Source organism: Triticum urartu, chromosome 3A, assembly GCF_056163025.1.
Source record: "Triticum urartu cultivar PI428250 chromosome 3A, HENAU_Tu73, whole genome shotgun sequence".
Lineage (NCBI taxonomy): Eukaryota > Viridiplantae > Streptophyta > Magnoliopsida > Poales > Poaceae > Triticum > Triticum urartu.
The window spans coordinates 610191745-610263833 of NC_141875.1; positions in this window are offsets into that span (position 1 = coordinate 610191745).

The window sequence follows — 72089 nt, forward strand, 5'->3', positions numbered from 1 at the left end:
TATGTTTTGGTGATCAGCTTGCGGGTTCCACCCATGAACCTATGCATAGGGGTTGGCACACGTTTTCGTCTTGACTCTCCGGTAGAAACTTTGGGGCACTCTTTGAGGTTCTATGTGTTGGTTGAATAGATGAATCTGAGATTGTGCTTCTCAGGCCCACGTCCTCGGTAGTATCCGGACACTCTATTTGAGGTCCGAAGAATGACTTGTACATCTCCTCGTGCGTCAGGCCGAGGAAACTTTGAATGGCACGCGGTCCTTCTGGGTTGAACTCCCACAAGCGAAGGGGCTGACGTTTGCAAGGCTGGACTTGACGAACCAGCATAACTTGTATTACCATGACCAAATTAAAATCTCCCTCGAAGAGATCTCGAATGCGGCTTTGCAGTATAGGCACGTCCTTGGCTGGACCCCAGCTCAGAGCTCTGCTAATCCATGACATTAGTTGTGGTGGGGGGCCCGAGCGGAAAGCGGGGGCAGCCGCCCACTTGGCACTTCTGGGAGCCGTGACGTAAAACCACTCCCGTTGCCATAATTCGGACACCTCTGGAAAGGAACCTTTCAGCCATGGAGCTCCTGCCATCTTGCCTATTGATGCACCTCCGCATGCTGCATGTTGCCCCTCGATTATCTTCGGCTTCACTTCAAAGGTCTTGAGCCACAGGCCGAAGTGAGGGGTAATGTGGAGGAAGGCCTCACACACGACAATAAATGTCGAGATGTGGAGAAAGGAGTCCGGAGCTAGATCGTGGAAATCTAGCCCGTAATAGAACATCAAACCCCTGACGAAGGGATCCAGAGTGAGGCCTAGGCCTCGGAGGAAGTGGGAGATGAACACGACGTTCTCGTTGGGTTTGGGAGTAGGGACGACCTGCCCTCGAGCTGGTAGCCGATGCGAAACCTCGGCGGCCAGGTATCTGGCGTCCCCCAACTTCTTGATGTCCTCATCCGTCACAGAGGAGAGCATCCATCAGCCTTGAAGGTTGGATCCGGACATGATTGAAGATCTGGAGCACCTAACTTGGGCTTTGGGTGTTGGAACTCGAGGCGGGGGAAGGGTTCGATTGAGCACGAGAGGGAAAAAGCGAAAACCTTGTCCCTTTATAAAGAGGGTGAATATCAAGCGTCCTCTCCATAGTCATTTAGGACTTGCCTATAATCTAGGAGTCCTAGACACGGTTGGGTTACCCACGAGCGCATTAATGAGAATCCCATAATTGGGAGAACACAATCTCTGCTTTGACAAGACGTGTCAAGAAACCGCCCTGCGTTATGTGTGGAGCTGGTTGAAGAAAAACGGTTCGAATAATCACCGGGCCATGACATAACGTCATGCTGCCAAAACAAGTCAGCAAATTGGATTTGCGAATATATTATTCTCTCTACGGCGGTATGTGGAACTTATTTTGCAGGGTCGGACACTATCCTCGTATTCAAATTCTTCTGTGATGTATTCGGAGAAGGAACCCGACTTGCAATGCCGAAGACAATACTGCGCGCCGGACTCATCGTCATTGAAGCCTGGTTCAGGGGCTACTGAGGGAGTCCTGGATTAGGGGGTCTCCGGACAGCCGGACTATCTCCATTGGCTGGACTGTTAGACTATGAAGATACAATATTGAAGACTTCGTCTCGTGTCCAGATGGGACTCTACTTAGCATGGAAGGCAAGCTAGGCAATACAGATATGGATATCTCCTCCTTTGTAACCGACCTTGTGTAACCCTAACCCTCTCCGGTGTCTATATAAACCGAAGGGTTTTAGTCCGTAGGACAACAACCACAACATACAATTATACCATAGGCTAGCTTCTAGGGTTTAGCCTCTCTGATCTTGTGGTAGATCTACTCTTCTACTACCCATATCATCAATATCAATCAAGCAGGACGTAGGGTTTTAGCTCCATCAAGAGGGCCCGAGCCTGGGTAAAACATCGTGTCCCCTGCCTCCTATTACCATCTGGCCTAGACGCACAGTTCGGGACCCCCTACCCGAGATCCGCCGGTTTTGACACTGACAATCACTATCATATTACTTTGCTACTAAACACTCTGCTGCAGATACTAAGTTTCCAGGTGTGGTTGAATTGACAACTCAGCTGCTAATACTTGAGAATATTCTTTGGCTCCCCTTGTGTCGAATCAATAAATTTGGGTTGAATACTCTACCCTCGAAAGTTGTTGCGGTCCCCTATACTTGTGGGTTATCAAGACTAATTTCTGGTGCCGTTGCTGGGGAGTATAGCTCTATTCTTTGAGTCACTTGGGATTTATATCTGCTGGACACTATGAAGAATTTGAAAGACGCTAAGACAACAATTTATCCCTCAACTACGAGGGGAGGTAAGGAACTGCCATCTAGCTCTGCACTTGATTCACCTTCTGTTTTGAGTAAGCTTGCGACACCTACACCTGCTTCTGCTATTCGTTCTGATATGTCGCATGTTATTGATGATGCTACTTCTCCTATACATGATACTTATGATGAAACTACCTCTATGCCTGATACTACTATGCCACTTAGTGATTTTCTCGAGGAACGACTTGCTAGGGCTAGAGAGATTGAAAACATTGAATCTAATTATGAGGATGAAAGTGATGATGAAGAATCACTTGTTATTCCTGAGGGTTATTTATTTGATCAAGATGCTTCTTTAGCTATTTTAGCTTGCAAAGATAGATATGAACTCAAAAGGTTATTAGATAAATGGAATAAGCAATCTCTAAATGCTAGGATGAGACCTGACCCTGCTTTTGCTACTTCACCTATCTATGTTGCTGATAAGGATTATGAATTCTCTGTTGATCCTGATATAATTACTTTAGTTGAATCTGATCCTTTTCATGACTATGAATCTAAAACTGTTGTGGCACATCTTACTAAATTAAATGATATAGCCACCCTGTTCACTAATGATGAGAGATCTCGCTACTTTTATATCCTTCAAATATTTCCATTCTCATTAAAGGGTGATGCTAAGATATGGTTTAATTCTCTTGATCCTGGTTGTGTGCGTAGTCCCCAAGATATGATCTACTACTTCTCTGCTAAATATTTCCCTGCTCATAAGAAACAAGCTGCTTTAAAGGAAATATACAACTTTGTGCAAATTAAAGAAGAGAGTCTCCCACAAGCTTGGGGGAGGCTTCTCAAGTTACTTAATGCTTTGCCTGATCATCCTCTTAAGAAAAATGAAATACTTGATATCTTTTATAATGGACTAACCAATGCTTCCAGAGATTACCTGGATAGTTGTGCTGATTCTCTTTTCAGGGAAAGAACACCGGATGAAGCTGAAATCTTATTGAATAATATGCTGACAAATGAAAATAATTGGGCACCTCCTGAGCCAGCTCCTGCTCCAATTAATGATCCTATTCCTAAACTAACTCCAAAGAAGAGGGGTATTCTATTTCTCAGTCCTGAAGATATGCAAGAGGCAAAGAAATCCATGAAACAAAAAGGTATTAAAGCTGAAGATGTTAAGAATTTACCTCCTATTGAAGAAATACGTGGTCTTAATTTACCGCCTATTGAAGAAATATATGACCTTGATCCTTTACTTATTGAAGAACCTCCAGACCTCGCTAACCCGACACAGGTAGTAAAGGTAAATTCTCTCTATAGATATGATAAAGCTGAAATCCCTCCTAAAATTGCTAGTCAATGCTTGGATGAGTTTGATAATTTTATGTTTAAGCAAGAAGACTTCAATGCTTATTTTGGTAGACAATTAAAACAAGATGCTGATATGATTAAATACTTGGGTGATTATATGGCTAATATTAGAGGTGAACTTAAACTTGTTAGCAAACATGCTTCTATGGTTACCACTCAAGTAGAACAAGTACTTAAAGCTCAAAAAGAATTGCTCAATGAGATGAATAGTAAGAAAAATAATTATGCTGTTAAAGTGGCTACTAGAACTGGTAGAATGACTCAGGAACCTTTGTATCCTGAAGGCCACCCTAAGAGAATTGAGCAAGATTCTCAGAGAAATAAAATTGATGCACCTAGTTCTTTTAAAAAGAAGAAAAAGAAAAATGATAGAACTTTGCAAACTTCTAGTGAACCTATTGCTGAACCACCTGATAATCCAAATGACATTTCTATTTCTGATGCTAAAACTCAATCTGGTAATGAACATGAATCTAATGAAACTGTTAATGATGATGTTCATAATAATGCTCAACATAGTAATGATAATGATGTAGAAATTGAACCTGCTGTTGATCTTGATAACCCACAATCAAAGAATCAATACTATGATAAGAAAGACTTTGTTGCTAGGAAACATGATAAAGAAAGAGAACCTTTGGTTCAGAAACCCATGCCTTTTCCTCCCAAACCATCCAAGAAAAGGGATGATGAGGATTTTGAGCGCTTTGCTCAAATGATTAGACCTATCTTTTTACGTATGCGATTAACTGATATGCTTAAAACAAATCCTTATGCTAAGTACATGAAAGATATTATTACAAATAAAAGAAAGACACCGGAAGCTGAAATTTCCACCATGCTTTCTAATTATACTTTTAAGGGTGGAATACCAAAGAAACTTGGAGATCTAGGAGTACCTACTATACCATGCTCCATTAAAAGAAACTATGTTAAAACTGCTTTATGTGATCTTGGAGCCGGTGTTAGTGTTATGCCTCTCTCTTTATATCGTAGACTTGATTTGAATAAGTTGACACCTACTGAAATATCTTTGCAAATGGCTGATAAATCAACTGCTATACCTGTCGGTATTTGTGAGGATGTGCCTGTTGTGGTTGCAAACGTTACTATTTTAACAGACTTTGTTATTCTTGATATTCCCGAGGACGATAGTATGTCTATTATTCTTGGAAGACCTTTTCTTAATACTGCAGGGGTTGTTATTGATTGCAACAAAGGCAATGTCACTTTTCATGTTAATGGTAATGAGCATATGGTACACTTTCCAAGGAAACAACCTCAAGTTCATAGTATCAATTCTATCGGAAAAATCCCATCGATTATATTTGGAGGTTTTGAATTTCCTCTTCCTACTGTCAAGAAGAAATATGATATACTTATTATTGGGGATGTGCATATCCCCGTTGAGGTAACCTAATGTTATTCGAAATTTCTCCGGCTTCATGTTAATTGGAATGAGTTTGTTAACAAGACTTGATCAACCTTGTTAGTGGATTCCTTTTGACGAGCATGAGATGGATGAAACTAGAAGCACAACCTCCTGTACCCTCTCTATACTTTTTGTTATTTAGTTAAAATAAAGTAAAAATAAATAATTTTCTGTCTGTTATCTGATTATTCGTGCAATATAAAAATACCTCGAAAATAAAAGTTCTCCAAATGCCCTGAAAATTAAATATGATTTTTTCTAGAATATTTGAGTATTTATGGAATAAAGAACACACCAGGGGGGCCAACCACCTTGCCACGAGGGTGGAGGGCGCGCCCACCCCCCGAGGGCGCGTCCCCCTGCCTCGTGGGCCCATGGTGGCCCTCCTCCACTTATTCCTGCACCCATCCTCTTCTTCTTCCTCCCCCAAACACGAAAAACCAACTCAAGCATGAGTTCCAGCCCTCTTTGCTGCCATTTTCAATCTCCTTGCTCAAAGCACCTCTCACAAAACTTCTTGGGGAGATTGTTCCTTGGTATGTGACTCCTCTATTGGTCCAATTAGTTTTTGTTCTAGTGCTTTATTCATTGCAAATTTGTGTTGCTTAGGTGACCCTGTTCTTGAGCTTGCATGTCAAATTTATATGGTCAAAAGTAGTTTTGATGCATGATATAGGCCCTAGGCACTTGTAGGAGTAGTTGCTATCAATATTATCGAGTTTGGTTTACTTTTATTTTGAAGTTACTAAAATTTTTCAGAATTTTTCAAAGGAAGAAATATGCTTAGGAAAATGTTCCAAGGTGGTTCTTCAAGGAAGCAAGGACCCAGGCTTGCAATGCATGATGCTGACGAAGAGCCACCAAGAGACGCTCCAGTGCGTCCTTGTGAGTGGCCTTCTGAAAATTTTATGGATCGAGCGGGAATTAAAGAAGAATTTAACGCATATTTGCATAATGCCGGTCTTGAGGACTTTGAGGCAGACAAATGCCCCCGGTATCATGAGCTCACAAGCTCTTTTGTGAGGAGGTTTGAGTATTCATCTTCGCGTAATTCTCCTTCAGTCATGTTTGATCTTTATGACAAATCTTATACCATGGACTTAGAGGATTTCACTTTCGCTTGCAAACTTCCACAATGGGGTAGTGTTAGGGATCCCCCTAAATCTGAATTAGAAACTTTATTGCTAGTATAACTGTAGGGGAATCTAGAGATATAATGCAAGCTACCATAGGGATCATTCACTTTCCTGCTATACATTATTTTGCTCTCTTCATAGGTAGGTGCATAAATGATAAGGATGAAGCATTTCACATGTGTGTCCCTGACCTTAGCATTCTCAGGAGTGCTGTGTCAGGAGACCAATCTTATCATATGGGAGCCATTGTAGCTCGTAGGTTGCATCATAATAGACATAATGGAGATTTCTTTGGAGGAATTTATGCAACCCGCTTAGCTAAATTTCTTGAGATAGACGTTCGTGAAGGAGACATGGAGTTGCCTCATGCTTATTTAGATTTTGATTATATGGTTTCTCACCATTTTGTCGAGAGGAACGAATCGCCTCTCCAGTACCGACTAATCTTTGACAGACACCGTGCTGTCCATATTACTCTCCCTGCTCCTGCTTTCTTTGATTATCAGGCAAGAGGAGGACATACTATTACCAGAGAGGAGGCGGATGAGTACGAGAGGAGAGCGGAGGCCGCTCGTCGCCACACTGCAGCTCAGGAGGCGATAGCCGCTGCATCACATTACGACCCAACAACTATTATTATGGATATCAGCCAGGCCAGCCATAGACCAACTTAGGCCAAAAGCCTAAGCTTGGGGGAGTACGTATTTCTCACCGACATTACATTTATGTTCACACACACTCATTGCTAGATGTCGGTGCTCATACTTTTTCATTGTATTATCCATGCTAGTTTATTTCCTTTTATGCTTCTTCTTGTGTGTTTAATAAACCTTAAGAAAAACCAAAAAAATTAGTTGTAGTTTTTAATCAATTTATTTTCCATGCTTGTAGTAGTAATTAAAAAGAAAACCCAAAAATATTTCTTGTTCTTCTTTTGCTTGTTGGGAGATTTCCCGTGTAAATAGTTTTATTTCTTTTCTTTCTTTGGGGGTCAGTAGGAGAAGACCATGATTAAATTGTTGAAATGGATCTTATATGCATTATTGTTTATCTGACAAAAGAGCCCATATTGCCTTGTCTTCTCCTGTTTATTGAATGCTCGCAGATTCCAGCTTAGTCCAATGCACGTGCACTCTTATTATTATTCACATCATTCGGTCGTGCAAGTGAAAGGCAATTATGATGATATATGATGGACTGACTGAGATGAGAAAAGCTGGTACGAACTCGACCTCTTTTGTTTTTGTAAATATGATGAGTTCATCGTTCTTGATTCAGCTTGTTATGAATAAACATGTTTGCAATGACAATTAGAGACCATAGTTGCTTGTGTCATGCTTGATTAGCTATGAGTTATAATGGTTTACCTTGCGTGCCAACATGCTATTAAAATGGTTATGATGTGGTATGATAGGGTGGTATCCTCCTTTGAATGATTTAAGTGACTTGACTTGGCACATGTTCACGCATGTAGTTGAAACAAATCAACATAGCCTTCACGATATTTATGTTCATGGTGGATTATATCCTACTCATGCTTGCATCCAATGTTTATTAATTTTAATGCATGTACATGGCTGTTGTCGCTCTCTAGTTGGTTGCTTCCTAGTCTTTTGCTAGCCTTCACCTGTACTAAGCGGGAATACTGCTTGTGCATCCAATCCCTTAAACCCCAAAGTTAATCCAGATGAGTCCACTATACCTTCCTATATGCGGTATCTACCTGCCGTTCCAAGTAAATTTGTATGTGCCAAACTCTAAACCTTCAAATAAATATCCTGTTTTGTATGCTCGAATAGCTCATGTATCAACTAGGGCTGTCTGTATCTTCCATGTTAGGCGGGTTATTCTCAAGAGGAGTGGACTCCGCTCCTCACTACGAGATAAATGGCTGGTCACCGGGATGCCCAGTCCCATGCTTTATGAAAACTAAATAAAAAATAATTGCAAACAAAACTCCCCCTGGGACTTGATGTATGTTGGAGGCACTCGTTGTTTCGAACAAGCCATGGATTGATGTTTGTTGGTGGAGGGGGAGTATAAACTTTACCATTCTGTTTGGGAACCGCCTATAATGTGTGTAGCATGGAAGATATCACCATCTCTTGGTTGTTATGTTGACAATGAAAGTATACCGCTTAAAATATTATTCACCTCTATTTCAAAACCGAGCTCTGGCACCTCTACAAATCCCTGCTTCCCTCTGCGAAGGGCCTGTCCATTTACTTTTATGTTGAGTCATCACCCTCTTATTAAAAAGCACCAGTTGGAGAGCACCGCTGTCATTTGCATTCATTATTGTTAATTTATATTGGGTGTGACTATGATTGGATGTCTTTTACCATGAATTACAATGTCTAGTCAGTCCTTGATCTTTAAAGGTGCTCTGCATTTATGTTTTGCGGTCTCAGAAAGGGCTAGCGAGGTACCATCTTGTTATATCATATTATGATTCTTTTGAGAAAGTGTTGTCATCCGAGATTTATTATTATGGCTCGCTAGTTGATTATGCTATTGATATGAGTAAACATGAGACCTGAGAATTATTGCAAATATGGATAGTTATAATCTTTGCTGAAAACTTGAATGCTAGCTTGACATATTTATAACAACAAGATCAAACAGAGTTTGTAAAAGTTTTTCTTTATTTCTTTCAGTTTGTCAACTGAATTGCTTGAGGACAAGCAAGGGTTTAAGCTTGGGGGAGTTGATACGTCTCCAACGTATCTACTTTTCTAAACACTTTTGCCCTTGTTTTGGACTCTAACTCGTATGATCTGAATGGAACTAACCCGGACTGACGCTGTTTTCAGCAGAATTGCCATGATGTTGTTTTATGTGCAGAAAACAAAAGTTCTCGGAATGACCTGAAACTCCACGGAATATCTTACAATAAATAATAAAAAATCCTTGCCAAAGATGAAGACCAGGGGGCCCAGACCCTTCTCACGAGGGTGGGGGTGTGCCCCCCTAGGGCACGCCCCCTACCTCGTGGGCCCCCTGGAGACTTCCCGACTCCAACTCCAACTCTATATAACTGCTTTCGGGGAGAAAAAAAATAGGAGAGAAGAAATCATTGCGTTTTACGATATGGAGCCGCCGCCAAGCCCTAAAAACTCCCAGGAGGGCTGATCTGGAGTCCGTTCGGGGCTCCGGAAAGGGGGATTCGTCACCGTCGTCATCATCAACCATCCTCCATCACCAATTTCATGATGCTCACCGCCGTGCGTGAGTAATTCCATCGTAGGCTTGCTGGACGGTGATGGGTTGGATGAGATTTATCATGTAATCAAGTTAGTTTTGTTAGGGTTTGATCCCTAGTATCCATTGTGTTCTGAGATTGATGTTGCTATGACTTTGCTATGCTTAATGCTTGTCACTAGGGCTCGAGTGCCATGATTTCAGATCTTAACCTATTATGTTTTCATCAATATATGAGAGTTCTAGATCCTATCTTGCAAGTCTATAGTCACCTATTATGTGTTATGATCTGTTAACCCCGAAGTGACAATAATCGGGATACTTACCGGTGATGACCGTAGTTTGAGGAGTTCATGTATTCACTATGTGCTAATGCTTTGTTCCGGTTCTCTATTAAAAGGAGGCCTTAATATCCCTTAGTTTCCATTAGGACCCCGCTGCCACGGGAGGGTAGGACAAAAGATGCCATGCAAGTTCTTTTCCATAAGAACGTATGACTATATTCGGAATACATGCCTACATTACATTGACGAATTGGAGCTAGTTCTGTGTCGCCCTATGTTATGACTGTTACATGATGAACCACATCCGGCATAATTATCCATCATTGATCCGATGCCTACGAGCTTTCCATATAATGGTTTACGCTTATTTACTTTCCCGTTGCTATTGTTACAATCACTACAAAATACCAAAAACATTACCTTGCTTTCATTACTCTTTTGTTACCGTTACCATCACTATCATATTACTTTGCTACTAAACACTCTGCTGCAGATACTAAGTTTCCAGGTGTGGTTGAATTGACAACTCATCTGCTAATACTTGAGAATATTCTTTGGCTCCCCTTGTGTCGAATTAATAAATTTGGGTTGAATACTCTACCCTCGAAAGTTGTTGCGATCCCCTATACTTGTGGGTTATCATGGAGCACGAATTTCCAGACGGGTTTAAACCCATTAACATCGAATCATATGATGGAACAACAGATCCCGCGGTATGGATCGAGGATTACCTCCTCCATATTCACATGGCCCGCGGAGACGACCTCCACGCCATTAAATACTTACCTCTCAAGCTTAAAGGGCCAGCTTGATACTGGCTAAACAGTTTGCCATAAAATTCTATTGGCAACTGGGAAGATTTGTGTAGGATCGAAAGTATGTCTAGAGGGGGGGTGATTAGACTACTTGACCAAATAAAAACTTAACCTTTTCCCAATTTTAGTTCTTGGCAGATTTTAGCTATTGTAGGACAAGTCAAGCAATCATCACACAATTCAAGCATGCAAAGAGTATATTGGCAGCGGAAAGTAAAGCATGCAACTTGCAAGAATGTAAAGGGAAGGGTTTGGAGAATTCAAACGCAATTGGAGACACGGATGTTTTTCCCGTGGTTCGGATAGGTGGTGCTATCCTACATCCACGTTGATGGAGACTTCAACCCACAAAGGGTAACGGTTGCGCGAGCCCACGAAGGGCTCCACCCACGAAGGGTAACGGTTGCGCGAGTCCACGAAGGGCTCCACCCACGAAGGGTCCACGAAGAAGCAACCACCCACAAAGGGTCCACGAAGAAGCAACCTTGTCTATCCCACCATGGCCATCGCCCATGAAGGACTTGCCTCACTAGCGGTAGATCTTCACGAAGTAGGCGATCTCCTTGCCCTTACAAACTCCTTGGTTCAACTCCACAATCTTGTCGGAGGCTCCCAAGTGACACCTAGCCAATCTAGGAGACACCACTCTCCAAGAAGTAACAAATGGTGTGTAGGTAATGAACTCCTTGCTCTTGTGCTTCAAATGATAGTCTCCCCAACACTCAACTCTCTCTCATAGGATTTGGATTTGGTAGAAAGAAGATTTGAGTGGAAAGCAACTTGGGGAAGGCTAGAGATCAAGATTCATATGGTAGGAATGGAATATCTTGGTCTCAACACATGAGTAGGTGGTTCTCTCTCAGAACATATGAGTTGGAATTGTGTATGTGTTCTGATGGCTCTCTCTACGAATGAAGAGGAGGTGGAGTGGTATATATAGCCTCCACACAAAATCCAACCGTTACACACAATTTTCCAATCTCGGTGGGACCGAATCAACAAACTCGGTCGGACCGAAAAGGTAAACCTAGTGACCGTTAGAGATTTTCGGTGGGACTGACATGCAACTCGGTAGGACCGATATGGTTAGGGTTTGGGCATAACGTAATCTCGGTGAGACCGATTACACAAACTCGGTGGGACCGATTTTGGTAATTAGCTAACCAGAGAGTTGGTCAGGCAAACTCGGTGGGACCGATTTGCTCTTTCGGTGAGACCGAAAAGTTACAAAAAGGAAACACTGAATTTACATTGCAATCTCGGTGGGACCGATTCGCTCTTTCGGTGAGACCGAAAAGTTACGAAAGGGAAACAGAGAGTTTGCAATCCCATCTCGGTGAGACCGAGATCCCTATCGGTAGAACCGAATTACTAGGGTTTGGCAGTGGCTTATGACAAAAGAAACTCGGTGGCGCCGGATAGAAAGAATCGGTAGGACCGAGTTTGGCTTAGGGTTTAGGTCATATGTGGAAATGGGAAAGTAGTTGAGGGTTTTGGAGCATATCACTAAGCACATGAAGCAAGAGGCTCATTAAGCAACACCTCATCCCTCCTTGATAGTATTGGCTTTTCCTAAAGACTCAATGTGATCTTGGATCACTAAAATATAAAATGAAGAGTCTTGAGCTTTTGAGCTTGAGCCAATCCTTTGTCCTTAGCATTTTGAGGGTTCCACTTTCACATCCATGCCATGCCAATCATTGAGCTTTCCTGAAATAATCATCTTGGAATAGCATTAGCTCAATGAGCTATATGTTGTTATGAATTACCAAAACCACCTAGGGATAGTTGCACTTTCAATCTCCCCCTTTTTGGTAATTGATGACAACATATAGATCAAAGCTTCGACAAAAGATAATAAGCATGAAATATATCGTCGCTTTGAGAAGTATGTGACAAGTAAGAGCTCCCCCTAAATTTGTGCATATTTAAAATTTGCTTTGGACTGCAAATGCACAAAGAGTTAGAGTCATGGTTTACTCTTCCATGTCACATACATCTTGGTGGAGCGCTTAAAATGATAAGAATGAAATACATGCACTCATCACCAAGAATAGTGAATGATCACATAAGATGGATAAGATAATAGCATTCATCAAGCATTAAGTGTAGCTTATGATCAAACACATGATCATAAATGTCTCACAAGCATAGTATCTCAAGCACTCAAAAGCAAAAAAAGTTCGAAAAACCACCAAATAAAGCAAGAGTGAAAAGAAAGCAACACACTCTCTCTCGAAGCCTATGATCTATACATTTTTCTCCCCCTTTGGCAACAAGTTACCGAAAAGTTCCTAGAAAATGCATAGTGCTAGATCGACGCTCAGGCTTGATCTTCAGGTGGTGGTGGAGTCCGGATCACTCCAAGGACGAAGGCTTCCGTAGACGTTGAAGTAGACGCTGGAGTTGGAGCTGAAGTAGATGCTGGAGCTGGTGGAACTGAGGCTGTAGCTGGTGCAGAAGTGGTGGCTCTGGTGTCAGAACTGGCACTGCAGACGACCTCGGACCTCGCGGCACTCTGGCAAAAGCATTAGTGGTAGTCTTGCCTCTCCTCTCCTGCATGTCATCTTGGAGCTGCTCCACTGCAGTCTGAATCTCTGTCACCTTGACATCCATGTCATAGAACTTTTGTTCCATGATTCTCTCTAGGCTTGCCTGGTTCTGAGTTAGGGTGGCTAGTCCTTTCTCAATCCGCAGGGTGGATGCAATTAGGTAACCAAGCTGCTCTTGTTTGGTTTTCAAGAAGTACTCAGATGCCTCCTCTTGAGTTGGCATCTTGGCAGCTTTCTCCTTCCTTGCCTTCTCCTTCTTGGCTTGTGCTTGGGCAGATGATGGTTCATTTTCAGTCATCACAACTTGATTATCTTCAAAATCTGGACGGATGGGCAGGTGTTCCTTGTCCAATAAGTATATGCCCGTGCCCATCTTGGAGTTAATGAGCTCCTGAATTTGAGGGGCATATCCACAGCTCCTCTTCTGATCTGCTGTAGTCCTCTTAATGGTCTCTACTATGAGGCTCATGACCTTGAATTTCTGAGGCACATCAAACACATGAAGCAAATTGATTGCATGGCCTCTGATCATCTTGTGATCACCTGACTTGGGCAAGAGTGTGTGCCTCAAAATCCAATTAATAGTTGGCAGCCCTGACAGAAGATAATGCACTGACCCAAACTTGAAAGTATCAAGTGCCTCGTTTGGAATTTCCTTGTACATGTTGGACATAGAGTTGTGGTCCATCTTCTTCTTGGCATAAATGTCCAAGTCATTTGCTTGCTCCTCTGGGGCATTAATGAGCTGTGCCCACTCAGCAACTGTTGACTGATATCTAGTTCCTTCTGACATCCATACGATCCTCCCATTTAGATAAAAATGTGCTGTGGAGTAGAACTGCATGATAAGCTCCTCGTTCCACTTTGTGAGCTTCTGCCCAACAAAGTCTGCAACTCCACAAGCACTAAAGCTGTCATACACTCCAGGGTAGTGTTCCTCATTTTCCTTGATGTATTGCCAGTCAGCCCATCTCATATCACAGACATTGGCTTCTTATCAAGCAGCACTGTCTCATAGAAGTCCTGCTGTTCCTTGGTGTGAAATCTGTAATCCACAACAGTTCTTCTCCTTGAAGCATACGGATCTGCTTCTCTCCACTTCCTCAGCCCTGAGTCTCTCCTGAGCTTCATATCCTCAGCCACAGGATGAGCATCGTTGTGGTCTGGGATCTTGGGCTTGAGTTTTCTGAGTACTTGCTCTTCATCATCTTCTTTTGCAGCTTCAGGCACTGGGGCCTTGTTCTTTTCAGTTGCAGGTATGCTCCTCGTATTTCTCTTTGGTGCAGACTTGGGCTTGGAGGCAGCTTTGGGTGCTTCTTTGGGCTTGGATGCAGCAGCCCCTGATCTTATAGCATCACCCATAAGCTTAGGTGCCTTAGGTGCTGGTGCAGCAACCTCTTCTTCTTCCTCTTCTTCCATGATGGAAGCCTTTCCAAGAACTCTGGCTATGGTTTTCTTCCCCCTTCCCTTCCTTTTCTTGCCTTCAGTAGCAACTGGCTCTATGGGAGTGGGCTTCTCAGAAATCTTGGTTGAAGCTCTGGCCTTTGGCATAGGCTGCCTGCCTGCTGGCCTTTTGATCTTTAAGCCTGGCTTTGTGCCTTGAGCTGGCTCAACTCTCTTTGATGTGGCTTCCTCTTCTGCCACATAATCTTCATCCTCAGAATCTGAAGTTCTCTTCTTCCTCTGTCTGGTGGCAGCTTTTGGCAAATTGCTTGGGGTACTTCTGCTGCCATCATCTGAAGAGCTGGAGGGACTAGTGCCCTCACTCATCCGCACTTGCTGTTCTGACACGTTCTGGCTATCACTCTGGTCTGACATGATGAACAAGCTGACTGCTGACCCTGTGAATAGTTTATAGATGAGGTAGAATAGACGAGCATCACCAAATGCAGAGATTTTTGCAAAAGAATGACCCAAAAACTTAGTTTTAGTTTCCCACAGAAATCATCTCGGATCTACCGATTTTCAAACTCGGTGATACCGAAGCAGTTTTTGGAACCTAAACTAGTGAACTCGGTCAGACCGAGTCACAGTTCGGTGGCACCGAGACTGCTAGGGTTTCACAAAGTTCCAAAATCGGTCACACCGATAAGTAATTCTCGGTCAGACCGAGTCTCACTTGTGCAATGGCATAGGCCAAATCGGTGGGACCGAGTTTTTCAACTTGGTGGGTCCGAGATGGTTTCGGCAGAAACCTAAACCTAGAATTTTTCGAATCAAACCTAATCTACGAGTTCATTGACTGGATAGAAGTTTATCAAACGTGGTTAGAATCAATATGATCACAATGTGCTAGGAATCGGATTGGGGAATAGCACAAAGATCGAGTCCATACCCTAGTTCGGCGGAGACTCGCTACGGCGGCAACGGCGGGGTAGAATTCTGTTGACGGCGATGGAGACCAGCGACTGGAGGCGGCTGGCGGCGAGAAGACGATCCGGAGACCATGTTGGCAGAGCAGGCTATCGCGCGGGCGAAGGGGTTCAGAGAAATTTCCAAATTTTGCCCGTGACTATATATAGCCCGACCCTGTCGGTGTGACCGAGTGGAACAACTCGGTGGCACCGAGATTCATAACTGCAAGCAGTTACTGAAACTCGGTGTGACCGAAAGGTTCAAATCGGTTGCACCGAGATCGAAAACCTAGATCAACTTAATGATCTCGGTAGGACCGAAAGTGGGGTATCAGTCAGACCGAGAATCATAAAGAGGTTTTGGAAGTTTAAGTCTATGACGAATCGGGGACTCCGAGCGCTCCTCACACAGAGTGGTTCGAATCTGACTTGATCAAATTTTGTGATGTAGCATGAATAGAGTTTGAGACGAGAAAAGCATAGATAGCTAGAGGAGGTTCTTAGGCATTCTTGTCCATCCACTTGGCAAAAGGAAATAAAACCAAACAATCAAAACAACAAGTGGATGTCCTCGAATGAGTAAAATATGCAACCAGCATGCTCACACAATAAGATGGCAAACGAAATATGTGACAAGGCATGCACAACCAATTCTAGCATCTATCAAGCAATTTGCGATGACAAGGTCATCTATATATGAGTATATTGACTTAGGAGTCAAGTGAGAACACTTGATCATAGGTCATACTCATCGTTTAAGCTCAAGTGGGGTTACCACTTTTACATAAAGCATTGTTGTGTTCACATCTTTAGAGTTGCTTTAGCTCAAGTCTTAGAGTAAAGCTCCCCCTAGATGTGATATCCCCCCTTAGAGGGATGAACTAACCTCGGGTTATGTCGATGATGACTTCATGTAGATGTTGAAGATGTGGATGCTCAATGTTGATGTAGATCACTTGGAGCTATCCCTTTGAGTGAATTGCACTTTCAATACCTACATGGGTTAGTCCCGCAAGGAACAAACAAGGATATCCATAGACATAGAGTGATGCACACACAAGATGATGTCCATGAAAACTTTTAGGTTACCTTGTCCCTTGTCTTACCAACAAGAGGGTTTGTGACTCCTTGAACTAGTGCAATATGTGGAAGTTGATTGCACTTGTTCTTGCCAAAATGATAAGAGTGAAGTATGTTGGCGGAGTCACCCTCAAGAACTCTCTAGTTCTTCTTATTTTGGATCCACACCATCTTGATGGGAATCCTTGGAGTTGTAGTCATACTTGATGAAGTGGAACTTGAAGTAGTCTTGGGAATCCACTTGACTAAGGTCTTAGGAGCTTCTTCAAATGCATCAATTTCCTCTTGAAGCTTGTCCTTGCCTTTTTGCTTGTAGTCTTGTGGTGGAAGATCATCTTGAGCTTGTGTCCCCTTGAAAGAAGTATCATACTTCTCTTGTTGAGGAACAAACTTTGTCTTGGGGTATTGATCTTCTTCCCACTCAACTCCATTGGCATTGAACTTTCGTTCAAAACCAACACCTTGATTCTTCCGGTGCATTCTTTGCTTGCGCACGATTTCCTCGAATTGCTTACTCCCGGCAAGGCTTTTGTAAACTCCTTTCTCTATAATTCCCTTCAATAAACTATTTTCTTGCTCAAGTGTAACTTGGCTAAGAGAATCATTAGTGGAATCAAGAGAACTACTAGAAGCAACAATATTGGATTTAGCATGATCATTGTTACTGCTAGAGGAAGAATCTTTCTTGTTCTTGTTACTAGACTTGACTTGAGGCATGTAAGTGGATAAGAGTAAACGCTTGGCAATGTAAGAAGAACTTTTCTTGCGGAGATCATTATTGATTGCTTTTAAGAACTCATGCTCTTGCTCAAGATTGAGCTTTTCAAAGCGTAATTTCTCATGAGCTCTTAAAAGTTCTCGATGATCTTCGAAGATAGTTTCATGAGCTAACTTAAGAGTGTTTAGTTCTTTAGTTAGAGCCTCAATCTTCTCCTTATCATTGTCATTCGTTTTATCTTGATTAGCATGATTAATTGACGTTTCATCATAGTATTCATCACTAGAGTTGTCAACAAGCAAATCATCACCTAACAAGTCATCTTCATCACTATTGAAATCAACATACTCGGGGTGTGTTACCTTAGGACCTTTGGTCATGAAGCATCTTCCAATTCCTTCATTTGGTGAGTCAAATATGTCGTAGGAGTTGGTTGACACAAGTGCTAGACCGGCAACACCTTCATCTTGAGTATCTTCGGAGTCGGAGTGATAACTTCTCTCGGAGTGGCTGTCGGAGTCGGAGCCGGATACCCATTCACCAACATGAGCTTGATTTCTTCGTTTTGTGTAGCTCCTTGATGATTTTTCCTTCCTTTCCGAATCCTTGCTTCTCCGTGAGTATCTTCGTTCATAACGATCATCTCTACTCCTTCTCTCTCTTGGTGGTGATTCTTTGGTTCTTATTTTTGGAGAATCTTCTCTTCTCTTGTAGGGAGCCGTACACTCATTGGAATAGTGTCCGGGTCTTCCACAACCGTAGCAGTTTCGCTCTCGACTAGAAGATCTTTTGTCATTGTAGGACCTTGACTTGAAGCTTCTATCTTTGCTTCTACTCTTGTAGAACTTGTTGAAGTTCTTCACCATTAAGCTCAATTCTTCATTGAAGTTTTTTTTCTCACTTGATGATGTAGGGGCTTCACATGAGGCTTTGTAGGCACCACTTGATTTGTTGTGAAGTTCCTCTTTATCCTTAAGTGACATCTCATGAGCAACAATTCTTCCAATCACCTCTGTTGGCTTGAGATCTTTGTAATTGGGCATCATTTGGATCAATGTGCACACGGTATCATATTTTCCATCCAAGGCTCTTAGAATCTTCTTGATGATGAATCTATCGGTCATCTCTTCACTTCCTAAGCCGGCAATCTCATATTTGATGAGAGCAAGCCTAGAGTACATTTCAGCGACACCTTCACCATCCTTCATTTTGAACTTGTCAAGTTGACTTTGAAGCACATCCAACTTGGATTCCTTGACGGAGTCGGTACCTTCGTGCATATCAATCAAAGTGTCCCAAATTTCCTTTGCATTCTCAAGATGGCTGATTTTGTTGAATTCTTCGGGGCACAATCCGTTGAAGAGAATATCACAAGCTTGAGCATTATATTGCAACATCTTCAACTCATCCGCGGTAGCTTCACGGTTTGGTTCTTTCCCATCAAAGAAGTCACCTTGCAAACCAACACACACAATAGCCCAAATGGCGGGGTTATGTCCAAGAATATGCATTTTCATTTTATGCTTCCAACTAGCAAAATTAGTACCATCAAAGTAAGGACCTCTACGGTGATAATTTCCCTCGCTAGACGCCATACTTTCCTAGGTTGTGAAACCAAGGCTATGACCACCAAAAGCTATGGAGATCAAAGCAAATGGAGACCAAAGCTCTGATACCACTTGTAGGATCGAAAGTATGTCTAGAGGGGGGGTGATTAGACTACTTGACCAAATAAAAACTTAACCTTTTCCCAATTTTAGTTCTTGGCAGATTTTAGCTATTGTAGGACAAGTCAAGCAATCATCACACAATTCAAGCAAGCATGCAAAGAGTATATTGGCAGCGGAAAGTAAAGCATGCAACTTGCAAGAATGTAAAGGGAAGGGTTTGGAGAATTCAAACGCAATTGGATACACGGATGTTTTTCCCGTGGTTCGGATAGGTGGTGCTATCCTACATCCACGTTGATGGAGACTTCAACCCACAAAGGGTAACGGTTGCGCGAGCCCACGAAGGGCTCCACCCACGAAGGGTAACGGTTGCGCGAGTCCACGAAGGGCTCCACCCACAAAGGGTCCACGAAGAAGCAACCACCCACAAAGGGTCCACCAAGAAGCAACCTTGTCTATCCCACCATGGCCATCGCCCACGAAGGACTTGCCTCACTAGCGGTAGATCTTCACGAAGTAGGCGATCTCCTTGCCCTTACAAACTCCTTGGTTCAACTCCACAATCTTGTCGGAGGCTCCCAAGTGACACCTAGCCAATCTAGGAGACACCACTCTCCAAGAAGTAACAAATGGTGTGTAGGTAATGAACTCCTTGCTCTTGTGCTTCAAATGATAGTCTCCCCAACACTCAACTCTCTCTCATAGGATTTGGATTTGGTAGAAAGAAGATTTGAGTGGAAAGCAACTTGGGGAAGGCTAGAGATCAAGATTCATATGGTAGGAATGGAATATCTTGGTCTCAACACATGAGTAGGTGGTTCTCTCTCAGAACATATGAGTTGGAATTGTGTATGTGTTCTGATGGCTCTCTCTACGAATGAAGAGGATGTGGAGGGGTATATATAGCCTCCACACAAAATCCAACCGTTACACACAGTTTTCCAATCTCGGTGGGACCGAATCAACAAACTCGGTCGGACCGAAAAGGTAAACCTAGTGACCGTTAGAGATTTTCGGTGGGACTGACATGCAACTCGGTAGGACCGATATGGTTAGGGTTTGGGCATAACATAATCTCGGTGAGACCGATTACACAAACTCGGTGGGACCGATTTTGGTAATTAGCTAACCAGAGAGTTGGTCAGGCAAACTCGGTGGGACCGATTTTCTCTTTCGGTGAGACCGAAAAGTTACAAAAAGGAAACACTGAATTTACATTGCAATCTCGGTGGGACCGATTCGCTCTTTCGGTGAGACCGAAAAGTTACGAAAGGGAAACAGAGAGTTTGCAATCCCATCTCGGTGAGACCGAGATCCCTATCGGTAGAACCGAATTACTAGGGTTTGGCAGTGGCTTATGACAAAAGAAACTCGGTGGCGCCGGATAGAAAGAATCGGTAGGACCGAGTTTGGCTTAGGGTTTAGGTCATATGTGGAAATGGGAAAGTAGTTGAGGGTTTTGGAGCATATCACTAAGCACATGAAGCAAGAGGCTCATTAAGCAACACCTCATCCCTCCTTGATAGTATTGGCTTTTCCTAAAGACTCAATGTGATCTTGGATCACTGAAATATAAAATGAAGAGTCTTGAGCTTTTGAGCTTGAGCCAATCCTTTGTCCTTAGCATTTTGAGGGTTCCACTTTCACATCCATGCCATGCCAATCATTGAGCTTTCCTGAAATAATCATCTTGGAATAGCATTAGCTCAATGAGCTATATATTGTTATGAATTACCAAAACCACCTAGGGATAGTTGCACTTTCAATCTCCCCCTTTTTGGTAATTGATGACAACATATAGATCAAAGCTTCGACAAAAGATAATAAGCATGAAATATATCGTCGCTTTGAGAAGTATGTGACAAGTAAGAGCTCCCCCTAAATTTGTGCATATTTAAAATTTGCTTTGGACTGCAAATGCACAAAGAGTTAGAGTCATGGGTTACTCTTCCATGTCACATACATCTTGGTGGAGCGCTTAAAATGATAAGAATGAAATACATGCACTCATCACCAAGAATAGTGAATGATCACATAAGATGGATAAGATAATAGCATTCATCAAGCATTAAGTGTAGCTTATGATCAAACACATGATCATAAATGTCTCACAAGCATAGTATCTCAAGCACTCAAAAGCAAACAAAGTTCGAAAAACCACCAAATAAAGCAAGAGAGAAAAAAAAGCAACACACTCTCTCTCGAAGCCTATGATCTATACATTTTTCTCCCCCTTTGGCAACAAGTTACCAAAAAGTTCCTAGAAAATGCATAGTGCTAGATCGACACTCAGGCTTGATCTTCAGGTGGTGGTGGAGTCCGGATCACTCCAAGGACGAAGGCTTTCGTAGACGTTGAAGTAGACGCTGGAGTTGGAGCTGAAGTAGATGCTGGAGCTGGTGGAACTGAGGCTGTAGCTGGTGCAGAAGTGGTGGCTCTGGTGTCAGAACTGGCACTGCAGACGACCTCAGACCTCGCGGCACTCTGGCAAAAGCATCAGTGGTAGTCTTGCCTCTCCTCTCCTGCATGTCATCTTGGAGCTGCTCCACTGCAGTCTGAATCTCTGTCACCTTGACATCCAAGTCATAGAACTTTTGTTCCATGATTCTCTCTAGGCTTGCCTGGTTCTGAGTTAGGGTGGCTAGTCCTTTCTCAATCCGCAGGGTGGATGCAATTAGGTAACCAAGCTGCTCTTGTTTGGTTTTCAAGAAGTACTCAGATGCCTCCTCTTGAGTTGGCATCTTGGCAGCTTTCTCCTTCCTTGCCTTCTCCTTCTTGGCTTGTGCTTGGGCAGATGATGATTCATTTTCAGTCATCACAACTTGATTATCTTCAAAATCTGGACGGATGGGCAGGTGTTCCTTGTCCAATAAGTATACGCCCGTGCCCATCTTGGAGTTAATGAGCTCCTGAATTTGAGGGGCATATCCACAGCTCCTCTTCTGATCTGCTGCAGTCCTCTTAATGGTCTCTACTATGAGGCTCATGACCTTGAATTTCTGAGGCACATCAAACACATGAAGCAAATTGATTGCATGGCCTCTGATCATCTTGTGATCACCTGACTTGGGCAAGAGTGTGTGCCTCAAAATCCAATTAATAGTTGGCAGCCCTGACAGAAGATAATTCACTGACCCAAACTTGAAAGTATCAAGTGCCTCGTTTGGAATTTCCTTGTACATGTTGGACATAGAGTTGTGGTCCATCTTCTTCTTGGCATAAATGTCCAAGTCATCTGCTTGCTCCTCTGGGGCATTAATGAGCTGTGCCCACTCAGCAACTGTTGACTGATATCTGGTTCCTTCTGACATCCATACGATCCTCCCATCTGGATAAAAATGTGCTGTGGAGTAGAACTGCATGATAAGCTCCTCGTTCCAATTTGTGAGCTTCTGCCCAACAAAGTCTGCAACTCCACAAGCACTAAAGCTGTCATACACTCCAGGGTAGTGTTCCTCATTTTCCTTGATGTATTGCCAGTCAGCCCATCTCATATCACAGACTATTGGCTTCTTATCAAGCAACACTGTCTCATAGAAGTCCTGCTGTTCCTTGGTGTGAAATCTGTAAACCACAACAGTTCTTCTCCTTGAAGCATAGGGATCTGCTTCTCTCCACTTCCTCAGCCCTGAGTCTCTCCTGAGCTTCATATCCTCAGCCACAGGATGAGCATCGTTGTGGTCTGGGATCTTGGGCTTGAGTTTTCTGAGTACTTGCTCTTCATCATCTTCTTCTGCAGCTTCAGGCACTGGGGCCTTGTTCTTTTCAGTTGCAGGTATGCTCCTCGTATTTCTCTTTGGTGCAGACTTGGGCTTGGAGGCAGCTTTGGGTGCTTCTTTGGGCTTGGATGCAGCAGCCCCTGATCTTATAGCATCACCCATAAGCTTAGGTGCCTTAGGTGCTGGTGCAGCAACCTCTTCTTCTTCCTCTTCTTCCATGATGGAAGCCTTTCCAAGCACTCTGGCTACGGTTTTCTTCACCCTTTCCTTCCTTTTCTTGCCTTCAGTAGCAACTGGCTCTATGGGAGTGGGCTTCTCAGAAATCTTGGTTGAAGCTCTGGCCTTTGGCATAGGCTGCCTGCCTGCTGGCCTTTTGATCTTTAAGCCTGGCTTTGTGCCTTGAGCTGGCTCAACTCTCTTTGATGTGGCTTCCTCTTCTGCCACATAATCTTCATCCTTAGTATTTGAAGTTCTCTTCTTCCTCTGTCTGGTGGCAGCTTTTGGAAAATTGCTTGGGGTACTTCTGCTGCCATCATCTGAAGAGCTGGAGGGACTAGTGCCCTCACTCATCTGCACTTGCTGTTCTGACACGTTCTGGCTATCACTCTGGTCTGACATGATGAACAAGCTGACTGCTGACCCTGTGAATAGTTTATAGATGAGGTAGAATAGACGAGCATCACAAAATGCATAGATTTTTGCAAAAGAATTACCCAAAAACTTAGTTTTAGTTTCCCACAGAAATCATCTCGGATCTACCGATTTTCAAACTCGGTGATACCGAAGCAGTTTTTGGAACCTAAACTAGTGAACTCGGTCAGACCGAGTCACAGTTCGGTGGCACCGAGACTGCTAGGGTTTCACAAAGTTCCAAAATCGGTCACACCGATAAGTAATTCTCGGTCAGACCGAGTCTCACTTGTGCAATGGCATAGGCCAAATCGGTGGGACCGAGTTTTTCAACTCGGTGGGTCCGAGATGGTTTCGGCGGAAACCTAAACCTAGAATTTTTCGAATCAAACCTAATCTACGAGTTCATTGACTGCATAGAAGTTTATCAAACGTGGTTAGAATCAATATGATCACAATGTGCTAGGAATCGGATTGGGGAATAGCACAAAGATCGAGTCCATACCCTAGTTCGGCGGAGACTCACAATCCGAAGCTCGGTCAACGGAAGAAGCCACTCAAGGCAAACCAAGATGGACCATCCACCCTGGACAGGATATTGGACCGACCTTGTCAGATTCACTGTCACCCTGATAGGCCAGCTAATCATACTAACCGAAACTGTTGGGTCTTCAAGCAGGCAGGCAAGCTTAATGCTGATAACAAGGGGAGGAGGCCGCCAGGTGATAAAGACGATGGATCGGCTCGCCAGCAGAACGCCAGGGGCCAGAAACATTTTCCCTCCGACGTTCGACCACTTCAGGGACGCGAATAGTAGTTCATCTTCCGCCACCCACGTACTGTACTGGCAAAATTTGCACCATGCGCACATCACTACACACTCAAGATACCATGGGCATCGGCGGAAGCACAATACAGACAACCCTACAAGCATTCTCGTAACGTTTTTTTATCTGTTTACCTTATTTTTCTCTATCATCCCTGAAGAACAGGTGACCATCTGGACAACATCTACAATGGACTCTATCGGAGTTCGGATCCGTATGCTCACCTAAGGGGCTACTTCCGTTAAGGATTCCCCTCCCCGAGGACGGGCGACGCAGACGTGCGATAGGAGGTCCAAAATAACTTTTTTTGGACCACACTATTTATTCCGATCCTGTACTATGCCCTCTTTCCTCTGATCCCGACCCCGAGCATGTCAAATAGCCGGGTCCGTGGTTTCTCTCTTTTTATTATATATATACATAAATTTATCATTGGCACCTCGCTCCATTCTCAGTAAGTCGCATCCGAACCGATCTTTCATACTCTTTCAACAATAAGTATGGCCTTAACGGCTGCTCTGCAGATGCACCTCGGCATACCCTACTAGGGGCTCGGCATGGGAATGAATGAGCTGCTAGTAAAAGTCTGAACAACTCTATAGCGTACTTCGGTGTCGCAAGTTTGGCCTTATATGCATCAACTCCGAATCATTGTCTTGGGTCAATAGCTGGGTTGTCCGGCTCCTGTGTTTGCTACCCTACGTTCCGCTCTATCGGCTAGGGTAGTGAAGGGAGAACTACTGCGATTGTGCCCTGGCCTAAACCGGATGAGCACCTCAGTAGACAAAGCCGAAAATTGACTGTCATGATGCGGCGAGAGCTGGTCAACCACTTGACGACTTATTGGAATCTTTAGCGATTCTCCATGTAACACGAGGTATCTTTTTCAGATCATATATGCAAGGCACCACACGCCGCATACACACCATGGGGCTATGTCGTAGCCCCACCATAAAACTCCTATGGTTAAGTGAAAGTGTTAACGCCTTATAGTCCGATTGCCTGGTTCGCCGCATTATCACCTCCTTCATGGACCAAGACGTTGGATAAAGAGTGACTAAATGCTTTTCCGAACACCCCCGTACTTCCTACGAGGGGGCTGAAGCCGATGACTGGAAAACTTTCAGATTATATTAAAACGACCGCACAGGAGGAATTCAATCTTTTCGAGCAAAACATAAATAGATTAACTATAAAATTGTCTTTTACAATCATCATACACCTCACTCGAACATTATGTTTTTAGAGCATTGACCCTCTATCAAGCAGGCGGCCTCCAGGACGTCTTCAAAATAATGCTCCGGTTCTAGACAGTCCTTGCCTTCAGGCGGACCCTTCGTTGCGACGTCGATGGCCTTCATCTTTCCCCCAGAATGTCTTGACTCGGGCAAGGGCCATCCGTGCACCTTCAATGCACGCCGATTGCTTCGCAGCATCGATTCGCGGCACCACATCGACAAGCTTGTGCACCAAACCAAAATAGCTACTATGCGCAGGCTCGGTTGGCCACAACCGGATTATAACATCCTTCATGGCAGCGCCAGATACCCTAGGAAGTTCGGCCCATTGGGACATCTGTTCATTGAGCAGCAGCGGGTGCTTCGACGCGCCAAACTGTGACCAAAAAAGCTTCTTCGTTGCATATCCAGCTTGTGCTTGGTAATATCGCGCTGCATCGGAAGGACTCTTCGGCAAGTCCAAATACTCGTCCGGAGAACTCCACACTTGGTTCAACTGAGCATAGTCCAGGTCGCCAAACTTATTCTGTAGCGGAAATGGCTTTCCAGTCACTATCTCTTTTGCTTGCTGAACCTCCTCACGGAGTGCTCTGGACTCTGATCGTGCTTCTCTTGCCTCCTGTCGGGCCTTGTCCAGTTCAGCCATTAAGGCTTTATTCTCCTTCTCAATAAATTCGCAGCCGCCAGTGCATTCTCCAAAGCGAGTGTCATCGTGGATACCTTCTCCTCGCCCTGGCATCGCGTAGCTTGTTCGGCCTTCAGTTCAACCGATGCTCCTTCAGCAACAACATCACTAAATCGGGCCCGCTCCTTGGCCCGGATTAGCTCTGCCCGAAGAGCCTCCAAGGCGGCAACACAATCTGCAGTTCATGCACATTTTATATAAATCTCTTTCCCGTGTCAAGCACACTGGTGTAAAGAATGCTCGAAATACATACCTTGCGAGTCGTCGAGACGCCTTTTGATCAATGCAATGTCATCCTCCGGAATATCCAGCTTTCGCTGCAATTCGGCCACTTCCGTATTCCGGACAGCCACAGGAGGGGAAGCAGCCTGTATTTCAAATTAACCCAAGGTTAATACCTGAGCATATCTCTTTGATCCTCCGATCGCTTCCTTCGGAAGACAATCCGAGTCTCGGGGGCTACTGCATATACAACAGGTGCATTCTGTCAATAAAATTCAATTGACAAAGCTACATCACAAACCTCAAAACCTCTTAGAAGGCTCGTGAAGGCCTCGTTCAATCCACTCTTCGCGGATAGAACCCTTTTGACCACCATAGCCATCAAGGTACGGTTCTCTTCTGAAATGGATGCTCGTCGTAGCAAGCCCGTCAGCATTTCCGGTGCTCCTGGGTCTTCGGAAACCGCCGCCGGAGTATGACATTCCTATGAAGGAACCCGCTTACTTGCCTCCAAAATTGTCTCCGGCTATAAACCGGACGGTTCGGGGATGCCAGTCTTGATCCCGGAACCCCGAGTGACAGAGGCACCGCCTTCGGGTAACGCCTTCTTCGTTTCCTGTACTAGTTGTTCGGGAGGAGCCCTTCAGGATGATACCTCGGTATCATCCCCCTATTGGGCGATGAGGCCGGAGAAGGCGTGTCACTCTCCATCATCTATGGAAGAAGATCTCCCAAGGAGGAGGATGATTGAGAAGCACCAGACGTTAATATGTGTGGACGAACATATATCGGATGATTACTTCACTAATAGGAAAAGAATGAGGTGCGTTTAAAGTACCCCAACCTCGCTTACGGTTTGCCTCGAGGTTCGTCCTCATCATCAAGCTCTACGACAGCATCACTCGTCCGGCCCAAGCCGCGCGATGATGGTGTTTTTCCTCTCTTGGAAGGCTTCCCCTCCTGATCTTCGGAGGTGGCCCTCTTCTTGCCTGGAGGGCCCCCTCTGCATTCTTACCCTTGGGCAAAAGAATTTCGGTTTCCCCGAATGCAGCCACCTGGTATGGTGTCGGCATCAGCATTCTCGTCAGCAGGGCGGTCGCAGGGCCTTCGGGAAGAGGCGCTGGATACCAGATTAGCACCGCTTTCTTTATCCAATCCTGTACAGGGACGAATTGTTCAGTATCTTGTTAAGAGATGCCTGAATGGAAGGTGCTCGGATATCGAGTACTTACAGAAGTGTCCGGATGATTGCAGTCAAGACCAACATCTTCAGTGGTGTCCGACCATTGCTCTCGTTCCCTGAAATATAATTTCCACATTCCTTCATGCATAGTGCCGAAGAAGTGCTGTAGAGTCCGCCGCCCTTCTAGGTTAAACTCCCACATACGAAGAGGCTGCCGCTGACATGGCAGGATCCGGCGGACTAGCATTACTTGAACGACATTCACAAGATCGATGCCCTTCTCGGTAAGGCTTCGCATGCGACTTTGCAGAGTTTGCACTTCATCGACGGATCCTCAGTCCAATCCCTTATTGACCCATGAAGCAAGCTGAATTGGAGGACCGGGTCAAAACGCAGGTGTAGCCGCCCACTTGGGGCCCCGTGGCTCGTTGATATAAAACCACCCCTGCTGCCATAGGTCGGGAGATTTGGCGAGAGATCCTTCGGGCCAAACCACGCCAGCCAGCTTGCCTATTATGACGTTGCCACACTCTGCCTGCTCCTCCTCTGCCACCTGCGGCCTCACACCAAAGGTCTTGAGCCACAAACCAAAGTGCGAAGGAGTCTGGAGTAAGGCCTCACACGTGACGATAAATGTCGAGATGAGGAGAACAGAGTCTGAGGCCAGATCGTGAAAATCTAGCCCATAGTAGAACATGAGCCCCCGGACGAAGGGGTTAAGCGTGAACCCTAGCCCGTGAAGGAAGTGGGTGATACGTCTCCATCGTACCTATAATTTTTTATTGTTCCATGCCAATATTATACAACTTTCATATACTTTTGGCAACTTTTTATACTATTTTTGGGACTAACATATTGATCCAGTGCCCAATGCCAATTCCTGTTTGTTGCATGTTTTTGTTCCGTAGAAAATCCATATCAAACGGAGTCCAAACGGGATAAAAACTGATGGAGATTTTTTTGGAATATATGTGAATTTTGGGAAGTGAAATCAACGCGGGACGATGCTCGAGGGGTCCACGAGGCAGGGGGCGCGCCCTTGACCCTCGTGGCCACCCCGTAAGGCGGTGTCAGGACCGGTTTTTCGGGATATTAATTTCCCAAAAGCGGCCCTTGTGCTCACCAGCCCCAGGATTACTGTTAGCTGATGAGACACCAACTTGTTACAGAAACTCCAAGCAAAATACAAAAATATGTAGTACAAGACCATTCTGGCCTATGGGTACAACAATTGGTTTCTAGTGGTTGATGGCAGAAGCGGTTTGCGGATCATCAGCGTCTATGGGACTCCATTTCCCACAGGAACAGCTGGCCGGGATAACTCCTATCTCCGCGAGGCTGCTATCACTATTGCGTAGGTTTCGGGGCTGTCATCACTTTGCTCCTCTTCACGCAAGAAATCTGGCCAAGACAATAGCCAGGGACAAGCCAGTGAGTACTTTGAATGTACTCGCAAACATTGAGAACACAGGTATAATATAGCCACTGATAATCATGTTTTGAAATATTCTATGATTACTTTGTCAGTTATGAAATAAGGTTCATGACGCACGCAAGCAGATCATTCGAATAAAACATGAGTAAACAATCAAGGAGTAGAAATGAAAAGCACCGATCGGGTGTCTGAAACGACGCCTCGAAGGGATAATAATATGAAGCATGCCTCAGTCGGCCGTCTGAGCGACACCACATAAAGGGCTTATATATAAAAGGAATAACAAGCATGCCACAGTCGGGCGTCTGTGAGACACCACATAAAGGGCTTATAAGTAAATGAAATAACAAGCATGCCACAGTCGGGCGTCTATGCGACACCACATAAAGGGCTTATAAGTAAACGAAATAACAAGCATGCCACAGTCGGGCGTCTGTGCGACACCACATAAAGGGCTTATTAGTAAGAATAATCACAGTGAATATCCAGGAGGTAGAACCGTCCCAGGGATACTCATTAATTTCAAATAATACAACTGATCAGTCCACAATAATAATAATCATAATCATCATATGTCACAAGTCATGATCAATGTTCTGTTTAGTAGTTTCTCCTCCGAAGACCGACACTTGACCCATCCCAGACTGTAGTCCTTAACCATGGACACGACTATTCGAATAGGTATAATATCTCTGCAGAGGGTGTACTCTTTACCCACGAGTAACGGATTTCTTTAGTCCATCGGAACTAATTCCGTCTACGGTCTTTTAGTCGAAAACACGCCTGACTTGCACACACCAGCTTAACTTTACTCGTGTCTGGAATCACCCACAACACCTGTTAAGCAAAACTCTAAGTGGGGAGGCTACAACCTCGCGTAGCATGGGATCAAATTTCTATCGCGCGCTCTAAGGGGTGCCCCCCTCTCGGTCCCAACCGGAAACACCCATGCCCCCGGACCAGGTGGCATGCCTACCAGATGCAGCCGGTATCTTCCACCATGGCCTCTCTGTATGGTGTGTGCTAGGATAGGGGTTGACAACTTACTGAACCGTACCCTACCTACGACAGGGACAAGTGGCAGCACGAAACAAGTATGGGGGTTACTGGAACAAGACTCGATCTATGGCCGACTCAGGAGGCTTAAGTATTTCCTGCATTATTAGCTCAAGAATTTATATTCCACATCCATCAGACAACACCACCACTCATCATACCTCCCTCTGCCCCACCGGACATAACCGTCTCAACGAGGGGTTAGGGACAAGCTCGTGTCTACCCAAGACAGAGGCTTTCCCGGATCCTTCCCGGTAGGCATGAGAGGCATATGAGGGTGATTGCTATCACAAGCATATCCATTTCCAACAGCAAGAATTTTCATTATGCATTCAAAGCGTATGATCATGTCGTCACATAAAAATAACTAATGCTTCATGCCGAGGTGGTGTTATAACCATATCAAACAACCTACAAAATATTATGCCAGGGTTCAGAATGCTTGCCTTCAAGTTGTGGAGAGGCAGGGTGCATTCCAAAACTTTTGAAAGTTTTCTCCTTCTTCAAACTCCTATTTTTGAAAATATACAAATAACACATACTTTAAAAACAATACAAAAAAAGTTGTTTGGAAAATTTTGAAATAAATACGAAAATAAACTAGACAATATTTGGGAAACAACAGAAAAAGAATCAAGTCATTTGGATTTATATTTTAAAAGTTATAGCCAGTCAAAGATTGGTCAAGTTCTATTTTTTTTAAATAAAGCAGAAAAGAAAACGTTTCAAAAGGGAATACGCTTTCGAAGCAGGGGAGACGTACTTGGGGATTTTACGCTTCCACTTAAAATCATGCGGGCGGGGCTGGGTCGCTGACAGTGGGTCCAGGGGGCCCATTTGTCAGGTTTGACCAGTCGCCCCCGCCTCCTTCTTCCTTTGGCCGAACAGAGGCGAGGCTCCGGCGATCAACACCGGCGAACGGCGGCTCCTCGAGGGCATCCGAGGGCAGGGATGGGCCCGCCAGACCGGGGCGGTCCTCCCGGTGGTCGAGGGAGCGACGGGGATGGAGGGAGTCACCGGCGACGAGCTTCGCGGCGGACGACAGCCTCGGGGGAGTTGGGGCTTCGCGCTACGGTGGTTCCTGAGCGGGTTTGAGGTGTTGGGTGGCTCCGCAGGGTCATGGGGAGTCGGACGGTGGCGCTAGATGGACGGGAGGGGCTCGGGTTGCGACTGAATGGATCGGAGGGCGGCGGCGGCTGTACTGGCCGGAGATGGGGAAGAAGACCTTCCCTGGTCGATTGACTGCTACGGGGGTGCTAGGTGGGGTGGCTTGAGGTCGCCTGAGGTTTCAGAGAGGCTCGGGGCTCCTTATATAGGCGGTTGAGGTCGGCTGCGACGATGGCCGTGGATAAGATCGCCGGCGACCGCCATTCTGTAGCTAGGGCGACATGGCGGCGACATGTGCTAGAGGACGGGCTTGCGGCTGAGCTTGAGCTGCTCCAGGGGGCAGCTGGCGAGCGCTAGTGGCTCGGGCGGTGCCGTCCACGGCAGAGGCTGCTGTGGCCGCCCGCTAGGCGCCGTGGCCGACCTGACGACGGAGCTGTGGAGCTCCAGGGGCAGCTCTGCGACGCAGGAGGGGTCGGGTGCGTCGACTGGGAGAGGGGAAGGGCCAGAACGGGCGCGGGGGTGGCGGCACGGGACGCGGCAGCTCGGTGTGCGCGCGTGCAAAACATGCGCTTTGGGCGCGCCTAGAGCGTGCATGCCAAGCGTTCGGCGAAATGCCAGGGCATGCTAGGTGGGTTGGATGGAGCTGGGGATTAGCAGGTCTAGGCTAGAGGCATTAGGGAGCTTAGTGGACATGCTAGTATGTACAGAGGGGCAAGATCACAGTGCAAAACAAAAATCATGCCAAAACTGGCCATGCACACCAGGTGTTTGACAAAATGCCATGTGCATCTAGGCAACTCTTGGGGTGGCCAAACTTTCTAGATTGGGGTCTCTTTAGGTGATACAGAGGGTGGCAATGTTAGTTTGTTAAAAGCAAAAACTTGTTAGTTCAAGTTTGTGAGAAAACTAATTTTGGACAGAAAGGAAAAGGCACCATTGTATGCACTTTAAATCCTCCAATGGGTCCACTCTCCTGGACTTAAGGGTTTTGCAGGATGGGCTATAAGTAGGAAAAGGAATCATAGCTAAAAGGGCAAGTTAAAAGATGGTTGTTGTACAAATCACCATGCTGGACCAGAATGAAAAGGAAGTTGATTCACTCAAATTTTTCAAAGAACATAAAAGGGTTTTTGCATAAAGTTGGATAATATACTCCTATGAACATCCCATAATTTTTGTGGAGGCTAGAAAGAAATATTTAAATGGGTTGTAGTGCAATACTGCCATCTGGACCAGATTTGAAAACTTGGTGTAGAGCTCAAAATATTAAATGAATTAAATATATTTTTGCATAAAAGTGATTTAAAAACATCACATGACATCTCCAAATTTTGGTGAAAATTTTAAATAAATTTATCAAGTGGTTGTAGTTCAAAAAGAGCTCCAAAACTAATGGAAAATCATTTTAAGGAATAAAGCTCAGAGAGAAACAATTGTGCAAATAAATTCCACTGATGATAGAAATGTTTTTCTTGAAAGGGCAAACAAGTCCAATAATATATTTGGAAAGTTTTTTCACTTGAGGTAAAAACTCCATAATAATAAGGAAAAGAATGGTTCTGAAATCAAAAGAACATCCAGAAAATAAAAGTTTAAATTTCCTGGCAAAATTTTAATTAATAAAACAAGGTTAAAAATTTTGGGGTGTCACAGGCGGTTGGTGCCCTTCTTTCGCCGCAAGAAAGCTAATATCCGGATAAAAGTTGTGTCCAAAATTCAGCCCAATCGGAGTTACGGATCTCTGGGAATATAAGAAACGGCGAAAGGGCAGAATCTGGAACGCAGAAACAGAGAGAGACAGAGAGACAGATCCAATCTCGGAGGGTCTCTCGCCCCTCCCATGCCATGGATACCAAGTATTAGAGGGGAAACCCTTCTCCCATCTAGGGAGAATGTCAAGGAAGAAGAAGAAGGGGGGCTCTCTCCCCCTCTCTCGCGGTGGCGCCGGAACACCGTCGGGGCCATCATCATCACCGCAATCTACACCCACAACTTCACCGCCATCATCACAACTCTTCCCCCCTCTATGCAGCAGTGTAACCCCTATTTTACCCGCTGTAATCTCTACTTAAACATGGTTCTCAATGCTATATATTATTTCCCAATGATGTATGGCTATCCTATGATGTTTGAGTAGATCTGTTTTGTCCTATGGGCTAATTGATGATTGTGATTGGTTTGAGTTGCATGTTTTATTGTGCTGTCCTATGGTGCTCTCCCTATCGTGCAAGCGTGAGGGATCCCTGATGTAGGGTTTGCAATATGTTCATGATTTGCTTATGGTGGGTGGCATGAGTGACAGAAGCACAGACCCGAGTAAGTAGGTTGTTTGCGTATGGGAGTAAAGAGGACTTGATGCCTTATAATGCTATGGTTGGGTTTTACCTTAATGATCTTTATTAGTTGCGGATGCTTGCTAGAGTTCCAATCATAAGTGCATATGATCCAAGAAGAGAAAGTATGTTAGCTTATGCCTCTCCCTCAAATAAAATTGTAATAATGATTACCGGTCTAGTTATCGATTGCCTAGGGACAAATAACTTTCTCGTGACAAAAAGCTCTCTACTAAAACTAATTTAGTTGTGTCTTCATCTAAACAGCCCCTACTTTTTATTTACGCGCTCTTTATTATCTTGCAAACCTATCCAACAACACCTACAAAGTACTTCTAGTTTCATACTTGTTCTTGGTAGAGCGAATGTTAAGTGTACGTAGAGTTGTATCGGTGGTCGATAGAACTTGAGGGAATATTTGTTCTACCTTTAGCTCCTCGTTGGGTTCGACACTCTTACTTATCGAAAGAGGCTACAATTGATCCCCTATACTTGTGGCTTATCAGTGGGATACAAATACTACCCTCTCGCCAGATCTGGGGGTCGGTATGACTTGCCCTTGTGCCGGAAGCCGATGAAAGATTTCCGGGGTCAGATACCTCGCTACGCGGAGCTTCGCAATATCCTCCTCTGTGACAGAAGAAGCCACCCACCGGCCCTAACAGTTGGATCCGGACATGACTAGGGCTGGTGGCGATTGGAACCCGAGGGTTGGAACTTGGGGTGGCTAGGGTTGAGGAAGGAGCAAGCGCAAGGGGAGAAGACGAGACTGGGTGTCTATATAAAGGCCCCGAATACTGGGCGTCTCCCCCGGGGTCTCTGAACTTACCTATCACCAAGGCATTGTACCCGGGGGGCGGTTGGGTTACCCATGCCTGCATTAATGAAAATCCCGTAAATAAAGGGACACGATGTCTGCCTTGACGAGACGTGCCAGTAAAACCGCGCCCTGAGACATGGGGCGGCTCGCTAGCCGATGGTTGGAAATAGTAACCGGGCAGGCATGATACGACGTTGTGAACATTTGTCAACAAGTTGGGCTCGTGGGATATTATATTCTCTGCAATTATGTACACAGGTCCGGATATACTTACTTCGTCCGAAGACTATTCTGGAATTCAGAAGGAGGGAACCCGCCTTGCAATGCCGAAGACAAATCTGCGCGCCGGACTCCTCGTCATTGAAGCCAGGTTCAGGGGCTACTGAGGGAGTCCTGGACAAAGGGGTCCTCGGGCGTTCGGCCTGTTATCCATGGGCCGGACTGATGGGCTGTGGAGATCGAAGACCATACTCGTGTCTGGATTGGACTCTACTTGGTGTGGAAGGCAAGCTTGGTGACCGAAGATTCCTTCTTATGTAACCGACTCCATGTAAACCCTAGATCCCCTCGGTGTCTATATAAACCGAAGGGGATAGTCAGGAAAGGACAACACATATACTCATTACCATACCCACATAGTCTAGACTTCTAGGGTTTAGCCATTATGATCTCGTGGTAGATCAACTCTTGTAATACTCATATTCATCAAGATCACTCAAGCAGGAAGTGGGGTATTGCCTCCATAGAGAGGGCCCGAACCTGGGTAAACATCGTGTCCCCCGTCTCCTGTTACCATCGATCCTAGACGCACAGTTCGGGACCCCCTATCCGAGATCCGCCGGTTTTGACACCGACACTCGTGTCAAGACTGGGATTCGAGCGCCTTGCATTGGAAACGGAGCCACCACCTATGACACACAACACAAACACCCGAGAAGAGCGAGAAGGATTATTGCAAAGACCAAGGCCAAAACCGAACGAAACAAGTAGAAATGAGATTAGGTGTGACATAACAAAGTAAATTTTAAGTCAATGATAGTACTGGACCAGGATACAGAAGTAATTTGCATCTGCTCTAGCCGTGGTAGTACTGCGTCGGGTTGGCACAGTAGTACCGCGCCTAGAGTGGAAGTAAATTTTTACTTCCGCGCGCCGGGCTGTAGTACCGCTCCATGGGAGTGGTAGTACCGTACGAGGCCCACAACGGGCGGTAGTACCGCTCCAGGAGGGCGGTAGTACCGCATGGGCGGATCTGGCACAAAACGCATCTGAGAACATCCGTGAAGATGAATCGGTACTACCGTTGATCAAAACTATGTTGTTGTATTTGTATCACACCAAATAGCATATCTACTGCACGCACTCTCCAACAATCTCCTCTTGCAAAGATTTAGCCAAAAATCACAAGAACTACACATGCATCTCCCAAAACCTAGAAGCACAACATCGGGGCAAAGAGACATGGACTAAGGGAGATACCGAGTTCCATGGAAAGAGGGCGAGGTGGGGATCGATACCACCGATTGGAATGCGAGGAGAGCGGTCAGAGATGGTGATCCGGCGAGGTCCTCCATTGCCGTTCTTGGGCAGGAGAGAGAGACGAAGTGAGGGGAAAGGATGAATGGGTATGGGGGAGTTGGAACTCCCCCTGCCCGCACTTAACCCCCCGCGCTCGCGACGGTGCGGTAGTACCGCAGGTCATCGCGGTAGTACTGCCCGGGCGGAAGTATCGCACACAGGGCGGTAGTACCGCTCTTCCAGCGGCAGTAAAAAATTACTGCCGCGATGGAAGCGGTAGTACCATGCCGTGGGTGCAGTTGTGCAAGCACAGGAGCCACCCACCTCCAGCGCTAGTACCATGGCTTACCATGGTACTACCGCAAACCCAAGAAAGTGCATGTTTCGACAATAATAAACAATAAGGCCTTTGCAATACCAACTCCAAGCAACAGGAAGCACAAAAGAGCACAAAAAGAAAACAACTAAACCAAGACACAAGGTCCAAAAGAAAGCAACAAGACAACGAGGACCAAACAATGAACCAAAATCTCTCAAGAAGAGAGGGCGGTGACCGGAGCCACCTATGTTTGAGTCAATTGGTATGGCACCGTGAAGAATTATCCTTGGGCCCATGACCATAACTCGTCTTTGAAGCACAAGTACCATAAAAAATGGCTCATGTGAAATAATTGATCAATTTATGCATAATGGGGGGAGGAAGAGTTCATTGAGAGAACAAAACTCCCCCTATGTCCATGCCTACACCTAAACAAGACATCAACATGAGTATGGTGGGGTGTGCAAAGGTTCAAGCCACATTGCTCAAATCAATGATATTTATCTCATGCCTTAACTCACGAAATCTTGCTTCATCCAAAGGCTTCGTGAAAATATCTGCAAGGTTATCATGAGTGTTGACATAGTTGATCTCAATCTCCCCTCGCCTAATGTGATGCCGAATGAAGTGATACCAAATCTCAATATGCTTCGTCTTGAAGTGTTGCACCAGGTTGAGAGAAATCTTGATGGCACTTTCATTGTCACACCAAAGAGGCACTTTGTCACAAATGACACCTGTAATCCTTTAAAGTTTGCCTCATCCATAGAAGTTAAGCACAACAACTACCGGTGGCCACATACCCAGCCTCGGTGGAGGAGAGAGACACACAACTTTGCTTCTTAGAAGACCAACTCACCAAAGAGCAACCAAGAAATTGGCACCCTCCGGAAGTTGACTTCCTATCCACTTTTTGTCTCCTGCCCAATCCGAGTCCGAAAAGCCCACGAGGTTGAAGTTTGCTCCTCTAGGGTACCATAAGCCAAAGTTTGGGGTATAAGCCAAATATCGAAAGATTCGCTTGACTGCCACATAGTGGCTTTCCTTAGGTGCGGCTTGAAACCGTGCACAAATTCCCACACTCAACATGGTATCCGGTCTAGATGCACAAAGGTAAAGCAAGGAGCCAATCATATAATGATATACCTTTTGATCCATCGCTTTACCATTGGGATCTATGTCAAGTTGTCATTTGACGGGCATTGGAGTGGAAGCTAGCTTGACATCACTTAGCTTGAATCTCTTGAGCATGTCTTGAGTGTATTTGGCTTGGTTGATGAAGGTTCCTTCTCTTCTTTGTTTGATTTCGAACCCGAGAAAGAACTTCAACTCTCCCATCATGGACATCTTGAACTTCGAGGTCATGAGAGCGGCAAACTCCTCATTGAAAGCTTTGTTAGGAGAACCAAAGATAATATCATCAACATATAGTTGGCATACAAACAACCCCCCTTTGACCTTCTTAGTAAAAAGAGTGGGGTCAATTTTCCCAATTTCAAACCCACGATCTTGCAACAACTCGGTAAGGTGCTCATACCACACACGGGGGGCTTGTTTAAGGCCATAGAGTGCCTTATCGAGTTGGTACACATGATTGGGGAAATCGGGATCCTCAAACCCCGGGGGTTGTTTGACATATACCAACTTATTAATAGGACCATTAAGAAAAGCACTGTTCACATCCATTTGTTGCAACTTGAAGTTATGATGAGAGGCATAAGCAATCAACAAGCGAACAGATTCAAGGCGAGCAACGGGAGCAAAGGTTTCACCGTAGTCGATACCCTCGACTTGGGAGTAGCCTTGTGCTACCAAACGAGCCTTTTTGCAAACAATAATCCCATGAGCATCTTGCTTGTTCTTGAATATCCACTTGGTTCCAATAACATTATGGTTATCCTTTGGCCTTGGCACCAATCTCCACACCTTGTTGTGCTCGAAGTTGTTGAGTTCTTCATGCATGGCATTAAGCCAATCTAGATCCTTGAGCTCCTCATAGACCTTTTGGGGTTCAACACAAGAAACAAACGCGTGATGTTCACAATAGTTTTCTAATTGTCTATGAGTCCTTACCCCCTTTCTTAAGCTTCCAAGCACATTCTTCATGAGATGATCTTTGGTAGTGAGCTTGGACTCAATCTTGGCGGCATGATGCTCCAATTCCTCCTCAAGAGAGAGTTGAGGAGCGGTAACTTGATCATCTTGAGCATCGTCTTGAGCTTGTTCTTGATCTTGAGCTTGCTCTTGCTCTTGAACTTGCTCGGTGGTAAGAACTTGACCTTGGGCATCGATTGGTGGATCACCACCATCTTGAGGTTGATCTTGCCCTTGATCTTTTTCATTTGGTTGAGGGCCTTCACTTTGTTCTTCGGAAGCGTGTGGGTCTTGGGTTGGTGATGGTTCCACTTGAGTGGAACATTGTCCTTCTCCTTCGGCCACAAGGGGTTCCTCAATGGGTAGGATATGACCAACACCCATTCTTCTTATGGCTTGGGGAGGAAATTCATCACCTACATCACAAGTACCACTTTGCTCCACTTGGGAGCCGTTATTCTCATCAAAATCCATGTTACACGCCTCCTCAATGAGTCTCGTGGACTTGTTGAGGACACGGTGAGCATGAGAGTTTGTAGCATAACCAACAAATATGCCCTCATGAGCTCTAGCCTCAAATTTAGACAAACGAACACCTTTCTTGAGAATGAAACACTTACAACCGAACACCCGGAAGTACTTGAGGTTGGGCTTGTTGCCAGTGAGTATCTCATATGGAGACTTGTTCAAGCCTTTGTGGAGATAGAGCCGATTGGATGCATGACAAGCGGTGTTGATGGCTTCGGCCTAAAAGTTGTAAGGAGACTTGAACTCCGCCATCATGGTTCTTGCCGCGTCCATCAAAGTCCGGTTCTTCCTCTCCCCTACACCATTTTGTTGAGGGGTGCAAGGTGCGGAATATTGATGCTTGATCCCCTCATCACTAAGAAACTCATCCAAGGTCTAGTTCTTGAACTCGGTGCCATTGTCACTTCTTATCATCAAGATCTTTGCATTGTCTTGACGTTGAGCTTCATTTGCAAAGTCAATGTGTCAGGACCCCGATTCTAAGTCACATTGATCTAGCCGGTAACACCTCATATCACATTGCGGCCTCACGCACGGTATCCCCACGGGTGTCGCCTTACCATGGCCCGGGACCGTTTGCGCCTTTTGGCTCACGTATATGATAGTGTCGCTAGCATCCATATGACAGAGAACCCGGGCCGACATGGCTAGTCGTGAACCCATAGCGGCGTAGACCTATGGAGACAGGCATACATGAATCACATCGAGCATGTCAGTCATCAGCGAGTGAATCCGGGCTGTAGCACTGGGCTAACAGGACTCCGGGGAACCCAAGCTGTAGCAGGCTAGGCAGGACTTCGGATGTCACCGCGTGACATTTCCCCGAAGGGACAGAAGGAATGAAGTGAAACACATGCCGGCCAGTCAAGTGTCCTGAGCAGTAGTGCTGGGCTAGCAGGACTCCGATGAACCGGGCTGTAGCGGACTACTATGGCTCGAGGAACACTAGACTACATTTCCCCATAAGAAAGGCTGCCAAGGATAAACAACTAGATTGTCGGATCCCACTCATACCAAGCATTTTAATCACACACACAATATGCCCGATATGAGTACATACAACATGGCATCACAACAAAACTCTACAACTCAAGTACTTTATTTAAAGGCTCCAGAGAGCCATACATAACATATTCATACAGGTAGGGGTCACATGACCCGACACTCAAGTCATACAAGCATACAAGCACAAGCGGAAGTAAATAGTGTGAGTACAGACACTAGAAAGCAAGAAGGCTTCCGAAGCCTGTCTATCTACAAAGGGCCCTCCATGGCCAGGATCACCGCCTGGATGGCTAGTCACTCGTCGACATCAAGGTCTACATAAAACCCATCGGAGGGGGCGTTGTTGTCGTCTGAAAACAGTAATTAAGCAAACATGAGTACAAAGGTACTCAACAAGTCTTACATCAGATCCTAATATACATGCTCATTCTCAAGAAGGTGGTGGGGTTATTGCAGCAAGCCAACTTTGACTCTTGGCAAAACTATCCTACGGAACTCCACTAGTAAAAATAGTTTTCGCACACGAGTCCACTACTCACCAACACAATACTCCACCGGGGATCCTCCCTCGACATCCTACGAGAGGGCCATCCTCGGTACTCACACTTATCTTGAGTCTTTTAGTAGTATCCATTAACTTTTCTATGAACTGTATAGGCAACCAAGTAGTCCTTTACCGCGGACGCGGCTATTCGAATAGTTTTATACCCTGCAGGGGTGTACTTCTTCATACACGCTTTCACCACTTACCGCCGTTTACATGACATGTACTCGGCAACCTTCAAGCGGAAGCCCAACGAGGGTGTCGGCCACGGCCTACCTAAACACTCAAGTCTCTAGTCCAGGTGTATCGCCTATCCAGGTTCCATCCGCAGGGAGTCCGGCCGAGGTTTCCACATACGGCCCCGAACGATGTGAACAGGGTTCCCGAGACACCAAATGGGTGACTCAGTACACCGTGCCACGGTGTATCTACCGCAACATAGCCCACCCCTAGAGTCAGTGCTACGCACGGCCGCCAACACATAACCTACAAACACCAGAAACTATTTGCAACTCCTGGACAGAGTACTAGGGTCATTAAGAAGCCGAGAGGGTCCATTGGTTTTGGGCCCGATGTATGGTAGTAACTACATCTTAAATCACACATACAGATCTCAGTTCTTATGGACGGCCTCAATGAAACAACCCACCATGTACTCCTACATGGCCTCTCATCGATACCTTTACCAAAACATGTTCATCACATCCCTCACATTATCGATATAACCATTTCACTCTAGCCCATCACCCAGATGGACCAGACCTGACACAACTCTAAGCATAGCAGGCATAGCAAGGTAGGAAACACAAACATGGCTCAATCAACTCCTACACATGCTAGTGGGTTTCATCTAGTTACTGTGGCAATGACAGGTCATGCAGAGGATAAGGATTCAACTACCATAGCACACAGCAGTTTGAATCGCGTTGTCTTGATGCAGTAAACAAGAGAAGAAGCGAGAACATGGGTTTGTATCGGAATGATCAATGGGTTGCTTGCCTGATGTAGTGGTAGTAGGGTACTGCCCTTCAGACGGATACTCGGGGTTATCCTCGGAGGCAGAACCTACCACGAAAGGCACACCGAACATAATCAACACATGACAATATGCAATAATATGATGCATGCTATGACATGGCAAGATGAATGTGTCTTGGCCTAATGCAATCTAAAACAGAAGGGGATGAACTCATTTGAATCAAAGATTCAAATGTTAGCTCATTTAATATAGCCTTATTAGTGCATTATCTTATTCTGCTCAAACAGCAAGGTTAACTTGTTTTGTCATGCATGAAACCATTACAGATGGATAGATTGAATTTTTCTGATCATTTTTCATATATAACTTGTTTGATTTGGAGCTATGGTTGATTTTCTATGATTTTTAGAAGTTTTGGCTATTTTCTGGAATTTCCTATATAAGAATAATTCCAGTAATTGAATTAATGCGTCAGCATGACATAGGTGTGACGTCAGCGGGTCAACTGGGTCGGCCAGGTCAACCCTGACTGGTGGGCCCTGTCTGTCAGTGTCTCAGCTAATTAACAGAATTATGTTAGTGCTAATTAACTGTCAGTGGGGCCTGGGCCCACATGTCAGTGACTAAACTAATTAAATTTAGTTAAAACTAATCCTAAACTAATTAGCAGGCCGGCCCCACCTGTCATAGACTCAGAAGGGGAGTCAACCTGGGCCCACACGGGGTCAAACAAAGTCAAACTCACCGGCGTCTAGCCGCCGGCGAGGCCAGACGCGGCGGAGGGCTCGGGTTTTGCACTCCGGCGACCAAAAGGACAACGGAGACCATCTACGTGTTGCAGGGAGTGAGCCGCGTCGGGTGGTGGCAGTAGCCGAAGCTGGGGTGGCCGGAAACGTCGCCGGCGTCGACCTTGGCGGCGGCCGGAGCTCGGGTGAGGTTGAACTAGTTGTTAGCAGGCACGGCGAGGGGCGTGCGGGGGTGCTACGGGCTCCTGCGAGCGCATGGAAGACGAAGGCGTGCTCGGTTGCGTCCTGACGTGGCTGTGGCCACGACGGCGACGTGCGGTGGCGGTGGCGAGCTTCGGCTTCGATGGCCGTGGTGGTTAGAGGACGCGGACGAGCACGGGGAGAGGGGGAAACGGTGGCGGAGCTCACAACGGTTGCAGGGGAGCGAACAGCGAGCTCGGGGAAGGGCTGGAGCGAGCGGGGCGGCGAGGGGGATCTCCGGCGACCGAGGTTGAAGACGAGCTCGGTGCAGCGTCTCCGGGGCGAGCGAGCGCTCGGGGATGGGTCGAGGCGAAGCAGTGGACGACGGCGGAGCTTCTTGGCACGGCGAGGCAACGAATGGACGGTGGTGGCTGCGGTGGAGCTTGTCGGCGGCGACGGCTGCGCTCGGCAGGGAAATGGGGAGAGAGCCAGAGAGGGGGAGAGGCCACGGGGAGAGTGGGGAGAAGGAGAGGGAGACGTGGGGGTCGGTGTGGCACTCGTAGACGCCTCCAGGGCGTCAGCAGAAGCGGGAGGTGGCCGGCGTGTGGCCGCGGGCGCCGGCCACGCGCTTCTCGTCCTCCTGGCGAGAGGAGGAGGACGACTGGCAAGAGCCAGTCGACTGGGCCGAGCCGGGTGGGCTGGTGGGCTGCGCCAGGTAAGTCCCTGTTCTTTCTCTCCTTTTCTGTTTTTTATTTATTCTATTATTTTTGTAACTTCAGGGCTTTATTAAAAATGCCAGGGCATTACCATAAATCATAAAATTAATCATGGCTACTGCTTAGAATAAATCCAACAGCAAACATTTTAGTTTATGATTATTTGAGCATTTAAAATATTTTATAGCATTTAAATGCCCAAATGCAAATACTATAAGGATTAATCCAATGACCTTAGATGTCCTAGAAAAATGTGCACCATTTTTGTCAAAGGTTTTAACCCAAAACAAAAAGGGTGGGCTTTTTAGAAGGGCATTTCAGGTTCATTGAATTTTTTTTAGTAAACCCTAGTTGTTCCAGGGGGGTGCTGGGGGTTCTGTCATCCCCATTTCAAAATTAAGAGAAAATTAAACATGATGCACACTCTAATGCTTGAACTAGCTAGGGTGTGACAACTCACCCCCACTCAAAAGAATCTCATCCCGAGATTTAGGATCCTCCGGGAATAAGGTGGGGTACTCGAGTTGAAGACGATCCTCCCTTTCCCAAGTGCCTTCTTTCTCGGAATGGTGTGACCATTGAACCTTGAGAAACTTGATATTATGACGTCGAGTGGTACGCTCAACTTGATCAAGGATACGAATGGGATATTCCCGATATGAGAGGTTATCTTGTAGATCAAGCGTTTCGTGGTCCACTCCACGGATAGGATCCGCAAAGCAACGCCTGAGTTGAGAAACGTGGAAGACATCGTGAACTCTGGAAAGATGCGAAGGTAGATCCAATTGGTAGGCAACTTCTCCTTGTTTGGCAAGAATGCGAAAGGGTCCGATGTAACGAGGAGCCAATTTGCCTTTGATACCGAAACGATGGGTTCCCTTTAACGGAGTAACCCGAAGGTAAGCCTTCTCGCCGACTTCATAAGTCACGAGCTTATGTTTACGGTCATATTGGCTCTTTTGACAAGATTGGGCTGTTTTCAATTTCTCACGAATAACGCGAACCTACTCTTCCGCTTCCTGAATCATATCCGGGCCAAAGAGTTGTCTTTCCCTGGTTTCTGACCAGTTAAGAGGCGTTTGACATTTTCGTCCATAGAGAACTTCGAAAGGAGCTTTGCCCAAACTAGCTTGATAACTATTGTTATAAGCAAACTCCGCGAATGGAAGGCTTTTCTCCCAACCCATTCCGAATGAGATGACAGAAGCTCGGAACATATCTTCCAGAATTTGGTTGACTCGCTCTACTTGACCACTTGATTGAGGATGGAAGGCGGTGCTAAAGGAGAGACGAGTTCCCATAGCATTTTGGAAACTTTCCCAAAATCGAGAGGTGAAGAGACTCCCACGGTCTGAGTTAATTTCCAATGGGACACCATGAAGAGACACTATTCGGGAGATGTACAAGTAAGCTAGCTGGCTAGCGGTGATACTCTCACGAACTGGTAGGAAATGGGCTACCTTGGAAAGACGGTCGATCACGACGAAGATGGCATTATTCCCTCTCTTGGTCCTGGGAAACCCAGTGATGAAATCCATACTGATTTTATCCCATTTCCACTCAGGAATAGCCAAAGGTTGAAGGGTGCCAACAGGCCGTTGATGCTCTGCTTTAACACGACGACAAACGTCGCAATTAGCAATGTATTGAGCGATTTCTCTCTTCATCCTAGTCCACCAAAACCTCTGGCGTAGGTCTTGATACATTTTGGTACTACCGGGATGAATGGTGAGAGGGGATTCATGAGCTTCCTTAAGGATCAGCCGCCTCAGGTTTCGTGCCTTGGGAACCACTAAGCGGTTTCCAAAGTATACGACACCTTGATCATCAACGGAGAAACAATTTGCGACTCCTTTCTTAATGCTTCTCTTAATACGGGAGATTCCCGGATCTACCTTCTGTGCCTTGATGATCTGATCCGTAAGGGTAGGTTTCGCCACCAGTGTGGATAGGAATCCTCGAGGAACAATGTGAAGATTGAGCTTACGAAATTCCTCGTGGAGAAGTGGTTGACTTTGGCGTAACATCAGGTTGTTACAATAAGATTTACGACTTAGCGCATCAGCCATGACATTGGCTTTGCCCGGGGTGTAAGTTATTCCTAAGTCGTAATCCGAGATCAACTCGACCCAACGTCGTTGCCTGAGATTCTAATCCGGTTGGGTGAAGATATATTTCAAACTTTGGTGATCGGTGAAGATCTCGCAATGATTACCGAGGAGGTAATGTCGCCAAGTTTTGAGTGCATGGACTACAGCTGCAAGCTCTAGATCATGTGTGGGATAGTTTTCCTCATGTGGGTGTAATTGCCGTGAAGCATAGGCAATTACCTGACGATCCTGCATGAGTATGCAACCTAGTCCTTGTCGCGAGGCGTCGCAATAGATAATAAAGTCCTTGGAGAAATCTAGTGGTACCAGTACGGGAGCAGATGTCAGGCGTCTTTTCAGTTCCTGAAAGCTGAACTCGCACTGTGGGGTCCACTCGAACTTTTTATCTTTCTTGAGGAGTTCAGTTAGAGGTTTAGCAACCTTGGAGAAATTCTCGACGAAGCGGCGGCAATAGCTCACTAAGCCAAGGAAGCTCCGAACTTGCTTGACCGTCTCAGGTGGAGTCCAATCAAGGACGGCTTGAACTCGCTCGGGATTGACAGCAATACCCTTACCAGAGATTACATGGCCTAGATAGGTCACTTCTGGCAACCAAAATTCACACTTGGAGAATTTGGCATAAAGGCGATGCTCTCGAAGTTTCGTCAATACTAGCCTTAGATGTTCGGCATGTTCCTCTTCATTCTTGGAGTAGATGAGTATGTCATCGAGGTATACTACAACGAATTTATCCAAATACTCCATGAAGACCGAGTTCATTAACCGAGAGAAGGTGGCTGGGGCATTGGTTAAACCGAAGGACATAACGGTGTACTCGTATTGGCCATAACGAGTAACAAAGGCCATTTTGGGAATGTCCCCGTTTCTGATTTTGATTTCATGGTAGCCTAACCTCAAATCCATCTTGGAAAAGATTGAGGATCCAGCGAGCTGATCATACAGATCGTTGATCCTGGGAAGCGGATACTTGTTCTTGATAGTGACCAAGTTGACAGGTCAGTAATCTACAACCATCCGATCCGTTCCATCCTTCTTCTTGACAAAGAGGACGGGGCAAGCCCAAGGAGAGGAACTAGGACGGATGAAACCCTTTTTCAAGGACTCATCGAGTTGGTTCTTAAGCTCGGCTAGTTCTAAGGGTGCCATCTTATAGGGTCTCCTAGAAATTGGAACGGTTCCTGGAACAAGGTCTATCACGAACTCGACATCCCTGTTAGGTGGAACGCCTGGCAGTTCTTCAGGAAAGACATCCGGGAAGTCTCGGACTACCGGAACATCCTCAAGGTCTGGAAGGGGGTTGGCATTTAGGGAGTAAAGCTGGCGCTTGGCCACTCGAGTTAGGACATTGACTGTCTTGCCCGATGGATGAGTAAGTTGAACGGTGTCAAAACCGGCGGATCTCGGGTAGGGGGTCCCGAACTGTGCGTCTAGGCCGGATGGTAACATGAGGTAAGGGACATGAAGTTTTACCCAGGTTCAGGCCCTCTCGATGGAGGTAAAACCCTACGTCCTGCTTGATTAATATTGATGATATGGGTAGTACAAGAGTAGATCTACCACGAGATCAGAGAGGTTAAACCCTAGAAGCTAGCCTATGGTATGATTGTTGTTGTCTATGTTGTCCTACGGACTAAAACCCTCCGGTTTATATAGACATTGGAGAGGGTTAGGGTTACACAAAGTCGGTTACAAAGGTAGGAGATCTGAATATCCGTATCGCCAAGCTTTCCTTCCACGCCAAGGAAAGTCCCTTCCGGACACGGGACGGAGTCTTCAATCTTGTATCTTCATAGTCCAGGAGTCCGGCAGAAGGTATAGTCCGGCTATCCGAACACCCCCTAATCCAGGACTCCCTCAGTAGCCCCTGAACCAGGCTTCAACGACGACGAGTCCGGCGCGCAGATTGTCTTCGGCATTGCAAGGCGGGTTCCTCCTCCAAGTACTTCATAGAAGATTTTGAACACAAAGATAGTGTCCGGCTCTGCAAAATAAATTTCCACATATTGCCATAGAGAGAATAATATTTACACAAATCTAATCTGCTGACGTATTCCGTAGTGTGACACACCACGACCAAGCCTTTATCCGAGTCGTTTCATTATCCCACCTCAGCGCGTCATGCGAGGCGGTTTCCTTGGCACGTCTTGTCAAAGCAGAGATCGTGTCCCCTTATTCCGGGATTCTCATCAATACGGGCGTGGGTAACCCAACCGCACCATTGATTATGGCGCTTGGAGATAAGCGAGTTTTACCAGGCTGGTGGGGACACGTAGTTGCATCCACCCATATAAGGGGATAAGGATCCACCTTTTCACCTACGCCTTCTTCCTCCTTTGCCTATCCATTCTCGCGCACTCGAGCTCCAGCGCCCAAGTCCGCACTCCCACCTCAACCCTCTCCAGCCATGTCTGGAGCGGGAGGCAAGTGGATGGTCTCCTCCGTCACGGAGCTTGACTCAAAGACGCGAGTGTCCGAGCTCGCGGCGGCTATTAAAAATGCCAAGCCTTCCAAGACCGAATCCCAGAAGACCCTCCAGGAGTTGGATGAGGTGAAGAAGATAGCGGCGGGTAAGGCATTCTTTACGCAAAGCAAATACATAAACGTGAGTTACTTGTTACTTACCCGAATCCGGAGCTCTCCAGCAGCGTTCACAGATCTTCCCCGGAGTGTGTCCGATGCCGCCGCATTCTATCGAGCCGAGGAGGGCAGCTCGACAGAAAAGGTGTTCTGGTCTCAGTATGCTGAGGTCGGACACCCCGTGCCCCTGAGCGACCAGCTGAAGCAACTGGTCGAGCTCCACAAGGCGGCCAAACAGGCCATGAAGGGCCTCCTAGTTCGGCTGTGGCCTGGAGAGGCTCTGCCTGGGAGCTATTTCGGGCTGGTGCGGCGGCTGGTGGAGGCCTGTCCAAGGCTTGAAGTCATCAAGCGCTCCGTCTGCATTGAGGGTGCCCGTAGGGCCCTTGCCCGTGCTAAGGTGCACTGGGGCAAGCTAGATGCTGAGAAGCTTGTGAAGGACGGGCCACCGCCAGGGAAGAGCATCGCAAGCCCGAGAATTATTATAAGGATGTTCTGAAGGGTGCCTGCCTTGTGGCAGATGAATGTTCTAGGGATGTAATTTTTGAGTGAAACTTTCTTGTTTTGTCCTGTGCGCTGAAAACTTGTTCATATGCGCTAAGCAATGCTGTTGGAATTTAAAATATTACCTTCTGTGCGGCTGTTTATCAATTCTAGGAGATGGCGAGTCGTCGGCTTCTGCCCCCGTGCCGCTAGTGCTGGGGTGTTCGGGGATAAACCTGAGCGCTCTTTTTCCCATGTTTGGGTCCTTCGAGGGAGGCGCTCAGCCCAACGAACAAGGCAATCTGACTATAACGCGCGAACACTCTCACTTAGCCATAGAATTCTATAATTTTAAACACCTAGTATTCGGAAGACCGAGTTCGGGGCACTATCCACGCCTTGGCCGGACAGAGCCGACTCCTCGCCCTAAGCGGCATAAGTCTTTAGGGACTCGAAAAAACCTCTCGAACAGCGACCAGCTCTCGCTTCATCATGACAGTCAGTTTTAGCTTTCTCCACTGAGGTGCTCGGCCCAGCTCAACTGGGGCACAATCACAATGGTTCTCCTAGTGCTACCTTAGCCGATATAGCGGAACATAAGGCACCAAAACATAGGAGCCAGGCAAACCCAACTATTGACCCAAGACATGATTCGGAGCCGATGCATATAATGCTATAAGTTCGGGGTGCCGCACTTGTGAAAGTGTTCGGACTTCTCACACCATATTGAGGGGTACCAAAGCCCCTGGCGTATTTTGGCCGTACCAAATTGTACGGGTGCAACATGTCGTTAAGGAACATATATTTATAAAAAGGTAATGCAAAAATAGACAAAAGCTATGCATTGTTTATTAAAAATAGTTGCGATCAAAGCAGAACGATACAAATAATGCGATAAACAAGAAGTTGGACTATTTAACATGTCTGCTCCAGGGGCAAGCTGCGGAATAGTATGCAAAACAGGTATACTGCTCGTGATAGAGACCACCTGTGAGTTCCGTAATGCGGCGTGGCTTGTCTGCCTCCCTGGTTCTTGCATCATTTGTGCGGCAATTGAACTGCCGAACAGGCCTTCCGAAGAATGGAGTCCTGAAAGTAAGAGAAAATTAAAAAATCGGCAGCCCCTGGTGCGGTTTAAGCCGCGTTTCGGGCGTGCCGTGATGGTGCCCCTCCCCCTGTACCCATGGTATTTTTAGAGCGTAGTTATGTACGCGAAGCACTGATGTCGTCTTTTTGTGAGGGTTGGGGTTGGGGCCGCATTGCTATGCCTGCTCGGAACGTGCTAGGCGGTCTTGCTGTAGGTTACTCCGGGCGCGCTTGACGGTGTCCGGATGTTTAATGGCCGGACTGGAGAACTGCCTGGAGAGGCTGCTTTGTACTTCCGCTGCAAGGGCCGCTGTGTGCTCCGTTCGGAGGGAGCGTTCGGTGTTTCCATTGACCGTAATTACTCCTTGAGGGCCTGGCATCTTTAGCTTAAGGTATGCGTAGTGCGGGACATCATTGAACTTGGCGAATGCGGTTCGCCCAAGCAGTGCATGATAGCCACTGCGGAATGGGACTATGTCGAAGATTAACTCCTCGCTTCGGAAGTTATCCGGAGATCCGAAGACCACTTCAAGTGTGACTGAGCCTGTACAGTTGGCTTCTACACCTGGTATTACGCCTTTAAAGGTCGTTTTGGTGGGCTTAATCCTCGAGGGATCTATGCCCATTTTCCGCACTGTATCCTGGTAAAGCAGGTTCAGGCTGCTGCCGCCGTCCATAAGGACTCTAGTGAGATGAAATCCGTCAATAATTGGGTCTAGAACCAATGCGACGAATCCGCCATGACGGATGCTAGTGGGATGGTCCCTTCGGTCAAAGGTGATCGAGCAGGAGGACCATGGGTTGAACTTTGGGGAGACTGGCTCTACCGCGTATACGTCCCTTAACGCGCGCTTCCGCTCCCTTTTGGGGACGTGGGTTGCGTATATCATGTTCACCATCCGCACTTGTGGGGGAAAACCCTTATGTCCACTGTTGTTCGGCGGCCGGGGCTCCTTGTCGTCATCGCTATGTAGCCCCTTGTCTTCGTTTTCAGCATTTAACTTGCCTGCCTGCTTGAACACCCAACAACCCCTGTTGGTGTGATTGGCCAGCTTTTCAGGGGTGCCATGTATCTGGCACAAGCGGTCGAGTATTCGGTCCAAACTGGACGGGCCCCTAGGATTCCTTTTAAATGGCTTTTTCCGCTGACCGGATTTAGAGCCTCTGAATCCGGCATTAACTGCCGTATCCTCGGTATTGTCGCTGTTAATGCGGCGCTTCTGCTTGTTGCGACGCGACTTGCCGCTACTGTCCCTGGTATCCTAATTACCAGGGTTTTTGGTCATATTGTTGCTACGAGCAAGCCAGCTATCTTCTCCCACGCAAAAGCGGGTCATGAGTGTCGTGAGTGCTGCCATAGATTTCGGCTTTTCCTGTCCTAGGTGCCGGGCAAGCCACTCATCACGGATATTGTGCTTAAAGGCTGCTAGGGCCTCTGCGTCCGGACAGTCGATTATTTGATTTTTCTTTGTTAGGAACCGTGTCCAGAATTGCCTAGCCGATTCGTCTGGCTGCTGAATTACGTGGCTTAGGTCATCGGCGTCTGGGGGTCGCACATAAGTGCCCTGGAAATTGTCGAGGAATGCGGCTTCCAGGTCCTCCCAACAACTAATTGACCCTGTTGACAGGCTGTTAAGCCATTGCCGAGCTGGTCCTTTAAGCTTGAGTGGGAGGTATTTGATGGCGTGGAAATCATCGCCGCGGGCCATGTGGATATGAAGGAGATAATCCTCGATCCATATCGCGGGATCTGTTGTGCCACCATATGATTCGATGTTTACGGGTTTGAAACCCTCGGGAATTTGATGATCCATTATTTCGTCTGTGAAGCATAGTGGGTGTGCGGCGCCTCTGTACTGGGCTATATCATGACGTAGCTCCAATGAGCTCTGTCTACTGTGTTCGGCCCTGCCGAATTTGTGGCCGGCATGACGGTTACCGTCTCGAGCCATGGGGCACCCACGCGATCCGTAGATCGATCTTGTTTGCCTTGCCTTGTCCTCCAACATATCTCGCAAGTCCGTCGCGTATTCCCGTGCCTTGGTATGGGGTGCGGCTTGAGTGGAGGGCCGAGAGGCCTCTCTGTCATGGCCATGAGGTGGCCGGTCGGCCGCATCAAGTGCTTCCTCCTCTAATCGGGGTAGCAACCTGCGCTTTGGGTAGCTCTTGGAGGGGCGTTCGAGTTTATGCTCTTCGGCCGCAAGGACTTCAGTCCATCTGTCGACTAGCAAATCTTGATCAGCTTTAAGCTGTTGCTATTTTTTCTTGAGGCTTCTTGCCGTGGCCATAAGCCTGTGTTGAAAACGCTCTTGCTCGACGGGATCCTCTGGCACGACGAATTCGTCGTCGTCGAGGCTTGCCTCGTCTTCAGAGGGAGGCATATAATTATCGTCCTCGACCTCTATGTCAGCCGCTCTCTCATGAGGGCTGGTTTCCCCATCCGCCTGTGCTAAATCTTGCTGGAGGGGATTTTCTTCGGCACTTTCTGGAGTATTATTATCTCCCGTGCTGGAATCGCCGTGTTTGTTTTGGCGGGATTTTGAGCGGCACCGCTGACGCTGGCGCTTAGGCTGTTTCTTGGAGGGGTCATCCTCCGTTGTTCCATCGCCATCTCCTTCTTTTGGGGTGTCCACCATGTATATGTCATATGACGAGGTGGCTTTCCAGGGCCTAGTAGGCGCTGGTTCTTTATCATCTCCTTTATCGGCGTCCATACCGTCGATGTCTTCAGAGTCGAAGTCGAGCATGTCGGTTAAATCATCGACAGTGGCTACAAAGTGGGTGGTGGGTGGGCTTTGAATTTCTTCATCGTCCGAATCCCATCCTTGCTGACCGTAGTCCGGCCAGGACTCTCCTGATAAAGAGAGAAACTTCAGTGTCTTCAGAATATCACCGAAAGGCGAGTGCTGAAAGATGTCCGCGGCAGTGAACTCCATGATCGGCGCCCAATCGGATTCGATTGGCAGGGGCGCGGGGGGTTCGGAGTCCAGAGAGGAGTCCGGCTCCTCGGAGTCACGAGTCTCGCGGAGTTCGGGGCTGGTGTTCGGCTCGATCGCCGTTGGGATTACATTCCCCGAGGTGGCGTCCAACCGCCCATCCTCGATCGGTGCAGTTGGCTCCGACTTAAGGGTCGAAGCTGATGTGGGTGCGGCCTCCAGGGCACTGTTCGGTGGCAGATCTAGATCATGCTCGTTGGGACAGTGCGGAGCGCGCGGCAGTGGCTCGAATCCGTCGAAGATCAAGTCCTCACGGATGTCGGCCATGTAGTTTAAACTTCCAAATCTGACCTGATGGCCAGGGGCGTAGCTTTCGATCTGCTCCAGACGGCCAAGTGAATTGGCCCACAGTGCGAAGCCGCCGAAGACGAAGATCTGTCCGGGGAGGAAGGTCTCGCCCTGGACTGCATCGCTATCGATGATCGTAGGAGCCATCGAGCCTGACGGTGACGACACAGAGGAACTCTCAATGAAAGCACCAATGTCGGTGTCAAAACCGGCGGATCTCGGGTAGGGGTCCCGAACTGTGCGTCTAGGCCGGATGGTAACAAGAGGTAAGGGACACGAAGTTTTACCCAGGTTCGGGCCCTCTCGATGGAGGTAAAACCCTACGTCCTGCTTGATTAATATTGATGATATGGGTAGTACAAGAGTAGATCTACCACGAGATCAGAGAGGCTAAACCCTAGAAGCTAGCCTATGGTATGATTGTTGTTGTCTATGTTGTCCTACGGACTAAAACCCTCCGGTTTATATAGACATCAGAGAGGGTTAGGGTTACACAAAGTCGGTTACAAAGGTAGGAGATCTGAATATCCGTATCGCCAAGCTTGCCTTCCATGCCCAGGAAAGTCCCTTCCGAACACGGGACGAAGTCTTCAATCTTGTATCTTCATAGTCCAGGAGTCCGGCAGAAGGTATAGTCCGGCTATCCGAACACCCCCTAATCCAGGACTCCCTCAGTTCTAGTGGCACAATCAATCTTAGCATAATGAGCTGACATCCAGTCCATACCCAAGATGATGTTTATGTCCGAGGACTTGAGAGCTATTAAGGATGCAAGGAAGACAAGTCTATCGACAAGAATTTCGTTCCCATGGCTTACTCTAGAAGTTTGCCATTTGGAACCCGGAGTTTGAATTACCATGGAAGTGGGCATGTCACAGAATGTCATGTTATGCAATCGAGCATAGCTCTCGGATATGAATGAATGAGATGCTCCAGTATCAAAAAGAACAGATGCCGGATGGCAGTTAACAAGGAGCGTACCAAGGACGATGTTAGGATCCTCGTGAGCCTCCTCGGCTGAGACATAGTTGACATGGACACATGCAGTGGTGACCGGCTTGGCATAGAATGTCTTTCCCGCTGGCTTACCACGGCCAACAGACTTTCCAGATTGATTGGGGTTGTTGTTCTGGGGACACTCTCGGCCATAGTGACCCGGCTCTCCACACTTGAAACACGTCACCACATTGGGACGTGGAGCAGCATTAGCAGTGGGGCCACCATAGGGCTTGGGCGGTGCAAACTGCTGGTTGGGACGAGGCGCCTCAAAGGATGGCCTCGGAATGAACCTGGGTGGCAGTGCCGTGCTTGGAATCCACACCCAGCGCTTCTGAGCTCCAGAGCCGGATGAAGAGCCAAAATCACATGAGTGCTTGCGTGAAGCGTCATAGTTAGACTGACCTGACTCAGCACTGATGGCTTTATTGACCAACTTCTGAAAGGAAGTGCACTCGTGCAGACGAAGATCGCGGCGAAGCTCAGGGCTAAGTCCCTTGTGGAACCTTGCCCGCTTCTTAGCGTCGGTAGATACTTCTTCAGGACCATATCGTGCCAGTTTCCCAAATTCACGACTATATGCATCCACAATCAGTCTTCCTTGGGTGAAATTGTAGAACTCTTCCCTCTTGCGATCCATGAGACCTTGTAGTGATTTGGCCGACCGGGCGCATAGCTTCAAAGTTTTCCCACCAAAGGCTGGCAGGGCCTTCGAGGTGATAGGCAGCATAAGTAACCTTGTCGGCTTCGGCTACGTTGGCAGAACATAGCTTGTGGGTGATGCTGCGAAGCCAGTCATCCGCGTCGAGGGGCTCGACGGAATGGTTAAACTTTGGTGGGTACAGCTTGATAAAGTCATTGATTGACACCAAGTCATTTCGCTGATGGCGTGTAGTGTTCTGCTCAATCCGCTCTAGCAGGCGGTTAGTCTCACGCTTGTTTCTTTCCGCCTCCAGCATCACTTCGGCCAGAGAAGGCGGGTGAGGCAGATTTTCACCCCTAACTGCACTGGCTTCCCCCTGCTCTAGGGCAGCAGGGTTGCTGCGGGTGTTGACCATCCTAGGAGAAAACAAGACAACGGTTTAGACAAGGATGGCACAAGCTTAGCAAGGAAGTGCAGAATGTAATGGATAACATGGAATGCTAAGATGTTCATTGCACGACATGGTAATATAGAAACTGCCATATATATACCATTGGTTATACACACCGTACATAGTTTAGTACAAGCCCATGCTAGAGTACGGTGAAAGACATTACATCTCATCGGAGGCATTCCAAGCTCCTATACATTATTTTCCTACACCTCCGGAGCGTGATACACACCAAGTCGTATCCCATGGTCACGCAGGACTGTGGAGAATACAACTACTACAATACTAGTGGAACTACTACTAGCTCAGACAGCTCCATAGTAATCCTCATAGAAGTCGCCACCAACACCTGGAAGTGGAACATGTTCATCTGGGAACAGACGGTCCCGCGGAGCCTGCAGACCAAAGGGACTCGGATGTGGCCTTGGTCCCACAGGTGGTGGCAGACGGGGACCACGAGGTGGGGTGATGCCTCCCACATCGCGCCACTCCATACAATCCGGCAATCCAGACCGTACATGGTACAAATCCCTCAGATCCATGTATCCTGCTTGTACTGCCGGTGCAAACCGAGTCAATGTGGCCCAATGATCAGCACGAGAGTTAAAAAGCTCCATACGCAAGGCCCGATTTTCACGGTCCTTATCCTTGAGCATCTCAGCAGTGGTGCGAAGTAGTGACTCCTCATGTGTGGGGTCAGCATAGATAGCCTGGAGATACCCTTGCGCTCCCGGAAGTGAAGCTGGCATGTAACGGAAGTCGGTGTTCCGAAGCAGGCCAGTCCGGACTCGCATGATGGTCATCATGGAATAGGTAGCATCCTGCACAGCCATCTCAACAGTAACCTCGAGTCCATAGGAACAGTGAAGGGGCTCAGTGGCTCTAGGATAAGAGGGATATATCCTGACGGTACAAAGGTACTGGCTCTGGTTGAAGTCTCTGAACTGCTCTTCGACAGTGTATTCGGGATACCAACGGTAACCCGTCTCGATCATTACCCGGACTAACATAGCAGTATGACCGGGCACATCGAGGCACCGGGTTAGGCGAACCACTTGGTTTTGAGCACGAGTGGCCATCTGAAAGCACAACCACAAGGCAAAGGCATTAGAACTTCTAGGGAAAATTGGACAGCATAACAGCTATAAATGCTCAGAAAAGGATTTGAGACATCCACAATAGTTTGCAATACCACTCAACATCATATCAAGGTTCTGATTCAACTGACAACATACTAAAAGTAGTAGAAACTGTACTGAGGCTTGTAACAACAATCCTATAAGCTACTATGGATTAGTAACACGTGAACCTGATAGAAGGAGAGAGCCTAGTCCTTAACCCACGTTAAATAAGAAGAGAATGACTCAGATCAGAGGGCATAAGGTAAGGAAGTAAAAGAGCCTTATGTTCCCTCCCACAATCAATTCCCCTACATATAACTAAAGCATTTCTAGACTCGACATCGACCAGTTTGGCTCAACGAACCTACAGGCAGTCCGACTATGATACCAACGCTGCCAGGACCCTGATTCTAAGTCACATCGATCTAGTCGGTAACACCTCATATCACATTGCGGCCTCACACACGGTAAGGAAGTAAAAGAACCATGGCCCGGGACCGTTTGCGCCTTTTGGCTCACGTATATGATAGTGTCGCTAGCATCCATATGACAGAGAACCCGGGCCGACATGGCTAGTCGTGAACCCATAGCGGCGTAGACCTATGGAGACAGGCATACATGAATCACATCGAGCATGTCGGTCATCAGCGAGTGAATCCGGGCTGTAGCACTGGGCTAACAGGACTCCGGGGAACCCGGGCTGTAGCAGGCTAGGCAGGACTCCGGATGTCACCGCGTGACATTTCCTCGAAGGGACAGACATAGGAACGAAGTGAAACACATGCGGGCCAGTCAAGTGTCCTGAGCAGTAGTGCTGGGCTAGCAGGACTCCGGTGAACCGGGCTGTAGCGGACTACTATGGCTCGAGGAACACTAGACTACATTTCCCCATAAGAAAGGCTGCCAAGGATAAACAACTAGATTGTCGGATCCCACTCATACCAAGCATTTCAATCATACACACAATATGCCCGATATGAGTACATACAACATGGCATCACAACAAAACTCTACAACTCAAGTACTTTATTTAAAGGCTCCAGAGAGCCATACATAACATATTCATATAGGTATGGGTCACATGACGCGACACTCAAGTCATACAAGCATACAAGCAAAAGAGGAAGTAAATAGTCTGAGTACAGACACTAGAAAGCAAGAAGGCTTCCGAAGCCTGTCTATCTACAAAGGGCCCTCCATGGCCAGGATCACCACCTGGGTGGCTAGTCACTCGTCGACATCAAGATCTACATAAAACCCATCGGAGGGGGCGGTGTTGTCGTCTGAAAATAGTAATTAAGCAAACATGAGTACAAAGGTACTCAGCAAGTCTTACATCAGATCCTAATATACATGCTCATTCTCAAGAAGGTGGTGGGGTTATTGCAGCAAGCCAGCTTTGACTCTTGGCTAAACTATCCTACGGAACTCCACTAGTAAAAATAGTTTTCACACACGAGTCCACTACTCACCAACACAATACTCCACCGGGGATCCTCCCTCGACATCCTACGAGAGGGCCATCCTCGGTACTCACACTTATCTTGAGTCTTTTAGTAGTATCCATTAACTTTTCTATGAACTGTATAGGCAACCAAGTAGTCCTTTATCATGGACGCGGCTATTCGAATAGTTTTATACCCTGCAGGGGTGTACTTCTTCATACACGCTTTCACCACTTACCACCGTTTACACGACATGTACTCGGCAACCTTCAAGCGGAAGCCCAACGAGGGTGTCGGCCACGGCCTACCTAAACACTCAAGTCTCTAGTCCAGGTGTATCGCCTATCCAGGTTCCATCCGCAGGGAGTCCGGCCGAGGTTTCCACATACGGCCCCGAACGATGTGAACAGGGTTCCCGAGACACCAAACGGGTGACTCGGTACACCGTGCCACGGTGTATCTACCGCAACATAGCCCACCCCTAGAGTCAGCGCTATGCACGGCCGCCAACACATAACCTACAAACACCAGAAACTATTTGCAACTCCTGGACAGAGTACTAGGGTGATTAAGAAGCCGAGAGGGTCCATTGGTTTCGGGCCCAATGTATGGTAGTAACTGCATCTTAAATCACACATACAGATCTCAGTTCTTATGGACGGCCTCAATGAAACAACCCACCATGTACTCCTACATGGCCTCTCATCGATACCTTTACCAAAACATGTTCATCACATCCCTCACATTATCGATATAACCATTTCACTCTAGCCCATCACCCAGATGGACCAGACCTGACACAACTCTAAGCATAGCAGGCATAGCAAGGTAGGAAACACAAACATGGCTCAATCAACTCCTACACATTCTAGTGGGTTTCATCTAGTTACTGTGGCAATGACAGGTCATGCAGAGGATAAGGGTTCAACTACCGTAGCACATAGCAGTTTGAATCACGTTGTCTTAATGCAGTAAACAAGAGCAGAAGCGAGAACATGGGTTTGTATCGGAATGATCAATGGGTTGCTTGCCTGATGTAGTGGTAGTAGGGTACTGCCCTTCAGACGGATACTCGGGGTTATCCTCGGAGGCAGAACCTACCACAAAAGGCACACCGAACATAATCAACACATGACAATATGCAACAATATGATGCATGCTATGACATGGCAAGATGAATGTGTCTTGGCCTAATGCAAGCTAAAACAGAAGGGGATGAACTCATTTGAATCAAAGATTCAAATGTTAGCTCATTTAATATAGCCTTATTAGTGCATTATCTTATTCTGCTCAAACAGCAAGGTTAACTTGTTTTGTCATGCATGAAACCATTACAGATGGATTGATTGAATTTTTCTGATCATTTTTCATATATAACTTGTTTGATTTGGAGCTATGGTTGATTTTCTATGATTTTTAGAAGTTTTGGCTATTTTCTGGAATTTCCTATATAAGAATAATTCTAGTAATTGAATTAATGCGTCAGCATGACATAGGTGTGACATCAGCGGGTCAACTGGGTCGGCCAGGTCAAACCTGACTGGTGGGCCCTGTCTGTCAGTGTCTCAGCTAATTAACAGAATTATGTTAGTGCTAATTAACTGTCAGTGGGGCCTAGGCCCACATGTCAGTGACTAAACTAATTAAATTTAGTTAAAACTAATCCTAAACTAATTAGCAGGCCGGCCCCACCTGTCATAGACTCAGGAGGGGAGTCAACCTGGGCCCACACGGGGTCAAACAAAGTCAAACTCGCCGGTGTCTAGCCGCCGGCGAGGCCAGACGCGGCGGAGGGCTCGGGTTTTGCACTCCGGCGACCAAAAGGACGGCGGAGACCATCTACGTGTTGCGGGGAGTGAGCCTCGTCGGGTGGTGGCAGTAGCCGGAGCTGGGGTGGCCGGAAACGTCGCCGGCGTCGACCTTGGCGGCGGCCGGAGCTCGGGTGAGGTTGAACTAGTTGTTAGCAGGCACGGCGAGGGGCGTGCGGGGGTGCTACGGGTTCCTGCGAGTGCATGGAAGACGAAGGCATGCTCGGTTGCGTCCTAACGTGGTTGTGGCCATGACGGCGACGTGCGGTGGCGGCGGCGAGCTTCGGCTTCGATGGCCGTGGTGGTTAGAGGACGCGGACGAGCGCAGGGAGAGGGGGAAACGGTGGCGGAGCTCACAACGGTTGCAGGGGAGCGAACGGCGAGCTCGGGGAAGGGCTGGAGCGAGCGGGGCGGCGAGGGGGATCTTCGGCGACCGAGGTTGAAGACGAGCTCGGTGCAGCGTCTCCGGGGCGAGCGAGCGCTTGGGGATGGGTCGAGGCGAAGCAGTGGACGACGGCGGAGCTTCTTGGCACGGCGAGGCAACGAATGGACGGCGGTGGCTGCGGTGGAGCTTGTCGGCGGCGACGGCTGCGCTCGGCAGGGAAATGGGGAGAGAGCCAGAGAGGGGTAGAGGCCACGGGGAGAGTGGGGAGAAGGAGAGGGAGACGTGGGGGTCGGCGTGGCACTCGTAGACGCCTCCATGGCGTCGGCGGAAGCAGGAGGTGGCCGGCGTGTGGCCGCGGGTGCCGGCCACGCGCTTCTCGTCCTCCTGGCGAGAGGAGGAGGACGACTGGCAAGAGCCAGTCGACTGGGCCGAGCCGGATGGGCTGGTGGGCTGCGCCAGGTAAGTCCCTGTTCTTTCTCTCCTTTTTTGTTTTTTATTTATTCTATTATTTCTGTATCTTCAGGGCTTTATTAAAAATGCCAGGGCATTACCATAAATCATAAAATTAATCGTGGCTACTGCTTAGAATAAATCCAACAGCAAACATTTTAGTTTATGATTATTTGAGCATTTAAAATATTTTATAGCATTTAAATGCCCAAATGCAAATACTATAAGGATTAATCCAATGACCTTAGATGTCCTAGAAAAATGTGCACCATTTTTGTCAAAGGTTTTAACCCAAAACAAAAAGGGTGGGCTTTTTAGAAGGGCATTTCAGGTTCATTGAATTTTTTTTAGTAAACCCTAGTTGTTCCAGGGGGGGGGGTGCTGGGGGTTCTGACATCCCCATTTCAAAATTATGAGAAAATTAAACATGATGCACACTCTAATGCTTGAACTAGCTAGGGTGTGACACAATGACGGTTTGTTGGGTCTCACTCTTCTCTTGAAGAAATATACCCAAGTGTATCTTGAATAATCATCCACATTCACCAAGCAATACTTTCTACCCCCAAGACTATCAAAGGATGGAGGCCCAAAGAGATCCAAGTGAAGGAGCTCCAAGGGCCTCTTCGAGTAGATGATAGTCGTGGGTGGGTGAGCGTTCTCATGTAGCTTTCCTTCGATACAAAGCACTGCAAGCACGATCTTTGGCAAAACTAACATTTGTTAGTCCACGAACATGCTCCCCCTTGAGAAGACTTTGCAAAGATCTCATATTGACGTGGGATAAATGGCGATGCCAAAGCCATCCCACGTCAACTTTAGCCATTAGGCATGTCGCGGTCTTAGTGGGTCGCTCCGAAAAGTTAATCACATAAAGACCGTTCTTGGCATGCCCAACAAAGGCTACTTTAAGAGTCTTGATCCACAAGAGGGCAACAGTATCAATATCAAAGAAAGTGGCAACGCCCATGAGTGCAAGTTGACGAACGAAAAGTAAGTTGTATGCAAGGGACTCAACAAGCATGACTTTCTCGATCGTGAGATCATGAGAAATGACAACCTTGCCAAGGCCCAATACCTTAGAAAATGAGGCATCACCCCACTCGACATTGGTGGGCATAGATGAAACCTTGTGCACATCCACCACCAAGTCCTTGCTTCCGGTCATATGATTTGTAGCTCCACCATCGAGAAACCATGATCCCCCACCGAAAGAAAACACCTACAAGAGATCAATGCTTGGTTTTAGGTACCCATTTTGTAATGGGTCCTTTGATGTTAGTAACAAGGGTCTTAGGAACCCAAATAGACCATTCAATGTACTCATAAGAAGAACCAACAAATTTGGCATAAACATGCCCATCACTAGCGCGACATAACACATAAGAAGGGTTAAAGTCGTTGGCTTTGTTGGAAGGAGTGGAATTGCCCTTCTTGACACCACCACCCTTCACATTGCTCTTCTTCTCCTTAGAAGCACCCTCTCCCTCCTTCACAAAAGTTTGCTTGAGAGGAGGAGGTCGTTTGGCCTTGTCATTCTTCTTCTTATTCTTGGACTTGGGTGCAGACCCAATCCACTCCTTGCCCACAACTTCCCTTTGATTGCTCACAAGGCCGTTGAGGTTCTTCTCACCTTGTATGCAAGACACAAGGACTTTCTCAAGTTGCTCCTTCAACTCAGTTTTCTCCTCCACAAGATGCACATGCTCACAACACGGGTTAGTAGCATTTGCATTATCACTTAAAACCATATGAGGAGATGTGGCTTTATCCTTGGTTAGATTCACTTGGAGTTGATCATGAGACTCTTTGAGGCTAGAATGAGCACTCTTCAAGGCCTTGTGAGCCTTGTCAAGTATATCAAACTCCTCCTTGAGTCTAGCATGGTCAACCCCAAGTTTGGCCTTCTCGGAATTGAGCACACGAGATACAACAAGAGCATGATCAAGATCTTTCTTTAATTTAGCATGATCATCATTGTGTGACTCCTCAAGAGCCAAACGATGACCACACTCTTCCTCAAGAGCATTAGAGAGATCTGATATCTCATCAGCATAGTCACGACTATGCCGTTCCATCTTAGAGATGGTTTCTTCGTGAGCCTCGATCATGTCATTGGCTTCACCAAGTTGTTCCAAGAGAGCAACAAAGTGCTTCTTGGATTTACCCTTGAGCTTACTCATAAAAGACTCAAATTCATTTTCCTCCTCCTTTGTCCCCTCACTTTAATCAATGCAATCTGTCAAGGAAGGATTACTAGTGATGGTAGTTTTGGTCTTGGGGGTCACCTTGTTGGTGGCTTTGGCCATTAGGCACTTGGCGGTGATGTTCTCGTTGTGTGAGTCGAAGAGGGACACCCGTGGAGTTGTTGCAATGGCAACGGAGGCCATGGCAACCGTCTCACCGTCTTCATCATCATCGTCATCCTCATTGTACTCTTCTTGTGCCACCAACCCCTTGGGAGGAGTCTTCTTGGTGAAGTTGTTCTTGTTGGGGAAGGACTTGGCCTTGTCTTTTCGGAAAAGCTTGCCACCATTGTCTTCCCTCCTCTCGTATGGGCAATCCGCAACAAAGTGGCTCACATTGCCACAATTATAGCATGTCCTCACATGTTGCTTTCCCTTGGCGCCACTTGAGTTGTTCATGTTGAAGTCGGGCCTTGAGTTCTTCTTGCTCCAAAATTGTCGTGAAGCGAGAGCCATGTGCTCATGATAAGCATATTTGGTATCTTTGGGCAACACTCCTCTTCTTCCTATTCACCCTCTTCTTCCACACTAGCCTTGGCCTTCAAAGCAAGGTTGGGCTTCTTTGCTCATTGAGAACTCAACACCGCATTGTCGACGGTCTTGTCCAAGATCCTCATTGCAACAAACTCATCCAACACTTCACTTGAGGACAAGGCGTGAAAGTCCCGCCTTTGACGGATGACGGAGGACATGGACTTATGGTAAGGCATCATGGACTTGAGAAACATGCGCTTGATCCAATTGTCATCCGTATCCTTGCTCCCATGATCTCGGAGTGAGACCGCGAGAGTGGTTAATCTCCAGTAAAGCTCTCGAGGTTTTCCATCTTTAATCATTGCAAACTCATCGGCTTCATCTTGCACCACTTCAAAGTTGAGCGTTGAATGCTTGCGCTTCCCTTGTAAATGGAAACGACATGTTGCCATGCTTCTTTGGGCACGGTGAAAGGACGAAGGTGCCCAATATCTTTGGGAGGAATGGCTCTTGGAGAATGAAGAGAGCGGACTCCTTGAATTGATGATCCACGGCTTCTCTAGGAGTGAAGTTACTTGGGTCGTGCGGGTAGAAACCTTGCTCAATAATTCTCCAAAGATTAGTAGAACGATGATTTAAATGACGCTTAAAGTGATATACCCAAGAGGCAAAATCCTCATTTTTCACAAGCTTGGGAGGAGGACCAACATGATTCATATGCGTGGGCGGAACCGGTCCTCCATAAGTAAGTGGAGGTTCAACATGGGTAAAGATGCCATTCCCACTTCTACCACTAGGCAAAGGAACTTGATCATTAGTAGCTTCCCCCTTGTTGGAGTTAGCATCCGTCACCTTATTAGTAGGATTGACCACTTCCAACGATGCGGTGGATAATTTAAGACCATTAAGAAAATTCTTAAGCATGCCTTTGACCTCGGTCGCCATGGAGGTTTTCAATGTGTCCAAGGCCACGTTGAACTCCTCACGAGAGACCAAGGATCCCCCATCGGCCGCAGACAAAGTGGGACTTGCACCGGGGTGCTCCTCCACCTTGTCTGTGGTGTCAACCATACTCTTCGGATGGCGAAGTCCTTAATAAAGAGACAAGGCTCTAATACCAATTGAAAGGATCGATATGGTTGACTAGAGGGGGGGTGAATAGGCAACTAACAATTTCTAGCTTTTCTTTACCAAATTAAACTTAGCATCAAAATAGGTTGTCTAGATATGCAGCTAGGTGAGCAACCTATATGATGCAACAACAACAAGCACACTAGCAAGCAAGGGATACAACACAATATAAGCTTGCACACGTAAAGGTAAGAGATAACCAAGAGTGGAGCCGGTGGAGACGAGGATGTGTTACGGAAGTTCCTTCCCTTTGAGAGGAAGTACGTTTCTGGAGCAGTGTGGAGGCACAATGCTCCCCGAGAAGCCACTAGGGCCACTGTATTCTCCTCACGCCCTTACACAATGCGGGATGCCATGATTCCACTATTGGTGCCCTTAGAGGCGGTGACCGAACCTTTACAAACAAGGTTGGGGCTGTCTCCACAACTTAATTGGAGGCTCCAAGCGACACCACGAAGCTTCACCACAATGGAATATGGCTCTGCAGTGAACTCAACCGTCTAGGGTGCTCAAACACCCAAGAGTAACAAGATCCGCAAGGGATTAGTGGGGGGAATGAAATTTCTCTTGGTGCAAGCGTAGATCGGGGCCTTCTCAACCAATCCCTAGAAAATCAACAAGTTTGATTGGCTAGGGAGAGAGATCAGGTGAAAATGGAGCCTGGGGAGGGAAGAGGTGGTCTTCTTGGGGAAGAAGACCCCCTTTATATAGTGGGGAAAAAGATCCAACCATTACCCCCTCACTCAGCCCGTGACATGCCGTACTACCTCACACGCTTACGGTACTACCACAAGGGGTTGCGGTACTACTGCATTGCTGTGCGGCACTACCGCTCACGCGGTAGAGGCCAGATGAGGTCCTGTTGCACTAGGCAACGAGCGGTAGAACCGCCGGAGTGGTACTACTGCGCGCCCTTATGGTACTACCATATGGTCGGGCTCAACTGGTGCTGGAAATTGCACAGAAGAAATAAATTGCTTCTGTGGCTACTTCCGCTGAGGTTGGAGTTGTGCAAAAGTCTGACACAGTACTACCGCTCGCACGGAGCGGTACTACCGCATAGGGGTGGAAGTAAAAAAATTACTTTCGCGCCTACTTCCGCATGCGCCAACGTTAGAGCTGGAGGCAGCGGTACTACCGCTCACCAGGAGCGGTACTATCGCTGGTCCCTACAGTACTACCGCTCCCTTGAGCGGTACTACCGCAAGCCCCTGCGGTACTACTGCTCCCTTGAGTAGTACTATCGCATGCCACATATACTCTAGCATTTGGAAGCCTTCATTTTGCAGAGACAAGGATAAATAGACGGTACTCCACTGAAGCGAAGGAAAGGTGGTTCAAAGAAACAAATGTGTCCGTGTTGATTCCACCCTAACCTTTCCGAAGCGGACCCCCTCTTAATAGGACAACTTTCCTATGACTCAAATCCACCGAAAAGAAACATAGAGAACCGTCGTCTTTGATAGGCTCCGAGGGGCACCGAATCGTCTTGTGCCTAGACATGAGATATCTGAAATGCTCAATGCACACGATTAGTCCGCAAATGCACTGTCATCAATCACCAAAACCACACAGGGAGAAATATGCCCTTACACACCGTGTCCCTAGCAAGCCTCTACTAGACTAGCTCGTTAATCAAAGATGGTTAAGTTTCCTAACCATAGACATTTATTGTCATTTGATGAATGGGATCACATCATTAAGAGAATGATGTGATGGACAAGACCCATCCATTAGCGTAGCATATTGATTGTTGAGTTTTATTGCTATTGCTTTCTTCATGTCATATACATATTCCTTTGACTATGAGATTATGCAACTCCTAGATACTGGAGGAATACCTTGTATGCTATCAAACATCACAATATAACTGGGTGATTATAAATATGCTCTACAGGTATCTCGGAAGGTGTTTGTTGGGTTGGCATAGGTCGAGATTAGGATTTGTCACTCCGAGTATCGGAGAGGTATCTCTAGGCCCTCTCGGTAATACACATCATAAGAAGCCTTGCAAGCAATGTGACTAATGAGTTAGTTGCGGGATGATGTATTACGGAACGAGTAAAGAGACTTGCCAGTAACGAGATTGAAGTAGGTATGAAGATACCAACGATCGAATCTCAGGCAAGTAACATACCGATGACAAAGGGAATAACGTATGTTGTCATTACAGTATGACCGATAAAGATCTTCGTAGAATATGTGGGAACCAATATGAGCATCCAGGTTCCGCTATTGGTTATTCACCGTAGAGGTGTCTCGGTCATGTCTACATAGTTCTCGAACCCGTAGGGTCCGCACGCTTAACGTTCGATGATGATTTTGTATTATATGAGTTATGTGATTTGGTGACCGAATGTTGTTTGGAGTCCCGGATGAGATCACGGACATAACAAGGGGTCTCGAAATTGTAGAGAGGTAAAGATGCATATATAGGACGATGATATTCAGACACCAGAAGTGTTTCGGGGTGTACCGGGCGGGTTACCGGAACCCCCGGGGGATTAATGGGCCTTATGGGCCATAGGAGGGGATCACACCAGCCCACGCGGGGTGGTTCCCCCCCTAAGGAAGGAGGATGAATAGGAGAAGGAGGAGGGGGTTCGGCCCCCCTTTCCTTCCTCCCCCCTCTCTTCCCTTTTCCCCCATCTGGTAAAAGGAAGGGGGGCGAATTGGGCCCCAAGTAGGATTCCTCCTACTTGGGGCGCCCCAAGGCAGTCCCCCTCCCCCTCCCACCTATATATACGTGGGGAGGGGGCGCCTAGAACACACACCAAAAATTCTTAGCCGTGTGCGGCTCCCCCTCCACAGTTTACGCCTTCGGTCATATCTTCGTACTGCTTAGGCGAAGCCCTGCGCGGATCACTTCACCATCACCATCACCACGTCGTCGTGCTGATGACACTCTTCCTCGACACTTTGCTGGATCAAGAGTTAGAGGGACGTCATCGAGCTGAACGTGCGCAGAACTCGGAGGTGTCATACGTTCGGTGCTTGATCGGTCGGAACAAGAAGAAGTTCGACTACATCAACCCCGTTGTCAAACGCTTCCGCTTTCGGTCTACGAGGGTACGTGGACACACTCTTACCCTCTCGTTGCTACGCATCTCCTAGATAGATCTTGCGTGAGCGTAGGATTTTTTTGAAATTGCATGCTACGTTACCCAATAATGGCATCAGAGCCAGGTCTATGCGTAGATGATATGCACGAGTAGACCACAAAGAGTTATGGGCGGTGATCGTCATACTGCTTACCACCAATGTCTTATTTTGATTCGGCGGTATTGTTGTATGAGGTGGACTGGACCAACCTTACATGCCCACGTTCATGAGGCCGGTTCCCTCGACAGACATGCAACTAGTTTTGCATAAAGATGGTTGACGGTGTCTATTTCTCCAACTTTAGTTGAATCGAATTTGACTACGGGCGGTCCTTGTTGAAGGTTAAAACAACAAACTTGATAAATCACCGTTGTGGTTTTGATGCGTAGGTAAGAATGGTTCTTGCTAGAAGCCCGTAGCAGCCATGTACAACTTGCAACAACAAAGTAGAGGACGTCTAACTTGTTTTTGCAGGGCATGCTGTGATGTGATATGGTCAAGACATGATGTGATATACATTATTGTATGAGATGATCATGTTTTGTAAAAGTTACTGGCAACCGGTAGGAGCCTTATGGTTGTCTCTTTATTGTATGAAATGCAAACGCCACGTAATTGCTTTACTTTATCACTATGCGTTAGGATAGTTGTAGAAGCAATAGTTGGCGAGACGACCACGACGCTACGATGGAGATCAAGGTGTCAAGCCAGTGACGATGGAGATCATCATGGTGCTTTGGAGATGGAGATCAAAGGCACAAGATGATGATGGCCATATCATGTAACATATTTTTTGATTGCATGTGATGTTTATCTTTTATGCATCTTATTTTGCTTAGTACGGCGTTAGCATTATAAGATGATTGAGGGAGTCCTGGATTAGGGGGTATCCGGATAGCCGGATTATATCCTTTGGCCGGACTGTTGGACTATGAAGATACAAGATTGAAGACTTTGTCCCGTGTCCGGATGGGACTCTCCTTGGCGTGGAAGGCAAGCTTGGCAATACGGATATGTAGATCTCCTTCCTTGTAACCGACTCTGTGTAACCCTAGCCCCCTCCAGTGTCTATATAAACCAGAGGGATTTAGTCCGTAGGACAACATACAATCATACCATAGGCTAGCTTCTAGGGTTTAGCCTCTCTGATCTCGTGGTAGATCAACTCTTGTACTACTCATATTATCAAGAATAATAAAGCATGACGTAGGGTTTTACCTCCATCAAGAGGGCCCGAACCTGGGTAAAACATCATGTCCCCTGCCTCCTGTTACCATCCGCCTTAGACGCACAGTTCGGGACCCCCTACCCGAGATCCGCCGGTTTTGACACCGACATTGGTGCTTTCATTGAGAGTTCCTCTGTCGTCATTATTAGGCTTGATGGCTCCTTCGATCATTGATAGCGATGCAGTCCAGGGTGATACTTTTCTCCCCGAATAGATCTTTGTATTCGGCGGCTCCGCACTGCGGGTCAACTCGCTTGGCCATCTGGAGCAGATTGAGAGCTACGCCCCTGGCAATCAGGTTAGATTTGGAAACTTGAACTACACAGCCGATATCCACGGAGACTTGATCTTCGACGGATTCGAGCCCTTGCTGAGTGCGCCACACGGCCGCGATGAGCATGACTTAGCTCCACCATCGGATAGTGTTCGGGAGATCGCACCAGCGACCGCTCTGACCCTCAAATCGGAGCCAATTGCACCATCTAGTGACGGATGGATAGACCCCGCCACGGAGGCCGCACTCTCATTGGCGATCGAGCCGAGTATCGACCTTACCCTTCACGAGAGCCGTGACACCAAACTGCCGGATTCTTCCCCGGCCACGGACTCCGAACCGCCTGCGCCCATGCCCATTGAATCCGGCTGGGCGCCGATCATGGAGTTCACCTCTGCGGATATCTTTCAGCACTCACCTTTCGGCGACATACTGAACTCATTAAGCTCTCTCTCTCTGTCAGGAGAGCCCTGGGCGAACTATGTTCGGCAGAATTGGGATGCGGATGACGAAGAAATTCGCCGCCCACCCACCACCCACTTAGTAGCCACCGTCGACGATTTGACCGACATGCTCGACTTTGACTCCGAAGGAATCGACGGTATGGACGACGATGCAGGAGACGAACAGGAACCACTGCCCACAGGGCACTGGACGCCCACTTCATCATATGATGTATACATGGTGGACACACCCAAAGAAAACGACGACGAAGAACGGAAGGACGCATCGAAGGGTTGTTCCCTCAAGAAGCAGTCAAAGCGGCGGCGTAAGCGCCGCTCCAAATCCCGCCTCGGTAGAAGCAGCGATCATATAAACCTAGCGATAGAGCAAGGTGAGCCAGCGGATGACAAACACGGCAGTGAACCATCGTCCGACCACGGCAACACGGAGAATCAAACCGAACAACCCGACTCCGTCGAAGATAACAGTACGGATGACATCACACCGGACAGGCACCCGGAGCAACAGAATACCCATCAAAGGCTTGTTGCCACCGCGAGGAGTCTGAAAAAGCAGAAGCAAAGGCTCAGGGCTGCACAAGACACACTCACAATCAGATGGAGTGAAGTACTCAACACTGCAGCGAAATATGGCGGTAATCGCCACACCAAGAGCTACCCGAAGCGAAAGTTGCTACCTAAATTCGACGAGGAGGCCTTAGATCCCCCGCAATCAAAAAACAAAATGGCCGTCCGGTCAGATAGACGACCTCGTGGCCAACATAGAGCGGCAAACAACGCTGCACATAAGCCAGTACGCAATCCACGTGAGGGCTCACATCAAAAGGACGACGCAACCAGATCCATCTACGGGCCACACAAGCGCGCTCCAGCATGCAATGCAACACAACAAACATCCCAACACCACGGTACACCCAAATACAGGGGTGCCGCACACCCCCTATGTTTCACCGATAAGGTGCTGGACCATGAATTTCCAGAGGGATTCAAACCCGTAAACATAGAGGCGTACGACGGAACGACAGACCCTGGGGTCTGGATTGAGGACTACATCCTCCATATCCATATGGCTCGAGGAGACGATCTCCACGCCATCAAGTACTTACCCCTCAAGCTCAAAGGGCCAGCTCGGCACTGGCTTAAAAGCCTCCCCGAAAACTCCGTTGGAAGCTGGGAAGAGCTCGAAGACGCTTTTCGGGCAAATTTTCAAGGGACCTATGTCCGACCACCAGATGCAGACGATTTGAGTCATATAACTCAACAGCCCGGAGAGTCAGCCCGAAAGCTTTGGAACAGGTTTCTCACTAAAAAGAACCAAATAGTCGACTACCCGGACGCCGAAGCCTTAGCAGCTTTTAAGCATAGCGTTCGAGACGAATGGCTTGCTAGACACCTCGGCCAAGAAAAGCCAAGAACAATGTCAGCATTAACAAGCCTCATGACCGGCTTTTGCGCGGGCGAGGATAGCTGGTTAGCTCGATGCAGCACCAGTGACCCAAGTACATCCGAAGTCAGGGATGGAAACGGGAAACCACGACGCAGCAAGAACAAGCGCCGGAATAAAGAAGACAGCCCGAAGAGCACGTCGGTAAACGCCGGATTTAGAAGCTCTCGCCCAGGTCAACAAAAGCTGCCCTCCAAAGGCAACAGAGACGAACTGTCCAGCCTAAACAAGATTCTGGATAAAATATGTCAGATCCACAGCACCCCCGATAAGACCGCAAATCATACCCATAGAGAATGTTGGGTCTTCAAGAAGTATGGCAAGCTCAACGCCGAACATAAGGGGCATGATACACCAAGCGAAGACGAGGACGAGCCTCGCAAGCAAAGAACTGGGGAACAGAAGAAATTCCCACCAGAAGTCAAAATAGTAAATGTGTTACACGTGACAAAGGGGAGAAACAAAGCGACACCCCTAGAGACACATGCCCCAGGGCCTATGACCGCGGAGTTCTGCCACTGGTCGTCCCTACCGATCACCTTTGACCATCGGGATTACTCGGCAAGTATCCGGCGTGCAGGATGAGCTGCCTTGGTATTAGACCCAATAATTGACGGATACCACTTCACACGAGTCCTGATGGACGGCAACAGCAGTTTAAACCTGATATATCAGGACATAGTCCGCAAAATGGGGATAGACCCAACAAAAATTAGCCTCAGCAATACTACCTTTAAAGGAGTAACGCCAGGCCTAGAGGCCCATTGCACGGGCTCCCTGCTACTAGAGGTTATATTCGGCTTTCCTGATAACTTCTGCAGCAAAAATTTAACATTCCACATCGCTCCGTTCCAAAGTGGTTATCAAGCACTGCTCGGACGCGAAGCTTTCGCTCGCTTTAACGCAATACCGCATTATGCTTCTCTCATGCTTAAGATGCCCGGTCCACGTGGCATCATTACAGTAAATGGAAATATTGAGCGCTCCTTGCGCGCGGAAGACCGTGCGGCTGCCTTGGCAGCCGCACACTAAACGGCCTCACCAACTAAAGCATCTGACAGGTCGTTAAGACCACGGACGCGGTTGGACGAGTCCGGTGCACCTATATGTAATTGATACAAGTTTGATGGCTATACCCCTATTACAATACAAGGGGCTCAACGCGCGCAAACAAGTGGCAATTAGGCTCAACTTTACTCATTTTGAACTGTACATGGTTTATTTAGTATAACCTACCTTTTGCATGACAACTTTTCAATTAAGTTCCTTTCTTTTTCAGATGACCATCGTGCTACACCCGTCCAGAATACGGCACAACGGAGACACAGGCGCAGACATGCAGTAGGGACCCATTCCGAGGATTCTTTTTAGATTAAGACCCTGCGTAAACCTTTTTACTGTCTCTTGTTGATACACATCCCTCGGATTCTCAGTGCAATCGAGAAGGATGCTGACGTATTGGCATGTGGCCACGTCAGAATATTGCACATACCTGGACACCAGGGGCTCATTACAAAGGGCACTGTTTCAACCCGGTTTACATCATAAAGACTGAATACCCTAGGGAGTGTTCGGCGTCGTGAGTTTGGCCTTATATGCATCAGCTCCGAATCATGTCTTTGGTTAAATGTTGGGTTTGCCCGGCTCCTGTGTTTTGCTGCCTTACCTTCCGCTCTATCGGCTAAGGCGGCACTGAGAGAACTACTGCGATTGTGCCCTGGTTCATCCGGACGAGCACCTCAGTAGAGAAAGCTGAAAACTGACTGTCATGATATAGCGTGAGACTGTTCAACTACTCGATGACCTAGCGGAATCTTCGGGATTCCTCTACCTTAACGAAGGGCCGTTTCCCGGCCAGGCATGTACGCGCCCCCAATCCAGATGAGCGCGGAGCCACCAGGGGCTACATAGTAGCCCCACTGTCAAACTCCTCTGGCTAAGTGAAAGTGTTAAAGCATTATAGTTCGATTGCCTAGTTCGCTGCGCTATCACTTCCTTAATGGACCAAGACGTTGGATCAAGTGTGAACATGCGTCTTCTGCGAACACCCCCGCATTATATGCATGGGGGCTAAAGCCGACGACT